Below are 72,089 nucleotides of genomic sequence, written 5' to 3' on the forward strand. Positions count from 1 at the left end.
GATGCTATTTTTAAGTGTAATATCAAGTCTATGTGTGAGAAATCAGAATATTTTCAGTGTTGTTTTACATGGTTGAATCTAAGGGTATCCAAATATCAAGACTATTATGCTGTGATGTTTTGAAAAGATGATGAAGTTTAAATGCTAGAAAAATCTGTTTTTTTATTTACTGATAAATTCTGTCCATGTTTCATTGGTTTCACATGAGAATGCTTCAAGATATTAATCAAGCAAGGCCCTCATCAGTTGGTCTCATATCAAATCCTGGCCAAATTAAAAAGCAGACTTCTTTTACCTGGGATTCAACTTTGATCACTTTCAAATGGATAGCAAAAAATACAACAAAAGTCTCAGACCACCAGCAGGTGGAATCATCTATTCCATTGACAGGAGTCAGTCTATCTGCTTCTCCCCAGTATCCAGTTGACTACAAGTGATCCTCATGTGTCTACTGTCTTCCCCACTGTGAACCTGCTGACTCAGACGTGAGCTAGGCATTGCCCATTGGATCTGTTGGCACTGTACCAGTGTTCAATGTTGCAATCTCAAGTTTGCTTGTCATCTTTCCTAAACACCTGGATTCTGCTCAGTGTGCTTTCAAATGCAGCGAAGTGCTTGATTGTCATGAACAAGTAATCCTTCCCCACCAGTTCCTGCTGTCATGCTCATATCCTGAATTTATTCAATATCAGCCTAAACCAAGCTAGTTTCATCATGGTCTTAAAACCTGTGCATTGACTGTTCCCACATCTTCCTAAAGGACTGTCCTACCAGATTATGAGCCTGAGTTCCAGCTTATCAATTAAGCTGCGACATTATTCTGACCAGTGTACAGAATAATTCTGTTGCCATAATTCCCTAACGTGAGTCAGGCTGTCTACAAATAACATGTCAGGATCTTATCAAATGGAATCACTATTGGTAAACATTCTTGGTTGCAAGCTACAGAATCTGGTTTGGGGTCATTTAAGATGAAAAGAAGATACAAATGGTTAATAGCCTAGAGAAACAGGTACCAAACATGGTTAACAATCAATGTAGGCAAGAAAGATGAGTATAAATATTCCTCAAGCAGCAATAAGCATGGGCAAGTAATGCTATGAGAACATTCTTGTTTGGTGACTCATGGGTGCTACACCTCTGGTGCTGCCAACAGCAAACACTCAAGCCCACCACATCTTCATTTCTGTTGCTGTTGCCTTTGCCACACCCCCAATAATACTTGCTGCCACCATTGTCATTGCCACTAAGACTAAAGCATAATAATTGAAGTGCCTCACCAGGATTCAAAGTCCAGGATAGGATCATCTAGTTTGCTGGTGCTCTTGCGGTCAAGGATGGGAGATGTTCTTTCTATAATGAGAGCTGGAGGTCCTCCTTTTTACATAGAGTCAAGCAATGAGGAGTTCCTTAAAGAAAGGAGAATAGTTTTGAGATGGATAGACCCACTCATCACCTGCTTGCCACCCCCTGTGACATACTACAACTGAAGTTGTGGCAGGCTGGATCATGGTCCCCCAAGTGTTCACATCCTAATCCCCAAACTGTGAATATGTGCATAACTCACATTAGATGGCAAAAGGAAATAAAAGCTGTAAATGCAATGTCTATGGTTAATCAGCTGGTCTTAAAACAGAATGATGACCCTGGATTCTCAGGTTGAGCTTCATGTAATCCCAAGGATCCTTTAAAATAGGAAGGAAGGCAGAGGGGTAGGCTAGGTGAATGCCAGGTGGGAATGATTTGTGTGATTCAACTGATTAAGTGTGATTCAAGGGGCTGATAAGTCAAAGGATGTAGAAGCCTCTGGAAGCTGGAAAAATCAGAGACACATTCTTCCCTAGCACCTCCGAGGAAAATGTGGTAACGCCTTCCTGTCAGTTTTAGCCTAGAAAGACCCAGGTCTGATATCTGATCCGTGAAACGGTAGGGTTATACATTTTCTGTTGTTTAAAGTCACTAACTTTATAGTAATTAGGTACAGCATCAAGACAAAACTAATGGAGGAGTTTAGTTTATGCTCTTTTGGAGCTAATACAATTTTCCACCACAGGTGATATTTATTTCCTCAACACCCGTTAACGCCTATTTAATTAACAGGAAAGGATTGGGGCTATTTTGCTTTCACGATTTTTCCCCTCATAATTATAGGAAAGATTTCAAGTTTTAATATCTACTCAAAAATTACGTGGTTGGTATTTGGTACATTGGGTAAGTAGCTGTACAAGAAGCCTGCATCTCATATTGGATGAATGGGATTGAGTCTGGGTTCTACTTCAAGTTCCAGCTTCCTTCTAATGTGAACCCTGGGAGGAAGCAGGTGATGGCTTAAGTATGTATTCCCTTCAACCCATGTCATAGACGTGGATTGAATTCCAGGGTCCTGACTTTTGCCTCGCCCAGCACCAGCAGTTGTAGGCATTTGAATAGTGAAACAGAGAATGGAAGATCACTCTCTGTCTATGTTGCTCTCATTCTGTCTGCCTTTCAAATAAATACAAATTTTAAAATGTATATAGAATTTTAAAAACATTGTGTTCCTTAAAATAATATGTAACCAATCTATGAGAAGAACTAAGCTCATTCTAAAAGCAATGAGCAGCTTCAGATAACAGTGATATCAGTAGGAAGCTACTAATTATTCAGAATGTTTAGTATTTATGTTTATCTAATTTTTTAAATAAATTTTATTTTATTTTTTTGACAGGCAGATTTAGACAGAGAGACAGAGAGAAAGGTCTTCCTTTTCTGTTGGTTCACCCCCCAAATGGCCGCTAAGGTCGGCGCACTGCGTCGATCCACAGCCAGGTGCCACATGCTTCCTCCTGGCTCCCATGCAGGTGCAGGGCCCAAGGACCTGGGCCATCCTGCACTGCACTCCCGGGCTACAGCAGAGAGCTGGACTGGAAGAGGAGCAACCGGGACAGAATCCGGCGCTCTTACTGAGACTAGAATCCAGGGTGCCGGCGCCGCAGGCGGAGGATTAGCTTAGTGAGCCGCGGCGCCAGCCAGAATATATTCTTACAGTAAATTTGAAATACACATTATTATTAACTATGAGACTATACAAGAGCTCTGTCACAACCACTCCATTCTACTATTGAAACTTGGAGACATCTATATTCAATATACAAACAAAGGAGATGAGAGCACAGCCAAGACATTATAACTTGTAATAGTTCCCCACATGATTCTAACTTGCATGCAGTGTTAAAAGCCTTTGCCTTATGAAGTAGCTCTTGAGTCTGTATGGGCAATCATGAGAAAGATGTGCAGAGATAACTGGACCAGAGACAAAAACGCACCGATTCCCAGATACTCTTGCTATAGGTACTAATTCAGGGTTTCTGAAGGTGAGATTGGATAATACTTAGCATTTAAAAATGTTCCATGGGGAACTTGATTTCATTTCATGTTTATAAACCGCTGTCTTTAAGGAAATGAAGTATATACCCCTAGTCATTCATTCTTTAACTTTTCTACATCTTCTGTATTATTTTTTTCTAAACATTGTTGAAATAAGACAAGGAAAAACAGGAGAAATTGGCATATGAATTTAAAATCCTAAATTCTTTTATTTAGAATATGAAAGAATACCTTCTGGGGCTGGCACTGTGGCATAGCATGTAAAACTGCTGCCTGCAGTGCCAGCATCCCATGTGGGCACTGGTTTGAGTCCTGGTTGCTCCACTTCCTATCCAGCTCTCTGCTATGGCCTGGGAAAGCAGTAGAAGATGGCCCAAGTCCTTGGGCTCCTGCACCCATGTAGGAGACCCAGAAGAGGCTCCTAGCACCTGGCTTTGGATAGGCCCAGCTGTGGCTGTTGTAGCCAGTTGGGGAGTGAACCAGTGGATGGAAGAACTCTCTCTCTCTCTCTCTCTGCCCCACCTCTCTGTAACTCTTTCAAATAAATAAATCTTAAAAAAAAAAAAAAATACCTTCTGGGGCTGGCACCGTGGCTCACTTGGTTAATCCTCTTCCTGCGGCACCAGCATCACATATGGGTGCCAGGTTTTAGTCCCGGTTGCTCCTCTTCCAGTCCAACTCTCTACTGTGGCCCCGGAAGGCAGTGGAGGATGGCCCAAGTGCTTGGACCCTGCACCTGCATGGGAGACCAGGAGGAAGCACCTGGCTCCTAGCTTCGGATAGGCACAGTGTCAGCTGTAGTGGCCAATTGGAGGGTGAACTAACAGAAGGAAGACCTTTCTCTCTGTCTCTCTCACTGTCTAACTCTCTCTGTCAAATAAATTATATATATATAAAGACCCTATTGGAAGGGCCACTGTAAAAAAACATACCTTCTGCTTGGCCGGCGCTGTGGCACAGCGGGTTAAAGCCCTGGCCTGAAGCACCATCAGCCTCTATGGGCACTGGTTCTAGTCCGGGCTGCTCCATTTCTGATCCAGCTCTCTGCTATGGCCTGGAATAGCAGTAGAAGATGGCCCAAGCTCTTGGACCCCTCACCCGCGTGGGAGACCTGGAAGAATCTCCTGGTTCCTAGCTTCAAATGGGCTCAGCTCCTGCTGTTGTGGCCCTCTAGGGAGTGATCCAGTGGATGGAAGACCTCTCTCTCTGTCTCTACCTCTCTCTGTAACTCTGTCTTTCAAATAAATAAAATAAATCTTAAAAAAAAATACCTTCTGCTTGCCAGAGCAGACCAAGCTAGTTTCACACAGGGAGGGAGAAAGATGAGCCCACTTTCACTTTGATGCAACTCTCAAGAGGTGTGTAAGTCAGCATCTGAGGACTGAAAATGGCAGAAAACTGGGAGTCAAAGTGTTCTGTAGCAGTTATCGTCTAACCTAACATGAGCAGACCAGTACAGACACTACCCTTCTCTGTGAATTACCTTAAAACATATGGGGCTTTGTTAGCTTTTGAAAACTTTGCATTGTAGTATGATATCTCATATATTTTAAATTTTTTTAAAAAATTTAAAAATCTGAGATAACCACTACTTTTTTCATCTAGGAAGACTGATGGTTCAAGTCTTACTCATTTCTGAATACTAATCACTTAGAAATATGTGTAGAATACAGAAGGCATAGTAAAACATTATTTAATGAATGGATATCAGGAAAAAGAAATTTCACATAGAGGACAACATATATTTTTAGAGTGCAAAATTCTCAAACTTTTAGGGGTCGAGTCATGGCTATGCTTTTTCAAAAGTGCAGGTTTCCAAACAAATTCTACACATATGTTGCATTGCCCTTGGTGATAATATGTCAGACATCAGATGTAATTACATCGAGTACTGACAGTTACTAAATACAATATGCAAATAATATTAATTTATTCCTCCCTATATCTTCAAAATCAACACATCAACTCAAAATATGAAGAATCCTGAATAGGATGTGAATGAATCGTACAAAGTTTCTGTGACTTCATTAGGTTTTCTGGAAGGGAGTGTTTCAATAGCTCATTCCTATTTGGGTCTTGAATCATAGTGAAGAAACAGGCCCCATTTTAAGAATTTCAGAGCCTTATTTATGGATGCCCCAAAATCCATTCTTCTTCACCTCCCAGAACAGCATTCAAAAGGCCCAGATGCCAAGCTGGAGCAGCTGCCTTCTTGGAAGGACCTCTGGCAATAGTATGCGCCCCTTGGAAGTGCCCAGTGTTATGACTTGTGTTTTAAAGACGCCTCGTGAACTGTTTGGGCTGCTTTGCTGTTGTACTTGCTATTCTCATTTTGACTCATTTCTTAAATAATGAGAAATGTATAAGCATATTTAATCCAAATGGAAAGAATAAAAACTACTGAGTATGACTGGGAAAAAAAGCCCATCTATGGAATTTCCACACATTTAAATCTTAATCTTTGAAGAGACATAGAGGCCACCTCGTCCAACTTCCTACCAATGAAGGGATTTCCTCCACAGTGACCTTGAACAGTAATAAGTCAACATCTGTTTAAAAGCTCTTGGTGACAGGGCGATTATTACTTCTTAAATCAGTTTATCCCTGGGTTACTCTAATGGTTTAGAAGATCTTACTAATGCTGAGATGAAATCTGCATTTCCATTTTTACACCAGTCCCAGCCATGCCTTTGGAGCAACACAGAATAAATCCAATCCCTCTTCAACCCATCTTCCAATGTCAGCTTCTCCTGTTGTTTAACCATTTTTATTTCTTACAAAAATCTATACTTATACATCTTACAACATATCATCTTTCTGAATGGCTCCTAGGGACTTACCACTGCTCCTCAGTAATGATTGTAATTCCTCCAATCTGAACTCATAACTTAAACGATTGTTACAAGACTCACACTGGTGTCTAAAAGTTCAACAGGGATTGTGCTAACCCCTTGTGTATCTTACACTCTTTGTAGCCTGAAGACAGATTCCATTATAATTTTCAACTACATTTGAGAAAACTGAGGTTGAAAGGTTAAGGAATCGTGTCTAGGCCATACAGCTATTTCTTTCCATCTGCAAAGTGATTTACAAACTACATTGTCTCTCCTGAGATAAGGGTCAATTAAAACTGACCTGTGAGTAATTTATTAAAAGCTATTTTTAAAATTGCTATAAGAACAGGATTTCTTCTACCTGTTTATTGTTTGCAATGTAGTTCATTTATTTTTCTTCTTTGATGCAGCTATAATCATATTATCTATAATTTTATATTCAATTCCACTTCTAAACACAGCTAATATAAATAGCTCTCTTTGTAAATTTTATTTATTTGACTGGCAGAGTTACAGAAAGAGAGGAAAAGATACAGAGTAAGAGAACTTTCACTGGCTGGTTCACTCCCCAAATAACCTCAATGCCCAGGGCTAGGATAGACTGAATGCAGGTCACCCATAAGGATGACAAGGGCCTAAGTACCTGGTTTATTTTCTGCTGCTTTCCCAGGTGCATTAGCAGGGAGCTGGATTGGAAGTGGAGTAGCCGGGCCTTGAACTGGAGGTAACATGGAATGAGAGCCGGTGTCTCAGGCAGCAGCTTAACCTGCTACACTGCAATGCCAACCCCATATTTAATTCTTACAGAAAATTTGTAGGGCTTGTTTTTGTTTAAGTACATTTTATGTGTTGAAAGTTGAAGTTTACAGTGGGAGTTTAACTTAACTGTGAAGATACTTAGTACCTGGCTCTGGCTCCTGATGCTGGCTCCCTGCTAATGCAAACCTTTGGGGTCAGTGGAGATGGTTCAATTAATTGTGTCCCTGTCATCCCTCTGGGAGACTTGGATTGAATTCCTGGCTTCTACCTTTGACCTTGGCCCAGCCCTGAACAGAGCTGGCATTTAAGGAGTGAACCAATGGATGGCAGTGTGGTCTCTCTCTCTCTCTCTCTCTCTCTCTCTCTCTCTCTCTGTGTGTGTGTGTTTCTTTACTTCAGAATAAAAGAGAGAAAGAGGGATGGAAAAAAGAGAAAGAGAAAGAGAAATGAAGGAAGGAAGGAAGGAGGAAAGAAGCAAATCACTTTGCTACTCATTGGATCATTGTCTAAGTCTGCTCCTATTGGCCGTTTCATCTTCTGATTAGCAATTAGTATCAATTGCTTCTTTGCGTATGCATAGCAGTTTTTATTGTTTGTTTTATACTGTTGGTGATATACTATAGATGCTTTGAACTATATTATCTTCCTGTAATTGTGAGGTTTTGTTTGGTCTGGCCGTTAAATTGTCAGTGGATCACCTTGACCTGCTGTGCGTTAGATTTAGTCTTTATTAAAGATGATCAGTTTTGGTTTTGAACTTATATATGAAGAATTGTCCTATTTCATTAACACGACTTTTCTTGGATCTGAGCTAAATTTCCAATGTGCTCATCAAAGTGTCTTTACTATAGATAGCTATGGCTAAATTCCCTATCTCCTCCTACTGTGCAAACCTCTAAAAAAATCTCTGCCCAGCTCACTACTCCCCAACATTTGTTCTCTGCTAGGTCTTGCCGAGTGTTGTCCAGAACATGTACTTTTGGAGCTGATGAAGTGTGAGCTTACCCAAAGGCTTTCTGTAGATATCCTTTATTCAGTTACTGAGTTCTTAAAGTAATTGATATTGGATTTTGTCAGATGCTTTTTTCCTGCAGTTATTGATATGATCAGGTTCTTCTTCCTAGTGTTGATGTGATGGATTACATTAGTTGACTTTCAAATGTTGAACACGTTTTTCATATCTGGAGAATATTCCATTTATTCATAACATGTACTTATATTTACAATGTATAAAAATTTGAATTGCAGGTTTGGTGCTATTGTGTGGTGGGTAAAGCTGCCGACTATGATGCTGCATTCCATAATGACACGAGTTTGGGTCCTGGCTGCTCTGTTTCTAATCTAGCTCTGCTAATGTGCCTGGGAAAGCAGCAGAAGATGGTTCTAAGTGCTGGGGTTCCTGTACCAATGTGGGAGATCCAGGAGAATCTCCTGACTCCTGGCTTCAGCCTGACCCAGCCTCGGCCATTGCGGCCATTTGGGGAGTGAACCAGAAAATGGAAGATCTCTCTCTCTGTCTCTGTCTCTCTCTGTCTCTCTCTCTCTCTCTCTCTCTCTCTCTCTGTGAGTGTCTTCCTCTCTCTGTGTAATTCTAATTTTCAAATAAACAAAATATTCTTAAAGAATTGTGAATTACTAATATTTTTGGGGCTTTGCATCTATATTCAAAACTCACATTTTATACATATCCAGAAATCTGTAAATGTAATCCACAAAATAAATAATTATGGTATATTTCAGAATAATGGAACTTACATAAGCTGAATATGACATCCATTCATATTTTTAATTTAAGCAATATTACTTATTGCTGTTGGGGAGCAGAGAGAAACAATTTTGAAAGACAGGCATACCTACGAGGATGAATTAAGGAGATAAACACAAATAATGCAAAAAGAAGACCAGACAATAAGAAAAGTAAGAATATATAAATAAAACACACAGAGAATTCAGTTTGAATGCCAAAGGATAATACATTGACAAACTCCAACCAAAAAAAGCAATTATTAACATTAATAATTCTGTTAATATTATAGATATTTGAAATAAGGGTGTCCACTTTCACTATGCTAATTAAATATAGTACTCCAGTTTTTATCAATAGCAATTAGGAAAGAGATAGAAATAAAGGGCATTGGCCAGTGCCACAGCTCAGTAGGCTAATCCTCCACCTGCAGCACTGGCACCTCAGGTTCTAGTCCCGGTTGGGGCACCAGTTCTGTCCCGGTTGCTCCTCTTCCAGTCCAGCTCTCTGCTGTGGCCCAGGAAGGCAGTAGAGGATGGCCCAAGTGCTTGGGCCCTGCACCTGCATGGGAGACCAGGAGGAAGCACATGGCTCCTGGCTTTGGATCAGCTCAGTGCACTGGCCGTAATGGCCATTTGAGGGGTTAACCAATGGAAAAGGAAGACCTTTCTTTCTGTCTCTCTCTCTCTCACTGTCTAACTTTACCTGTCAAATAAGTAAAAAAAAAAAAAAGAAAGAAAGAGCATTAAAATTGGAAAGAGGAAGTCAAATTATCAATGTTTGCAGAAGACATGATGTTGTACATTGAAAAACCTAAACACTCCACCAAAAAGCTTCTAGAATTGATAAACCAATTCAGTAAAGTTGCAGGATACAAAATAAACACACAAAAACAGTTGCTTTTTTATATATGAATGATGAATTCACTGAAAGATAAATCAAGAAAGAAATCTCATTCATAATAGCCACAAAAAATCAAATATTTAGAAATGAATTTAACCAAAGAAGTGGAAGATATCTACAATGAAAATTATCAAAACTGATGAAAGAAATCATCAAGGACACACAGAAAAATGGAAAGATATTCCTTGCTCATGGAAAAATCAGTATCATTAAAATGTCTATACTATGTAAAGCAATCTACAGATTCAATCCAATCCCTACCAAAATATCAATGACATTCTTTACAGAATTAGAAAAAGCTGTCCTAGAATTCATACAAAATCACAGAAGACCCGGTAAATCCAAGATGATCATGGGTAAGAAAAATAGAGCTGGGGGGCATCACAATACACCTGACTTCAAAGCTTTCTGCAAAATGATAGTGATTAAAACAATGTGGTACCTGCATAAAAGCCACTTCATAGATTAGTGAAATAGAACAGAGAGCCTAGAAATTAATCCACATCCATATAGTCTATTGATTTTTGACAGAAGCGCTCAGACCATGCAGTGGAGTAAGGATAATCTCTTCAACAAATGGTGCTGGCAAGGCTGCATGTGTATGTGCAGAAGAATGAAATTAGATCCATGCCTCTCACCATCTACAAAAATCATCTCAAGATTCAAAGACCTAAATTTTAGACCTGAGACTATAAAGTTGCTGGAAGAAAATGTAAGAGAAACACTCCAAGACGTTGCTGTAGGGGATGTCTTCATGGACAAGACACTAAAAGCACAGGCAACAAAAGCAAAACTAAGGTAATGGGGTTATATCAAACTCAGAAGCTTCTGCACAGCAAAGGAAAGAATCAATAGAGTGAAGATACATCCGACAAAATGGGAAAAATATTTGAAAGCTATCTGTCCAACCAAGGATTAATATTCAGAATATATCAGCAACTTTAAAAAGTCAACAATAACAGCAAAAACAATCCAGTTAAGAAATGGACAAAGGATCTCAGTATATAGTTCTCAAAAGAAGAAATACAGGGGGTGGTGCTGTGGCACAACAGGTTAAAGCCCTGGCCTGAAGCACTGGCATTCCATATGGGTACCAGTTCAAGACCCAGCTGCTTCACTTCCGATCCAGCTCTCTGCTATGGCTTGGGAAAGCAGTAGAGAATGGCCCAAATCCTTGGGCCCCTGCACCCATGTGGGAGACTTGGAAGAAGCTCCTGGCTCCTGGTTTCAGATCGGTGCAGCTCTGGCTGTTGTGGCCATCTGAGGAGTGAACCAGTGGATGGAAGACCCCTCTCTCTGTCTCTACCTCACTCTGTAACTCTGTCTTTCAAATAAATAAAATAAATCTTTTAAAAAAAGAAGAAATACAAATGGCTGACAAATATTTGAAGAAATGCCCAACATCACTAGCTGTCAGGGAAATGCAAATCAAAACCACAATGAGATATCACCTCACTCCTATCAGAATGGCTAAAATCCAAAAGACAGAGAGTAAGAAATACTGGCAAAGATGTGGAGAAAGGGGAATACTTATGCTCTCTTGGTGGGAATATAAATTAGTGCAGCCTCTCTAGAAAACATGTGGGGATTTCTTAGAAAACTAGAAATCTGCAATGTGATCCGGCAGTCCCACTATTGGGTATATATACAAAAGACATAAAAGCATTGTATCAAAGAGAAACCTGCATTGCCCCATTTACAACAGAATTGTTCACAATAGCCAACACATGGAGCTATCAAGGTGTCCATCATCAGATGGATGGATGAAAAAAATGTAGTATATACAATATGGAGTATTATTCAGCTATAAAAAGGAATTAAATTTTAATATCTGCTTCAAAATGAATGCAACTGAAGGATAGTATGTTGAGTGAAATAAGCATGGCACAGAAAGACAAACACTGTGTGCTTTCTCTTAAATGTGGGAAAAAAGAAGATAATCAAGAAACAAAAACAAAAAGAAGGAAAGAAATGCCTGCATATATCAGTATTGTCACAGATGTAGTTTTGTAGAACTTTGTTTTATAACTTTTTCAACCCAATGGTTAAGAATGTACTACTATAGTATACTTAATGTTCTGTGATTACTTTACAATTATTATAAATTATAATTTCTTCAAAATTAACTGTATATAGGTGAAATGGTCATTTTTTCATTCAGTTATTGCATATAGCTACTGTCTATTTTCCCACTAAACTAAGGTCTTTCTGCTTTTTACTTATTAAACTTCTTATTAGTGAGGAGTTAGGACTTTTTACTATTATGTAAATTCAAAATATGTTATCTCAAAAACTAAAAAGAATTAAAGGAGAGGAATGGAATATCATTATATTCTTAGAACTATATCTAAGAACTATATCTATCTATTAAAATAATTAAAAATTAAAAACATTTTTCAAAAACTGGGAAATTACATTATAAGAGAGAATATAAATATAGAAAATTTTGAAAAGTGAATTTTAAAGGTACAACATTTTTGTTTATTGTATCTTTTTGGGGGGAATATTTGGAAAAATGTATACACTGGTACTGAAGAAAGATTTATCTGAAATGATATAGTACTTCAGTTTTATGTTCATTTTTTTCTACTAAACTCCAAAAACTAAATTTAATGCTGATTGTCAAAAATGGAGATCCTAGTTTGCTGGACACTCTCTGTCCTTGTGGAGGGTTCCAGATCTTTTTCACATCCTGTGAGAGGGCTCACCCAGAGCTCCTCTTTCTTCCTCTAGGAAAAGCTTATTAGGCTCAAGCCAATCATGGTGGTCTTACCCTTCAGAAATGCCAAGAGGGTGTGATTCTGGTGTTGGAGAAGCCTCTGGGGAAGTTTTTATCACATTTAAAAATTTTTATAAGGTGGAAAATAATGTTTCTCCTAGAATTTAGTGTTCTATAGGAACTCAGATCTTTTTTTTTAAATGATTTATTTATTTATTTGAATGGCAGAGATACAGAGACAGGAGAGAGGGAGATCTTGCATCTGCTGGTTCATTCTCCAAATGGTCACAAATGACAGGGCTAGACCAGGCAAAAGCCAGGATCCAGGAGCTTCTTCCAGGTCTCCCACCTGGGTACAGGACCCAAGCACTGCAGCCATCCTTAGATGCTTTACCAAGGCACATTAGCAGGGGGCTGGATCAGAAGTGGAGCAGCTGGGGCTGGCGCTGTGGCACAGTGGGTTAATGCCCCGGCCTAAAGTGCCAGCATCCCATATGGGCGCTACTTCTAGTCCCAGCTGCTCCTCTTCCGATCCAGCTCTCTGTTACAGCCTGGGAAAGCAGTAGAAGACGGCCCAAGTCCTTTGGCCCCTGCACCCACGTGGAAGACCTGGAAGAAATTCCTGGATCCTGGCTTTGGATCAGTGAGGCTCTAACCATTGTGGCCAATTGGGGAGTGAACCAGTGGATGGAAGACCTCTCTGTCTCTGTCTGTGTCTCTCTCTCTTTCAAATAAATAAAATAAACACTTAAAAAAAATATGTGGAGCAGCTAGGACTGGAACTGGGACACATATGGGATGCTGGCACTGCAGGAAGAGGTTAACTTTCTGTGCCACAGTGCCAGTCCCAAGGAATTCAGTTCTGACACACTCCAACTTAGGTAATTGGAGTTAGCTTCTGTGTAACTTAGTTTCTTGATGTATAACCCAGGATTATAAGAAGAAGTTTTAATAAGAATCAAACCATATAAGTCTCATCAAACAATGCCTGGCAGATACAAACTCATTGTGTTTGATATCACTATTACTATTATAATCAGATTAGGAAATTGCTCAAATTAAAACTTATCAGATTTCACTATGTCCTTTACCCAGGTGGTTCAAATTTCTCTCTGTACCTTACACTGTATTTAAATTATTTTTTGCTAAAAGTGCCCCAAATAGAATCCAAATCAATGGCTCAGCCTTCCCTGTCACATGCAAGGCTGACATCAATTTTTGTCAATGCTTTCATAGTCCTATTCCCAGTCTTAAGAAACTTTTGGATCTTTTCTCTAACAAGACTCCACCTCCACTCTTTTACATTTATCTTTTTTTTTTTTTTCCTATATGAGGTCAGCCTATACTGGATGTATCATCTACAAAGATTTTGGGAATTATCTAGTAATTATACTGACTGATCCTTAATTAGTTTTTATTAGGATTATTTATGATATAAAAATAAAAATTGTATCTTTTTTTTTTCTTTTAGAATTTCTCTGCCATGGGATCATACTTATTTTTTCTCTATGAACATGTTGAAATCTGTTTTCCCAAAGCCAAGGTCACCTCCAAATATGCCCAGAAAAGATAATTATGATTATAGGAAAAGCAGATGTTTGAGAAAATAGAAACAGTTTAGGGACCTATCAAATTTGCCCACTCAGAGAGTAAAGAAGGGACATGCCTGTAATTTTAATTCTGTAGGGTGGTGAAAGTTAGAAGAAAAATTAAATATTGATCTATTTGCCTTAAAAAAATTAATAAAAATCATGAATGAGTAAGAACCTCTACCAGTTCCTTGTATTACAAGCTCTTTTAGCAACTCAGGTTAGGAGGTATGTTGCAGTAAGAATTTTAGAAAGTCGATGCCGAAATGTTCTACAAAGGATATTCTCTTTAGTAGACATTCTGCCCTTAAGAGAGCCTTAATATATGTGGGGCTCAGTATTGAGAGCTTTGTCGGTAACTCATTTGAGCCATTCAATAAGTGACACGGAGAGAAGCTGAAAATGTTTTCAGGGCACACAGCTGGTAAGTCTGGAGTTATGTGATTTGAACTTGTGACTTTTAAATCCAATGTCTGTGGTCTTGGTTGCATTATGTGTTTTATAAAATGATTGCCTTAGGTGTACATTCAAAATAAAGTCTTCTCCAGGGTTGATGAAAGGACCGAAGAAATTGCATATCTTATGCTAATGAAATTTTAGTTTACATTTCTGCCACTGAATTGAATTTTTCCAATCTTGCTTGGTCCAATTGTGGGCATTTCACATAATATGTTTCCTGCTCACTCAATTCATGAATACAAAAAGGGATCTCTCCAGGCCACCACCAGCAATGAAAAAGGAAAATGTTTAACATTTCCAGTCATCGCTCATGTTGCTGACTTTGGAGTTAGTTTTTTTCTGAAGATCCTAAGAGCAAATTGATTTTTTTTTTCTCTCCGTACACATTGGTTGGTTTATTGCCCTCACTTCAAGAGTGGTTATCAAACTGTCACAGAGAATCCTTTAGCGTATGTTCATTTCTTGGCGTCTATAAAGCAAGCACAAAGAACGAGACAAAACACTACATGGGAGGATGTAAGCAAATCATATCCATTTCTAACTTGCTGTACTTACAATTATGTAAAATGTAATGAACTTTGTTGTTAGGGTATATGAGTGTATCCTCATGGTCAAGTATATATAATTATTTTTAAATTAGAGTAGTAATAAAATAACATTAATTTGCTTAAAAAGTAAACACCTACCTATATTCATCTCTCACTCAGGACTTCAATGGCCAGAAAAGCAAATTTCATTAGATTTACCTTTATTTGCAAGGGTGTGAGTGTCTAGTGAGGCATATAAATAAAGTGTTCATGGCAGGATTGTGGGAACAGATTTGGCATTCTTACATCATTTCCCTTTATCTTTTTAAAAATTTTTTTAATATCTTTTTTTTTGACAGGCAGAGTGGACAGTGAGAGAGAGAGAGACAGAGAGAAAGGTCTTCCTTTGCCATTGGTTCACCCTCCAATGGCCGCTGCGGCCGGCGCGCTGTGGCCGGCGCACCACGCTGATCCGAAGGCAAGAGCCAGGTGCTTCTCCTGGTCTCCCATGGGGTGCAGGGCCCAGGCACTTGGGCCATCCTCCACTGCACTCCCTGGCCACAGCAGAGAGCTGGCCTGGAAGAGGGGCAACCGGGACAGAATCCGGCGCCCCGACTGGGACTAGAACCTGGTGTGCCAGCGCCGCAAGGCGGAGGATTAGCCTGTTGAGCCACGGTGCTGGCCAGTTTTTCCCTTTATCAAGGCTGATTATAATCACTGGATTATACTTAACACAAGTAAAATTATCGTTGTGAACCAACCTATTCTTTCACTGCAATGTGTGTGCATGTGTGTGCATGTGTGTTTTTAAGAAAAGAAGAAAAAGATGTGCAGAGAAAAAAATAACATACAACTCATTTTAAAATTATGATACTACTCTTTGGATAGGCAAAATGTTCTTTATAATATCAGCTATGCTAAAATTGAATGGTATTCTCCCTGCTAGAAAACTAATTAATTGCAGCATTTCTAACCTCACTCTGTTCTAGAAACTCACACATAACTGTATCACCTTTGGGATAATGATGGAATTTAGCATCTACACTGAGACCAGTCTAAATGTAAACCTTAGGATGCTTTAGTTAATATGATCAGCTTAACATGTTTAAACTATGACAGACCCAGAAAATCAAACTTTCTATTTCACTCTGCTTTCACTCTGGGTCAAACAGACAAAACTGGACTTTTGTCTGGTTATAATTCTCTTAGCAACATAAAAGTGCAAGAACTATTTTACATTATGTGTTGTGTGTGTTTAGGATGTGAGCGCCATTTGATATGCTTATAATAAAGTGATACTATTTATCCACAGCATATAAAAATAGATGAACAGCCACACAAAAATACAATGCACAGGTAATTTTTTCCTAAGCCTTAATTTAATGAGTGCATTGGAAAATGTCAGCATGCAGGGAGTTAAAGAACAGCTGATGCCTCATGGAAACTTTGTAAAACATTCTATTTATAAACAATTCTATTTGGATATCACATTTTCTATAATGCTATTGGCTTGTTTTATTTTTATACCTTAGAAAGTTTCCATGGAAAGGGATGGGCTCTTTCACAGCGTATACCTTTTTCGTCTTATCCCATTTTTAACTCATCAGGTTTGCCTAATTTGTTTTTCTGTTCTAGAGAATTAAATTTGCTCTCATAGAATTCTGCAAGAAAATACTATATTCAAAATGAGGAATGTCTATGAAAATGTTGAATTGGTGTGCCTGTGTTACTGTTTTGACTAAGGTGGATTGCATCATGGACATTTGAAATACTAAAAATGTGATTTAGATATGCATCTGTAAAGAGGCCAGTACCATAACAACAGAGAAATATAAAACATAATTTACTGGTTTGAGGAAGAATACTAAAACCTAAGAAAATTGTTTTTTTATTATTTATTTATTTATTTATTTATTTAAGAAGCAGAGTTACAGAGATGAAGAGACAAAGACAATTCTCTGGTTTACTCCTCAAATGGCCACAAGGACCAGAGCTGGGCCAATCTGAAGCCAGGAGCCAGGAGCTTCCTCCATATCTCCCATGTAGGGACAGGGGCCCGAGCACTTGAACCATCTTCTGTTGCTTTTCCAGGCCATTTGCAGAGAGCTGGATCAGAAATGGGGCACCCAGGACTCGAACCGATGCCCACATGGAATGCAGGAGCCACAGGTGGAAGCTTAGCCTACTATGCCACAGCGTCAACCCCATGAGCCTCAGAAAACTTCTATGGCTCTGTTTTGTTTGTTTGCTTGTTTAGTAAATTGGACCAATACCCTGATAACAGAAGTGTTTGCTCATGGCATCCTTTAGATGGATCTTTTGAAGTTTGACAACCTGTGAATATAATAATCCAGTTCCTGAGTCACTGGTTGCTTTGAACTTAAGGGTAGAGTGATGAAACCAGGTCAATGGGGTCTCTCTGGATTTCAAGTTTGGTTATGTGATCTTATTTTCCACTATACGTTTTCTTAATGTTTGTTCACATTATCTTTACCTGCTTATTCCTTTCACTTCCCTTTAGACACCTAACATTAAAGATAAAATTAGGCTCACCCTAATTCACAAATGGGCACTTTTGAATCACATGTATTTGCTTAACCATTCTTTTTACCAGAAAATTAATATCATATCTCCCACTTTTGTCCTTCCATCCAGATTCCTGGAATTGATCGAGTGCCCCTCAGAAGAGTTGTTCAGATAACAGCAGACAATTAAAGAAGTGTAGATAATTGTAGAAATGGCAGGGACAATGCGACTGAAGGCAAGAAAGAGTAGAACCAATATTCTAAAAATGTGAATGGCCCAACTGGAGGTATGCTCAACAGATTCCACTGGAACCTTTAAGAGAATAAACATTAGAAAAACATGGTAGACATGGAAAACTGACCAGATGGATCCAACCCACAGAAAATTATCCTCTCTGACTGAAGGGGTGAAAAGAGTGAAACATATCAATCTTAAAATAAAACAAAAGTTCCCTAACGTGAAAAATCTTTAACAAAATAAGGAAATATCCATGTTGAAAGAGAATAAAGGCCTTGCTCTTTCTCTCTCCTTTCCCTCCACCCTACAAGACAGAAAACACCTTAAAGGATATGTATCACATCGCAGGACTGAAAAAAACAAAATTATATATATATATATATATATATATATATATATGAAATGGAATTTAGAGAACTTTTTACCATTTTACACCCTTATACATATCCATGTTTGGTATTTTTAACCCTCTTGTATTAATTTTATTACTAATGAACATCCAGCATTCTTGAGATCTTCTAAGGCAATGGATCAGTCAGCATTATTGTAAAGATACTTTATCCAATATCTGGTTCTTAATTTTTGACAGTTTTATAAAAAATACCAAAACCCAAGCATTTATAAGAGGACTTTGCTTTTGTTGTTGTGAGTGTATAATCATATGTTTGGAAGGAAAACTCTCTGCAAATCCAGATCCCTTTCTTGGGAAATTTTAGTTATGAATACATTGTCTACAGTTGTTTTGAACAGCTTAAATTTTTATTCATGAACAAAAAGTAATCTTGTAGGTATGACCTTGTGCAAGCTTACTTTTCTTGCCACCAATGTTGTTCTTTACTTTGTATGACTGTGGTTTTCTCCCTGGAGAGAGCCGGTGCCATTTGACGCACGGTTCTTTTTGTTTTAGGTTCATTTCCTTTTATTGAGATCCCAAGGGCTTAATTTAGGACTCTCAGAAATCAAATCAAAATCATTTGCCAAATATGTGAAAGAAAATACGTGAAAAAATGTGTAAATATTGTTATAAATAACATTGGTGCCTTCATACACTTTCAGAATTCACTTCTGTTCATCCAAGATGTTTACCATGAACATCTGTAAAATCCTTGCTGAAGGTTTATTTCTCTGGAAATTTGTTGTACCTCTGCAAGGTGAGGTAAAGGGTCCCAGAAGCCACCTTTAATTAGTGATATGCAGCGCATAGGTTTACTACATATTCTAGATTCCCTATATTAAGCTGGGATAAATCAAAGGTATATCCTGTATGGTTTATTGAGAATTTCCAGGGCCTGCCTTGTGGGGTACCAGCTAAAGCCACTGCCTGCAATGCCAACACTGCATATGGGCACTGCTTCATGTCCCTGCTGTTCCACTTCCAATCCAGCTCACTGCTAGTGGGAAAAGTAGCAGAGGATGGCCCAAGTGTTTGGGACCCTGCCACTCATGTGGGAGACCTGGGTGAAGCTCCTGATTCTTGGCTTTATCATGGCCCAGCACTTGCCATTCAGGCCATCTGGAGAGGGAAGCCGTGGATGAAAGATTTCTGTCTCTGTCCTCTGTTTCCACTCTCTGTAACTTTGACTTTCAAAAAAATTAATTAATTAAATGAATCTCATAAAAAATTTTACCAAAAGGGCAGAACTCTGGTCTACCACTGCACTTCCACAGAGCTAACAGCGTGATAACATTGGTTTGTGTGTGTGTGTGTATGTGTGTTGTGTGTGTGTTTAATTTTTAAAGGGATTTTTCAAATATGCTTAAATATATTATTATTATTGCTTATTTATTTTAAAGTCATAGTTACAGAGAGAGAGAAAGAGAGAGAAATCATCCAACTGCTGGTTCACTCCCCAAATGGCTGCAATGGCTGGGGCTGGGCCAGGCTGAAGTCAGGAGTCCAGGAGTCAGGAGCTTTTTCTGGGTCTCCCACATGGGTGCATGGGCCCAAGCAGTTGGGTCATCTTTTACTGCTTTCCCAGGCATATTAGTAGGGAGCTGAATTGGAAGCAGAACAGCCAGGTCTCAAACCAGTGTCCATATGTTATATTGGCATTGCAGGCAGCAGTTCACTTGCCATGCCATGCTGCCAGCCCTATATTGTATTGTATTATTTTATTATGTTTTACTTTGTTACCTTCTTCATTTCCATTTCCAACTCTCCTTTAATGTTACCTGGGTTCATTACCAAACAAAAAGAATTTAAACTATAATCTTTATCTCAAGGTTGGATTTTTGGGAAACAGCATTAGAAATGGTCCCAAAAAGTAGCCCTTCAGGTTGGGATTCTGGAATCAGACCACACACTTGATTGCAGACTTTCAAATTGCACATAAGCATGATTTACATTTCTGGAAACCTACTGGCATCCTGGTAAACTGGTTATGCAAAAAAGGGGGGTACAGTGTCCTCATGATGTTTGTCAGTGTCCCTGCTGCACATGCTTCAACCTTGGCCATTGTCAAGCTTTCAATGTGAAGTCATTGCAAGTGAGCACGAATCAACCTCTAGCACACCACAGGGAAGATGCCTGAATGTCTGGAGCAGGGTTTCATCAAACCCAGCAACCTATTCATGGTCTGAGAAACAGACCTCATTTAGAAACTTAACACTTAGCCATGAAACATCAAATGACTATAGTACAGGCTCTGCCCATCCTAGACTGGTCAACAAGCCACAAGATTTATAAGATGCGGCCATATATTATGAGATTAACAGGGTATTAAAAATTGGTCTTAGGCAGGTCCAGAAACCAGAAATAAATTACACTCACATGTTTGTAGGATCAGCATGTTACCTAGAACTTTTTGATTAATACTTAGAGGTGAGCAGAGGCTCATCTCTAAAGCCTTGCTGATAAAGGAGGAGAAACTCAAGTCAATTTACTATTTGGAAAAAGCCAAAAACACAGTGTGACTACCTCACTTGTGGTGTTTGTGAAAAATAGTGACACAGTGAATGTTGGCTAGCAAGCTTATCTTTAAGATGCATGCTGGATCAAGAATTTGGCATGGAGCAAAAGTATACTCAGACAAGGATACACACACTTGTTAGTGGATGGCTTAGCTGGTTTATCAGGGGATTGGAAGACAAAGCAAAGTTGGAGGATTAGATAAAAATGTGTGAAGTAAAAGCATGTGGAAGGACATTTTAATTTTTTTTTCCTTTTTTTTTTTTTTTTGACAAGCAGAGTGGATAGTGAGAGAGAAACAGAGGACAGAAAGGTCTTCCTTTGCCGTTGGTTCACCCTCCAATGGCCGCTGCAGCCGGCGCATCTTGCTGATCCGAAGCCAGGAGCCAGGTGCTTCTCCTGGTCTCCCATGTGGATTTGGGCCATCCTCCACTGCCTTCCCGGGCCACAGTAGAGAGCTGGCCTGGAAGAGGGGCAATCGGGACAGGATCGGTGCCCCGACCGGGACTAGAACCCGGTGTGCCGGCGCCGCAAGGTGGAGGATTAGCCTGTTAAGTCACGGCGCCGGCCAGATGGACATTTTTAAATGGACACAGAGTATATGGAACTATCAGCATCCATTCACAGAATAACATCACAACCAGGAGTTATACTGAGTTATTCAGGGAGGGCAATCCCTGACCTTGACTATAGCAGTACTAGCACCAATCACTTATAAATGGTTTGATAGCCTGGGTGGAGGCTGTGCATGAGCCTGATGGCATGTTTTTCTTCCCACCAAGACTTATATTATTATTGCTGCACAACATGAGTGATTTATCAGCAGCTGTAATGTGATATCATCCCTTGAGGAGACATACCAGTCACTTGAATTGATTCATACTCAATGATTTGCATTCTAAGTAATTCCTTGGTCAATATCATAATTCAGGGCTCACAGAGTACCTAATTTGTTGGTATTGTATCTTTCACTTCATCACGCAAGATCATAGCAACTCACTTTAAGTCAAAAGAGATATGACAATTGGCATATCACCATGTTGTTGACTTGAGTTCTGTATATCAAGTATCCCAGAGTCCACCAGTCTGATGAAATATGATGACAATATGAGTGTCCTCAGTACTTTACCTCCCACTGAAAAAATAGATACTCTCACACAAATACATATTCATGTATGCAATTATCATTTTTCAATTTTATTAATATAAATAGAAATATAGTCAAGACTTTATCCATTATATATATTTGATTCTTTCCAATTTTAAAGGATTAAGAGATTTTTTTCTGATGTCTAAGTATTGTATATGTTAAACATTGTGCCTATTGTACCTTAGAGATAAATTGGTTTGCTGACAAGAACGTTGGACTAGCTCTGGGAGTAGTACCTACTGTGCCATGTCAGGAAAGGTACGTGGCAGGGTTGGAATTTTTCTCTTAAGATAAGGTTTATTTTTAAAACAAATGCCCAAGTTAAGGGATTGTGTTCCTGAGAACTGGAACACATAGATGTAGAAATCAAAGGTTCAAGTAGAAATAAAATTTATCATTACTATTCCACAAGACAGTCATGAAAGTGTCCCTGCATCCTTGGAGAAAGATGTTACAATAGGGATTTTGAAATGTTAGATGACTAGAAAGGAAGAACTGATTGAAAATGGAAACTGCAGAATTACTTAGAATCCTTGGGTCTATGTGAGATTATGTGATCTCTCATTATAACATACATTTGCTTGCTTAAGTACTTTATATTTTTTTCTTTTTTAATTTTTTAAACTTTTATTTAATGAATATAAATTTCCAAAGTACAGCTTATGGATTACAATGGCTTCCCCCAGCCCCATAACTTCCCTCCCACCCACAACCCTCCCCTCTCCCGCTCCCTCTCCTCTTCCATTCACATCAAGATTCATTTTCAATTATATTTATATACAGAAGATCAATTTAGCATATATTAAGTAAAGCTTCCAACAGTTTGCACCCACACAGAAACACAAAGTGTAAAATACTGTTTGAGTACTAATTATAGCATTAAATCACTATGTACAGCACATTAGGGTAGAGATCCTACATGAGGAGTAAGTGCACAGTGACTTCTGTTGTTGACTTCACAAATTGACACTCTTGTTTATGGCCTCAGTAATCACCCTAGGCTCAAATAAAATTTTTATTTGCTTATTTGAGAGGCAGGGAGATGCACACGCAGAGAAAGAAACAGACAGAAACAGAGATTGGAGAGAGAGATTGGTTCACTCTGAAACATCCATGACATATCTAAGACTGAAGTCAGGAGCCAGGAACTCAATCCAGGCCTCCCAAATGGTGACAGGAACTCAACTACTTGAGCCATCACTCCGAGTGACCATATTATCACAAACCTAGAATCAGGAGTTGGAGTCAGGGATTGAATTCAGATATTCCAATGTAGGACACTATGTCCTAACGGTAGACTTATCCACCAGGCTGAATGCCTGACCTATAAGTAATTTTCTTGAATTATACTCAGAAGCTCTCACAAGAGCACAAAAAATTGAGATATCAAAAGTATTCTTTGGCCGGCGCCGTGTCTTAACAGGCTAATCCTCTGCCTTGCGGCGCCGGCACACCAGGTTCTACTCCCGGTCAGGGCGCCAGATTCTGTCCCGGTTGCCCCTCTTCCAGGCCAGCTCTCTGCTATGGCCTGGGAGTGCAGTGGAGGATGGCCTAAGTGCTTGGGCCCTGCACCCCATGGGAGACCAGGAGAAGCACCTGGCTCTTGCCTTCGGATCAGCGCAGTGCGCCAGCCGCAGCGCGCCAGCCGCGGCGGCCATTGGAGGGCAAACCAACGGCAAAGGAAGACCTTTCACTCTGTCTCTCTCTCATTATCCACTCTGCCTGTCAAAAATTAAAAAAAAAAAAAAGTAAAAAAGTATTATTTGATGAGAATTTGAAAGTCAGTAAACCTAGCTATTGGTCCAAGCTAAGTTGATGGGATGTATCAGCAGATATCGGCTGCAGCACGGAAGAAATAAAATAAGAGAATTGATAAAAGAAAGGAGTTAATAAGACTAGGAATTGTGGAGACATAAACTGGGTAAGAGATTATGGTGTGAAAGATTTGGAGTAAAAGGGGAAATATAATGAAAGTGAAAGTGTATAATGGGATACTGGAGATTAGGACTCACGTTATAAGAATATCAAAGGTATGATCATGAAAGTGACTGATACACTTTGCCTGAGTAGCTCTTTAGTTATTCAGAATCTTTATTTCTCTATATATAATACCTGGCATTAAAATTTATTTGTAAATGTGGAATTAATGGAAGTAAGTAGCTAAGGTATTAAAATCATAGTTATAAAAATGTCCTGGGTGTTAAAAAGAAGTTTAGAAAATTTATGAACAGTGTACTAGTCTATCAATACAAAAATAGCTTAATGCATCATTTTAAAAATCATTCAATTTCATTGGTGCAGTAACAAACTATTTTTCCCCTCTTAGGAAACTCTTCCTCACCAAGCCAAGTTCTATGGACAAAGCCCTATATTTGGGGCTAGAGATCTCTATCGTAGACCTCATTGTTCCAACTCAGTTTTGGACATCAGAAAAGCAAGGTGATTTATAAAGTATTGTGGGTTTAATTCAATTTGACCCTGAAAAAGTGCATTTAGCTCCTGATATCAAATTCAAAAATGTCATTCAAAGCAAATCATTTTGAAGACAAGGATTATCACTTTGTGTATCTTTATGATGCCCTTATACTTATCCCTGTGCCTGACCCACAGTGGGTGCTCATAAATGTCTGCAAAACTAAACTTGGGAATGAAGAGCACTGGACCCCTCTTCCCAGAAGATCCTGGGCACAGACCCAAGTGCAGGTATCCTAATGTGAACCTCATGGGAACCTGTTAAAGCACAAGTCTCATGCTATGGCTAAAGGATTTTTTGGTACATGACTTTCTTCATGACGTCATGGCTTACTTGTAGAAAGGGGAAAGAAACAATATTCCGACTTGCATTCCACTGTCTCCAAAAGAATCACATCCAACACATTTTTTTCAGATGGTGCCTGCCAGAAGCAAGTTTGTGTTAGCACCTTTGTTTTATGATCAGCAAACATTAAGGTGAATTGCTAAGGCAAGTCAAACTGACAAACGTATATCTTATCTCTAATAATAACTCAAACTGACTATCAAGATGAAAAGTAATCAGGAATCAATGACTTTATATCATGGGTGTCCAAAAGACTAATAATTATGCAGCCTTCTCTACCTAAAAGAATAGTAACAGATTTTTCAATAACTATATCTTTAATAATTTTCTGACATATGTGCCATAACCAATTCTCTATGTCAATGAGCATTTGTTTTCAATTTTTAATGAAAACATCCTTAATAAATAAACAGTTCTTAAAAGTAAAAACAAAATATTAATGCTGGAGAAATGTTCTCATGAAAAAAAATAAAACACATGTTGGGGCCAGCATTGTGGCACAGCAGGTTAAGCTGTTGCCTTCAGCACCGGCATCCTATATGAGTTCTATTTGAGTCTGAGCTGCTCTACTGCCTATTCAGCTCCCTGCTGATGCACCTGGGAAAGCAACAGGGGATGGGCCAAGTGCTTGGGTCCCTGAATCCTCATGGAAATCAAGGAAGAATCTCCTAGCTTCTGCCCAGCCCAGCTCCAGCTGTTGTGGCTATTTGGGGAGTGAACCAGCAGAATAAAGACTTCTCTCTCATTCTCTCCTTCTCTCTCTTTCTAACTGCCTTCCAAAAACAAACAAATAAATAAATAAATAAATCTTAAAAAAGAACCGCAAGTCAATGTTTAAGCATTTATTGCATTATATCTTCAAACAGTACTCTAAAGATATGGCTACATGTCAAATAACAGTCATAGCTTAAATTATTAGCATATCTTTGAGAGATTCTTTTAAGTTCTTCTAAATTCTCCCACCAAAACTTTGTATTCTTTAGTTTTTTCCTCAACCATGCGAATTATTATCTTTTTAAAATTTAAATTTAATTTGTTAAAGTTTTTTTAAAAGATTTATTCATTTATTTATTTATTTAAAAGTCAGAGTTACACAGAGAGAGAAAGAGAGAGGCAGAGAGAGAGAGAGAGAGAGAGAGGTCTTCCATCCACTGGTCCACTCCCCAACTAGCTGCAATGGCTGGAGCTGGGCTGATCGGAAGCTAAGAGCCAGAAGCTTCCTCCAGGTCTCCCACACAGGTGGAGGGGCTCATGGACCTGGGCCATCTTCTACTGCTATCCCAGGCCATAGCAGAGAGCTGGATCAGAAGTGGAGCAGCTGGGTCTCTAACTGGCACCCATATGGGATGCTGGCACTGCAGGTGGCAGCCCAACCCACTATGCCACAGTGCTGGCCCCAACTGTTAAAGTTTTTAACAGGCTCAATATAGTTCACAGGTATAATTCTAAGAATATAATAATATTCCCTTTCTTCCTCTCTCCACTTTTCTCATTCCCACCCTCCTTCCCTCTCTCTCTCTCCTCTACTTTCCTTCACTTTAAAAATAGTAAATCTTTAATTTACAGTCAAAGGCTTAATGCTCCACTAAATAAAGTGTTCAACAACTGAAAAACCAAGAAGACCCTCGTTTAGCAGAAATATAGGCAATGACTATAAACAATAACCAAGTAGTTGGTTTAACTTGCTGTTTTTCAGTCTTGACCAATAGTGACTACTTTTTCACTAGGTTCCTTGAAAGGGCTCAGGTCAGGTACCACCTCCTCAGAGATGGCTTCCCAAGTTTATAAAGAACACCCCCACACCTGGTGTCATTCCATTTAGAAAAATAAATTACATGGTCATGTTTATTTACTCATCACATTTTTCATGATTGCTAACTATTATGATTGGATGCAATCATTGCATCATGTCACTGTCTTAATGATAGGCTCAGAGGGTTCCTTCTGTGGGATTTCTGATAATAATCTCATGTAATCCACAAAACCACTCAATGGGATGAGCCCAGTTATTTTCTCTACTTTACAGATGAGGACAGTAGATTCCAAAGATTGGGTGACTTACCAAAGCTCACAGGCTATCATATAGTGTAGATATCACCTTGACATGCAGCTTAAACAAATGAAGTTACCCAAAAGGACACATAGTAAGTCATGAAACTGCCATTCAAATTCTATTCTAAAGTTGACTCACTGACTAACCGCTGTAATTTCTCTGTAGATATCTTTTTTTCTAGATATCTCACTATGTTTCAGAATCAGAATCAGATTCTTAAGGCCTCTTTCAAAAAAACCCTTTCATATAAAATCACAAGCCTTGACCCTATTAGAAATGAACAGACTGGTTAAAAAGTCAGAATATTTTACTTAGCTCATCATTTTCAGAGGAATGGTAGAGAGGAATTAGTTCATCCTACAAAGCATCCCCTATTGCAAATGATTTATGTGTTAATGTTTAATGCTATAAGGGGATTTTCAATACTCAACTGGTTGTACTTATGGCATTTTCTTACTTTTGGGCTTTCTGTTTCATGAACTGCTTTAATACATTTGGAATAAGCATGGGAAAAGAGTTTTTGTTTTTGTTTTTGTTTTATTCCTATTAATCACAATGTTAACCCTAGGGGTTAGAATAAAGTATTTTGGAAGTTTTTTTCCCTCTTAACTTTCCTAAATGGGGGAAGGCTACAGGAGCCAGTAAGGCTCTGGTTTCCAAATTGTAAAGTATAAATAAAATCAAATGTTATCTCAGCATCAAATGTCCATAAATCCTTTCACAGACCATGCTACTGCACTTCCTTTACTCTTTCAATTTCTTTTCCTGTTTCCTCTTTAAAACATTGCTTATAATTTGCCTCAGTTACTGACTTTTTTTTTTCACAAAGAAAATTCCATGTGTTTGGTTTCCCCATTTATGAGTCATTTTCTTATCACTTTCCACTTCCCCGCATGACATCCATAAGAACACTGTATATTTAAATCTTGCCATCTTTTCTTGATTGCAGCTTCTTGGATTACTTCAGGCTTACATGGGAAATCAGTTGGAAAAAGAGCATTTCTGTATTTTAATTGATCATGTCATTTGTCAAAGCCTTATCTGGAAACTGCCTTAAAAGATTGGGTGTGTGTGTGCGTGCGTGTGTGTGTGTGTGTGTGTTTTCTGAGTGACATAAGTTTATTGAAAGATACACATGAAGCCTGCTAAGTCATTACCTCCTGGGAGGGAGCCCAGCATGGGGACAGTTTCAGATTTTTTTTAAGATTTATTGATTTGAGAGGCAAGGTTACAGAGAGATACAGGGAGAGACACAGAGAGAGAGGTCTTCCATCCTCTGGTTCACTCCCCAGATGGCCACAACTGCCAGGGCTGAGCCAGGCCAAGCCAAAGCCAGGAGCCAGGAGCCTCATCCTGGTCTCCCAAGTGGGTGGAGGGGCCCAAGCACTTGGGCCGTCCTCTGCAAGTTTCCCAGGCCACAGCAGGCAGCTGGATCACAAGTGGAGCAGCTGGGACCTGAACTGGCACCCATATGGGATGCCGGCACTGGAGGAGGCAGCCCAATCTGCCAATCATAGCACCAGCCTCGGTTTCAGATTTTTTTTAACTTACTTTAAAATATCTTAACATTTAGTGATAAGAGCAGGGTTGTTTCTATTTTTCTATATTCATTTTTTGTACTCTTTCAATATCCAGTTATACATTAAATTTATCTTGTCTGACTATAAACGCGTCCTATGAGAGAAGACGGGAAAAGATAAAGGTCAAAGCATTTTCAGATTTCAAATAAGGTGGGTGAGTGAGATGCACGCCACTGTTCTCTGTCTGCCACACCCTTGGCCACACTCCTCGTTCTGTGCCACTACTCCACCAGGACCAGGCCCACGAGGGGGTGCTGCTTCCGCCACAAGTCATCACCTTTTTGAAAAATAGTTGTCAGCAAGTGAATGTCACAGGAGGCCCAGAACGGTCCCCACCTCCAGGGTTTCTCGTCACATCAGAGAACCTGGCTGCACTTAGAGCCAACGGCCATCACGCAGTGTGTGCAGCCATCTAACACGACTTCTCTTGGGCTACAGCTAAGGACCACCTGGACTCTTGTCGCTCAGACCAGTCTGGAGGACAAGAGCCGAGGGCTGGTACAGGCTGAGCTTCTGTAAGCCAAAAGCTGAGCTGCGACACACTTTAACAGTTTGGGGAACTCTCTTAGATTATTTAATACTTAGAACATTATAAATCCTCAGCTCTGGGGGATACATGAGTAGAGATGAGGGGCTTTGATATTCTGGTGTTCCAGTATATTACCATTGTTGAGCCATGAAGGTGACAAAGAATGCTGTCCTCAAAAGCACCCTTCTTTACTCTACCCTATTTCTCATTGAAGTCCCTTCTGTGACTTTTAAAATAGCTAAATGCTGCATGTAAAATATTATTAACTATATACTTCACAGCATGCACTTTCCAAGTATGTGGATAAAGTAGATTCACATTGCAAATCCTACAAACTGAAGTATGCACACAGGAAAATCATCTAAAGCAAATATAGATACAAATTTCTTCAGTCATTTTAATGGAATTTCTCCATTTTTAATATACCATAGCATGTTCTGAATTCTACAGTATAATCCAGAATCAACTGAGAAGTTGTCAATAATAAGTAATGTCCATGAGTCAGTTCTCTGGATCCAGAAACACCATTTGATCCAGTTTACACGTTAACTCTCCCATCATAAGAAACACTAAGATGAATAGTGTTCCCACCAAGCTTTCAAAGCAGTACTTTTTGCTCCATCAATTCTAAACTCAGAAAATGCAGCCACTCAGAAGTTTCAGCAAATGAATTCCTAGAAGTGGACAGAGTTCCAGGCTATGATGATTATGGAAGTGAGCTCAAACGTTCGTCTTATAACCTTTATATCTAGATTGACTCAATATCACTGGGAACTCTGAGGCATCATTCTGATAAGTAGACTAAATGATGAATAACTACCCATCTTCCACTGACATAGGAGAAAGCAGGAGAAAGTTTTTGTGAATTTAATAATAATTGTATTGCTTTGGGTTCTCTCCTTTTGCCTATAACTCCGAAGAAAATACCTCATTACCCCTTAAACCACTATCAGCTTTCACTGAATTCTACACAATGTTTGACTCCCATTTAAAACTGCTTTTTGACCTTTCAAAGTCTTATTTGCTTCATCAGTATCTAAAAATTTAATTAAATCACTGTTTAACTTCCAAAGTATCTACTCTTCTTTCTTTGATTTTCATTTTCTATGCTGACCTCACTAATTTGATATTAAGTGCTCTTCAATACCCTAAAAATTTTAATTAAGGCTGGGACACTGTTTCTTCCTTCTCTCATTTTGAATCATCTCAATTTTTAGCATTTTGGAAAGATAGTGTTTTAAACTTCTTACCGTATTAATCAATAGTCAAATACAAAGAGAAGCAACCGAATCTGAGAAAAATTAACTAAAATAATAGCAGACAGTACAGTTTCTTATTAGGAAAATTAGATTAATATTGATATTTCTTGGATTTAATTGTGACTTTGACACTTCATAATGATGTAGTCTTGAACACTTTTCTTTTTCTCTCTACGCTTTTGCTTCATCAGCACCAAAACAGGAGAAATTATGACAACTATTTCTACAGATGAATTTTGAGACAGAAAACTGACATGACTGACATAGCACAGTTTCTGGCACACAATATACCATTATTCTCTTTAGTAATGGTAATATTTGAAATATATATAAACATTGTAAAGTGGTAAGTTTCTCTTCACCTGCATTCTCAACATTGGATTATATTAAATATCTCTATGTACAGATTATAAAGACAATAGATGGACTCGGCCCATGTATTTACTATAATAGATGTTTACTTGCAAAAGAAGACGTTGAAAATTTGTTCATTATTCTTTTGTGTCATATGTACCCCATGCTACTAAAAGTCAGTACAAGTACACTGAAAAAACTTATTTGAATATCAAGTTGATTCACTACAAGAAATGTATGATTTTTTCCTCTTAAAGGATCATGGGATTTCAATAAATGCCAGTGGGTAAAGAACAGGCTGACATTTAAAGAGTCTTTATGTGTGCTAATTTCCAGCAATATCGTTGAATTATGTTGAATCTCTAGTGGTGCCTACAGTAGCTAAAGCCAATGTGTGTTCATGTTTAGGTTATTTTATCAATAGATATCATAAGCACCGCTGAGGTAGTATCAAGAGTTAGAAGGGTTTGCACTATTTGCTTCACACGGGATGGGACAAGAAGGAGAATGCTCTGTTCCGAGGCTCACAGTGCATAATTGGAGGTTCAGTTCTGAGTATGCAATGATAAATACAGCTGAAATTAGGTGGCGAATTTTTAAAGTATTGAACATCTATTTATTTATTTGAATGGAAGAGAGGGAGAGAGTAGATGACTCTTTTAATTTACAATCACATAGTCACTAATAATGCTGCCCATGCTTCTTAAGACCTACATAACACATATTCTTGTTAATACACAAGAAAAAATCATGGCAGTTTCTAGATGTGCTATTGCCCAAGAGACAATTTAAAAGGAAGTAAAGGTCCCCTAGTTAAACCAGGTTCATTACAAGAATATTTTCTGTCACAGAGAATTGAAGTTGGGGCTATTAAAATAATGCTAGCACACCTAAGCAACAGGAAAATCTTTTGTTCTTGTTCTCGTGAATGATGTTAGAATCTCTACTTTTTGTGGAATTATTCAGATACCTAAGTATTTTTCAAAAACCAATGAAGATGGCATCAGTTCATAGGTGGAACCACTTTCTTAATACTTTTAAAATGTGCATGTTTGGGTGACATTGTGCCTTTATCCACATTTCCTTTTGATGTAATGGGAACTTGTTCATGTCATTATTCATTAAACAGTTAATTTTCCAAGTTTACTCTAGATATTTAATCCCTATAATGTGAGCCCCGCCTATTAGTGGGGCTACATCATTTTCCAAGATGACTGGAATTGAGTTATTCCTAAAAATGTGTCTATTTGTCCAATTGTAATATGGAAATGGTATCGTTAACAGTCATCTTTAAAAGATAGAAAAAATAGATCACTTGACTTTTTTACTTGGAGAACTTGCAATGACCCCAATGTCCATTCTCAACTCACACCAACGCCTCATGCTAATTAAGGAGGCCCCTGAGTAAAGATTGTGAAAGCACAGCCTTTTTGCTTCCTGTTTGTAAATATACAAAGTGCAATCTAATTAGACTCAAGAGGAAATGTTGCCCAGGGAATATTTTTGGAATACCCGAAGCTGCTTAGGCAATTCAAGGCCATGCTGAAAGAGTTGGTATTGTTGTACTATGTGATAGGTCTATTTTTATTTCCCTTCAAAGTTTTATGAAATGAATGAAGCTTTAACAAAGAATATGGACAACAAGGTGATTTTGGTTACATGTCTCAGGTATAATTGAGATTAGTTTTTGTAGCGTAGAGCACCTGTTTCATTGTGCATAATAAAACTACTGAGCCCTATTAAAATGCATACACTTTATTGTGATTGAGTGAACATGATCTGCTGTGGTCTTTGTGTAAACTTCTCTCCTTGTAATGATACTTAATCAAAATGGCATATAACATTTCAAATGGACATTAAATTGCCAAGGTGGAAGATTGACAATGGTCCCTATGTCACGTGAGCAAAGACTGGCTAATATTTTTCAAGCCGTCTTTACACTCTGCTAGTTAAAGAGAATTAAAATAACAGTATGTTATAATTCATAGAACCCCTCAAAAGTACATGAGATGAACTTTTGCTGTAGTTATATAGGCTGAAAAGACCAATACTATTTTAGTAATGAGTGGTTTTGTGATTTCAAAATATGTAATCCAAGGTACATAAAAGGGATGAATAAATTATCAATCCACATACCCTGTTAATTCCTGAATTAAAAAGTAGAATGTTCTTTCAAATGGGCATAATAATGCCATTATACAAATAAGATTGGAAATCCACTAATGACTCATGTCTGCTCACCACATAAAGTCATAGCACGCTGCTTTATCTCATATGTGACAAATGATATTACACAGTAGCACAATAAACCACTTATATACAAATGTCTTCTCAGAGTGCATTGACAGAGCTCAACTTTTGTTTGCTTCTTCAGATACCTATGGATTGCTGAATTTTGTCTGACAGATTTTGATCTTTCCAGACATTAACAGTACATTCACAATTTGATCTCATCTAGCTGGACCTTGCTAATTTTGAAAGTACCAGAATAGGTGTTGTAGAACAGCAGTCAAAGTAGCCATTGGGCTGTCCACATTCTACATCTGAGCACCATGTCCAGTCTTAGCCACCCTGCTTCTGATCCAATTTCTTTTCTTCTTCTTTTTTTTTTTTTGAGATTTATTTATTTATTTGAAAGTCTGAGTTACAGAGAGGCAGAGGGAGAGTGAGAGAGGGAGAGTGAGAGAGAGAGAGAGAGAGAGAGAAAGAGAGAGAGAGTGTGTGTGTTCCATCCACTCATTCACTCCCCAAATAGTCTCAATGGCCAGAGCTGGGCCGATCCCAAGCCAGGAGCCAAGGGCTTCTTCTGGGTGTCTCACGTGGGTACAGGGCCTCAAGGACTTGGGCCATCTTTTACTGCTTTCCCAGGCCACAGCAGAGAGCTCAAACCAGCACTCATAAGGGATGCTGGCAGTGCAGGCGGCGACTTTACCTACTACGGCATGGCGCCAGCCCCCTGATCCAATTCTCTACTAATGCTTCCCGAGAAGGAGCAGATGATATCTCGGTTGCTTGGAACTCTGACACTCATGTGGGTAGCATAGATGGTGTTTTGGACTCTTTGCTGTTGTTGCAGTCATTTAGGGGGTGAACCAGAATGTTGATTTCTCTCTCGCGCGTGCACACACTCTCTCTCTCTCGCTCTCGCTCTCGCTCTCACACTCGCTCTTGCTCTCGCTTTGTTTTTTGAGTAGATAAAAAATAATTTTAAAAATATAGAAATAAATTATGAAAATCAAGAAAGCTTACGTTAAAATTTACCTTTGTCCTAAATGTGGATGAGATATTCATCAGTGGAAATTAGGACAAAAGTAGCAGGTAGATATCTGATCTCGCTAATAAAGACTTGCTAACTTTTAAAGTTTATGTGAATAACATGTTTCCCATCCATGCCAACCATGAAAGTAATATTAAAATTATTCTTAGTTAAAACAGATGTAGAAAGCAAAACTTTCAGCAATTATTAGGTACATTAAATGTCGGAGAGATAGAGATCATCTCATAAAGTGACAAAAATACAAAAGCAAACAATTTAAAACATAGACATATCAGTATTTCAAGCATAGCTTTTATTTGAAATCTTAATTTAATTAGTGCAAGCATACTTTAATTTTGTGGCTAATCCTAGTCTATCTATATTCAGGAGAAAATGAATGTTAGAAACATGAGCTCAAAACAAAATGAATTGCTTGAGTTTGATTCCTAAATTTTCTCTAGCTATCAATTTATCACTAAGCACGTTCCTCAGTCTCTTTGGAAGCACCTTCCTCATCATGAAATAAAGATAAAAATGAAACATAATTCATAACATTTTATGATAAATACATGTTCTAAAATGTAGGCAGCCTTTCTGTAGGACCTAGGGTACAATAATATATAAGTGCTTGTGTTTGCTAAATTGTTATTAACTATTAGTATTAAGCATTAAGGATCAAAAAAGAGAATAGAAAGAGGAGAGATATATGGGAAGAAGGAAGAGAAAGAACAAAAAAATAGCCTTTCTTTGAATCATGTTGTTAATTAAAGCCTAGAGGAAGACCCATGTATTCCAGTGTCAGGGTCAATGTATTTTGTTAGAATTGTTCTCAATTTACCATTTTATTTGGAAGGAATAAGGCCAGGTTTCTAAAAGGTGTGTTAAACTTCTAAAGATAGCAAATTAAAAGAGTCTGCTGGATTCTGTTTGTAATGCAGTTGTTTTATTAAATCAGAGCAATGGTGCATGACACTAATAGTGCTGTCATATGTAAATAGATTATAACTCTCATCAACCATCAAAAGATGTATCTAATTTAAGGTGTGTGTGTATGTGTGTGTGCACGCTGCTCCTTGTACATTCTCCTTCTTGAATCTTGCCTTAGGAAACAAAGCCTGCATCTGAGACACACCTAGTAGGAGAGAGGGACAAGCCTGTGCCCAAGGATAGAGAGAAATTATTAGCATGTACTTGGGTTGAACCTGCAACCTTACACTCACTGGTGTTTTATCCAATTGTGTGAGATGGACTCAGGAAATAAAACAGTGATCTGAATTGCTTCATTTTATTTTGTGTCTTCTGCCATTAAAGTACATCAGCAAAAACAGTTTAATAATGGCTAATCTCACTGGCGCCGCGGCTCACTAGGCTAATCCTCTGCCTTGTGGCGCCGCACACCGGGTTCTAGTCCCGGTCAGGGCACCGATCCTGTCCCGGTTGCCCCTCTTCCAGGCCAGCTCTCTGCTGTGGCCAGGGAGTGCAGTGGAGGATGGCCCAAGTCCTTGGGCCCTGAACCCCATGGGAGACCAGGAGAAGCACCTGGCTCCTGCCATCGGATCAGTGCGGTGCGTCGGCCGCAGCGCGCCTACCGCAGGGGCCATTGGAGGGTGAACGACAAAGGAAGACCTTTCTCTCTGTCTCTCTCTCACTGTCCACTCTGCCTGTTAAAAAATAATAATAATAATAATAATGGCTAATCTCAAAATGTGAAGCAAACCCTCGTAATATGTTTTACTTATTAATCACCTTCCCACTAGAATTTAGATGACACAGCATAGGTGTGGTAATAAAAATGTTACTCACATAACATAAGCCACTGCTGAATGTTGAGTGCTTTATGTTCATGTAGCTCTTAATGACTGCCAATAGAGGCATGTATCCAAAAGCACTGAGTGAAAAAGACCTGAGTGCAGCATGATTTGCTTTTCTGCTGTCATTTTGCAGAGAACTGTTTCTATGCAATGATAGAACTGTTCATTCTGGCTGGCGCCATGGCTCAACAGGCTAATCCTCAGCCTAGTGGCGCCGGCACACCAGGTTCTAGTCCCAGTCGGGGCGCCGGATTCTGTCCCGGTTGCCCCTCTTCCAGGCCAGCTCTCTGCTGTGGCCCGGGAGTGCAGTGGAGGATGGCCCAAGTGCTTGGGCCCTGCACCCGCATGGGAGACCAGGAGAGGCACCAGGCTCCTGGCTTCGGATCAGCGAGATGCGCCGGCCACAGCGGCCATTGAAGGGTGAACCAACAGCAAAAAGGAAGACCTTCCTCTCTGTCTCTCTCACTATCCACTCTGCCTGTCCAAAAAAAAAAGAACTGTTCATCTGTTCATTCTAAAGCCTACGAGGAAACCTTTTGTGTGGGGTTTCCTTTACTCAGAGCATTTACATATAACCAGATGTTCTTTTTTGCTTCTTTATGAAACTTTCAATCAGAAACTACTTATGTGATCCAATAATTAAAAGCTGAATAGTTAATAGGGATTGTTCTTCTCACTCTCTGGAGTCCTTATTCCAATGTTTTTCTTTCCCGTCTACCAACTTTTGAATATACTTTAAATCATCTATCTCAAATGTTGGTAAATGAACCTCAATAGTTTTATTGCTGATAACTTCATGAGGCATATCTTGCATAATTAAAACATATGAATACTTTACATCTAATGTCTATTTTATTCTTATTGCAAATATCCTTCATGTAGGTATAGGAAACACATAGACTATGCTGCTGAATATTCTTAAATATTTTCGGCATTCAGATGTGCATGAAGAAAACTTGGGGAACCTGGCAAAATGACTGGTATATACTCATAATCAACCTGTTCTTTAACTTTTCATGCTGGGAAAACAAAACAAGCTAAAAGTCCTTGGTCTTACCTGTTCTAGATTGTTTTTATTTTTTCCATTTCTCTGCCAGTATATAGTCATCAAGGGCTTAATATTTTGGAGATGTTTCAAAACTCATCTATCCAAGAATAAGTTTATGTATGCCCATAAAACATTCTTTTAGTCTAGGCTTATTATGTGTCTAATGATGCAAACAGTGCTGCAGAAAAAATAAACAAGTGCAACTCATAATTCTTGTGGTGGAAACTAGAAAATCTTAGTAACTATCCATTTCTGCAAACATCCACATCTAAGAGACTTTGAAGAGAAAAATACTTGCTCAAGAAGAAATTCAGTTCATGGTTTTATTCAAGTCATTAAATAATGTCAACCACATAAAACCCATTGCCTGAATTAGCTTCCTTCTAGGCTAGGTATTAGCACTGTTATGCTCCAAAAATTCTTTAAACTTCACTTTCTCATAAAAGAGATGTGGCTGGCGCTGCAGCTCACTAGGCTAATCCTCCACTTGCAGCGCCGGCACCCCGGGTTCTAGTCCCAGCAGGGGCGCCAGTTCTGTCCCGGTTGCTCCTCTTCTAGTCCAGCTCTCTGCTGTGGCCCAGGAAGGCAATGGAGAGAGAGAGAGAGAGATGTATAGTTACAATTTAAATCTTAATTATTTTTTCCAGTTTCTTATATTTTGAAAAAATAATAAAGTATAAAAATTGATTTAAGAAAGCTATCTTTGTAGTCAAGAACAAAGAATTTGAAGTAGGTAAAAAAAGAATGAGAGTAATCCTTAATACTAATAATTCACAGACTATTACCCTTTGGAAAAAATACGTGTCATGGTTGACCAAGAACATCAATTAAATTCTACTCCAAAGCATAGAGGATGCAGTTCATCGACTTATTTTGCATTATACTTTTCTGGAGAAGTTTGGTTGTCTCCAATTACCTCTATGTTGTTAGCAAGCTCTGTAAAGAGAAAAAAAAAAAACAGCTTTTTAATACTGTCCCACTGGGGTAATGAAGAGTTAAAAGTTCCCACCCCTAGATCATGTTGGATAATTATTTTCTTGGATATTATTGAGCTACATTTTGCATAATTAGGTAACAAATTCTTCTCAGGGCATTAAAACAATTCATTTTCTCTTTTACTAGGAGCTTGAGCCACCAAGTACCATATTGACTCATTGTACTCCGTAACTTCTGCTTTAAGAAATGGCTAGTGACCAATGAACATATTTCCCCGAAAGGGTTCTGCTTTTACAAATGCACAAGGTAGTCTACATGTCTTTAGGTTCAAGTATTATTAACTTAAAAGCAGTATGTTGTGATTCTTCCCCTCTGATCCAATTTTTTCAAGGATTGGGTCACATTTTAGGTCTCAACTTGTGGGCTCTGGATAAACAGGAGCTCTGTTTTGCAAGTTACCCACTGAGTAGAATGCATAAATACTGCTTCTTCAAGAAGCCACCAATAGAAGTCTATCAGGCAATAACATCACCACTGGACCCATTTAACCATGGAGTTGATAGATGTGCATGCAGAGTTTCAAGTCCAAAATAAAGCCAGCTAAGGAGGATAACTTTCCAGGCTTGTGAGAGGGCATTTTAGCTTCTGACTTTTGAGGACAGTTTCCTTAAAATTATATTAAATGCAGCTAGAACCCAGAGAGCTATTTTTCCTTTGAAATAAGGTGAAAGTAAAGCATGTTATAAAACTGTCTTCACACTGGCAGCACCTGGGGAACATTATATAACAGTAATAACTGAATCTCACTTTCATAGATATATTTGGTCTAGAGTACAAGTAGGGCCTCAGGGCTTATAAAGTCTCCCCAGGTGATTCCAATATGCACTCAAGGATAGGAACTACTAAATTTTAAAATTATTTATTTATTTGAAATGCTGAATGGCAGAAAAAAAGGGTAAGACATAACAACCAGGTCTGAGCCAGGCCTAAGCCAGGAGCCAGAAGCTCCAACCAGGTCTCCTGCATAGGTAGCAGGGGCCCACGTACCTGGGACACCCTCTGTTGTTTCTCCAGGAATATTAGCAGGGAGCTGGGTTGGAAGCAGTTCATCCAGGACTCAAAACAGTACTCTGAAATGAATGTTGGCATTGCAAACAGCTGCCTAGTTGACAGTCCAGAGCACAGGAAGGAGATAGAAAGTAGATTGAAGAACTCATGCATGTAAGAAAAACATTAGTAAAAGCAAAAGAAAACAATCTGGAATCAAGGCAAATGACCTCTGATAGCATGTGTGCTAATCAACTGTGCTATATTCATAGACATGCCTTGCTATTCAGTGGTGGAAAAAAATGAATGAATTCCAGCCACACAAGTCTGCATCAATGAATCTCACAGAGATGACGTTGATTGGGAAAAATGTGGGAGAAAGCTTCTAAAAGGTTGTAATTTATACAAAGTTAAAAATGCAAAACACCTGCTTTAGATTTACATATTTACTTTAAAGCTATAAATAAAAGTAATATGCTAATGAGTATAAAACTTAGGATAGTAGTCTCCTTTCAGAGCAGTGTCCTGTGGCCTTCAAAGCTCTTAGTAACACTTTACTATAAAAGTTGGGTGGTAAGTATAATTTTAAGAGAGAAATTCATCTACAAACTCACAAAAATCTCTTTATGATACCTTTCATTTACTTCACTGTAACAGTGTATGCTTCATCAAAAACCTAAGTTAACAGAGTGATGTTGTGTTAATACAGTTTGAAGCTGTGACTATAAATAATGAAAAGAAAACCAAACTATTAAATAAGGTGCGAGAATATGAGTTAAAAAGCAGTTCTATTAAATTCTTAAGCAGCACTTTCCTATTGAATTAGTGTGGCAAGGAGAGGCAGAAGCAGATAGACAGAAAGAGAAGGAGGGAAAAGGAAAGGAAAAAGAACAAATGGCTTTCCTTCGTTCAATTTGAAAATGAAATCTATACATTTCAGCTCTTGGGAGACTGAATGTAGTCTTGGAGTTTTGCAGTTGAGAGGTTGAAAGCCTGGCTGTAAGTTTAGTTCTCTATGCCTTACAATTTCTTGCATGTAAAATTAACCATACTGACAAATAAGGAAAAGCGTGATTGCCCCAGGTAAACTCTCAATGTTAGTTATCATTTTTGTTTTTGCCATTAAGTCATAATTCGACTCTGTATCTTATTATTCTTTCATACTTGATTTTTTCCAGGCCCACCTGGATGCAAAACTGGGAACCTAGTAATTTTTCTGTGAGCAAAGGTATTGAATATATGGCGTGAGTTGTAGAGAAGAGATTTTCATTACATACCCCACAGCAGCTGTTTAAACATTCTTAGGTACCTATTTTTCCCATTGAACCTATGTTATGTCAGTCATTACTCAAATTTTTTGACTCCTATCTTTTCTAGTATGCAGAACAAGTATCCTATTTCACAGGATAACAATGTACAATCAAATTTGTAGAGAAAAATTAAACAAAATGCTACTTAATGTGGTCCTCAGACTACATGATAGTCACCTTGAAGCTCTTAGTAACAAAGATCCTTAGGGTTAGCACAGCCATACTCAAATGAAAGGTGTGTTTTTTCAAATCCTCAGGTAATTCTTATGAACTGTTAAGTTTGAGAAGCATGGTTCTTCACTACAAAATAGAGTGACCACTCAAATAAATAAAGCAATATAAATTTTCTATGAAGATTTCTCATCTACATTTATTTTATTATTGCTTTTTTTTACTTCAACATGCAATTGTAGCTTGAGTCACAACTCTAGCAAACTTACCAAAACATGCTAACTAAACCAGTGTGACCTTAATATTTTTCCTCCAAGGGCTTCTGAAAAAAATAAATTTCTACCTAATTTTATCAATAAACCTGCTGTAGACCCTTCAGTACTGAGTATGGGAATTAAGAATCATGTATGTTTTCTTCTTTTCTTGCTTCTCTTCTGATTGACCTAGTGTTATTTTCTAGTTAGGTTAGAAAGAATCTTTATATTTAGAAGCAGTCCAGAGGAGTAAGTTAATTTTGTCCCCACTGATTAAATATCTATGACAGCTTAGCTCCATGATCCTAATGCTTGTGACTTGAAGTTTGACCTGCTTAAGGTACAACTGTATTACTGGTAGAGAATGGAAATGAAAGTCTACTTCTAATTTCCCTAGGGTAGAGAATACTGTTTAGGGTTGATTTTAAATCACATTTCCTTTTTCAGGAATAAGTATTGATTTTGAAGGTTCTGGATAAATCTGTTAGATGGTGAACTTGGGAAGGTGAAGATATCAAGTTTTCACCCCTTTTGTCCTTGCACCCTTATCTCTGTGCCTCTGTGGTTACTGCTGTCATAGTAACCCACAGTCCTATCTGTTTTGTTATCCGTCCACAAGTCTGTTATGTAATGGTTGGTTCTGGGCCACTTTTGTCTGTAAACTGGTATAAGCTGCTTGGGGGCATGATTAGGAGTGGGTGCTTATGGACAAGTGTGGACATACGTATGTGGTATTCGTGGATGTGACCGTATGTGGATGTGTGGTTGTGTGCAAAGGTCTCTGTGTGTATGTTCAACAGCCACCATGGGCACAAAGCAGATATCTGTTGTGCCCCATTGCCACCAGGGGAAGGGGTTGTTCCTTATGCATTTCTCACAATGACCATGAGTAAGGGAGATATAAACCCACAAATGGCTCCAAATTGTTCTCTTATCTATAGGAATCTAAATCTGCTTGTCCTGGGCCCTAAGCCCTGGGCATACAGGAGTTTTGCTCTTGATTAACCTTACCCTTTTGCTGACTGCCATCAGCTAATTTTACCTATACTTATAGGTATATCAATAATAAAGATAACCTGTGTCTAACAAGGAATACAATAAAGTATTTATTACTAGTGATCTAAGATAATAAATGAAAACAGCAAATTAAGTTAATTGAAGATAATCATTAAAATAAATCACCTCAATGATAAGAAGATATCTAATTTCATTTTATCTAAGCAAATGAGATTTTGGGGGCAGAGGAGGTATCCGTTGGTTCTGGAAATGACAGTGTAGTGAGTACTTTTTAGGTAGATTCAAATTCTTGCTCTTTTGGCTATTTTACTTTGTGATGACTACTGTCACTGTGTCGAGCTTAGATTTCTAAATACTAGATTTTGAAACCAGAGTATTCTTATGCAACACCATTTCTTGAAGAAAGATTCTGCAATATTCCATTCTACATTTTTTTCATATTCAGGCCAATATACCCTGAACTCCCTAGAACATAAGCTTTTGCAAAAATGTCTTGTCTCCATCCTCCTACTCATACAGAATAAGGGATTGTTTGTATTTATTTATTTATTATATTTATTTATTAAAAAAAAACAAAGCTTACTGAATATCTTAGATGTTGACTGCAAAAGTAAATCTTCGCACCCTTTCCATCCAGTTTGCCGCTGGCTGATGCTCCTCCCAGAGGCTGATAGAGGTCACGCGGCCAGGCCAGAAAGTTAGCACCTTGTGCTAGCAGTAGTCCAGTCTCTGGATGCTATTTTTTTTTCTCCCACTGATTCCCATGATGATGGGCTGGTGGGAGGTGGACAAGCACAGGAATGAGGAAGGTATGTTGGCAGCTTGAATAGTCCTTGGTATCCCAGCACTTAGCATGTCCTAAATAAAGTGGGCTTTCAGCTCAAGCTGTATTTAAAAAGTAAGAAAAAAATCTGCAGATGAAACAGATGCCAGATGGAAACTACACTGCTGACTTTCTCCAAACAGGCCTGCAGCTGTTCCTCCTTCCATAACTTTTTCCAGTGAAATTTTTAGGCTCCACCTGTTGAAGGACATGACAGGATTTTCCTTCCCTCCCCCACTGCAGCTCCATCCTCTCCTCAACTTCTTTCTGAAAGGAGAATGGTCCACACTCTTAGGAAGCACAACTCAGAATGATAGTTCTAAGCATTTCCTTGTATCTGTTGAAGATGGAACAGGAGATGCTATCTTTGAAGATGGAAAAGTGTGGTTACCTCCAACTCTTGGTCCATTGCAGCCCTAGGTCTACCTATGCTCTAGGGAATGAAGCAAGCTGCAGAAAAGTAGACCCCGGGGCTGGTTTTCTGTGTTGCTCTTTCAAAACTATTTTTTAGAAGTTGGCTGGAGCTTGCCCAGGAGCTGGATAATAACCACTATTTTGGAATAACAGAAATAGATATGGCACGTCAGGTTAGAACAAAATAATGAAATACAATATCATGAATCATATTCCAGTCATAAAGAGTAGATTTTCTTCAACCAGAATTGACTTTAAGGGAGAAAGTAGAGGAGAGGAAGATTTTCAGTAAGAGAAAATACTCCTTTCTCACTGTCTTAGGCGCCTGAAGCCACGGATATGATTATTTCACTGGGTATGGCTGCTTTTTTCCAAGATAATTAGTTCTATTGACACAGAATTTGATATTTAAAAATATCTCCTAAAAGATGTCCAAGCATCTGCTATCAAAGAAACATAAAACAGCATTAAAAGATTATGAATTAACAGATAACATATTGAAATCTAGCCATATAATAAAGTTAATTAAAACTCAGTCAAATATTTGGTGCAAGTTACATAACATTTCACAAGCTCTATATTCAGCCTACAATTTTGTAATGTTTTCATTATAAATTCTACTTAACTCATTATGATTAACTCATTCTTTTGACTAGAAATGTTTTTGAGCTCAAAAACTTTTTAAAATGTCTTTCAATTGAACCAACCCTGCTCACCAGCCCCTCTACCTTGGGTAGATGATTTTGCCTCCTACTCCATAGACAGAACAGATGTCATAATGCAGAGAACCTTTCATCTACCCACCTCCCACCATATAAATCCACATACATGTGAAACTTACTCTTGCCAGCACCATTCCCTTCTACTTCACTTACAGTTGGTATCGTCTTCATCTCCCCCCTTTCTAGTGACATTCATTGCCTAGTGTTCCCTTCTGTCAGTTGTATGGTCAATCTCTCTGTGTCCGTTGACTCATTCCCACCTGCTTCTCTGCATTATAATTTTTTCTATTAATCAACAACAGCAAAAGCTCAACTTCACGCAATGATCTTCCAGTCTTGTCTGTTTCTAGCATTTAGGATTGGGTATCAACCATCATCTATCTGTCTGTCTATCACTCTATCCAATATTTTTCTTTTTTTCAAACTTTTATTTAATAAACATAAATTTTGAAAGTACAACTTTTGGATTATAGTGGTTCCCCCCCCCCCAATAACCACCCTCCTGCCTGCAAACCATCCCATCTCCTACTCCCTCTCTCATCACATTCTTCACATTCTTCATTAAGATTTATTTTTAATTAGCTTTATATACAGAAGATCAACTTAGTATATACTAAGTAAAAATTTCAACAGTTTGCACCCACATAGAAACGCAAAGTATAAAGTACTGTTTGAATACTAGTTTTACCATTAATTCATATAGTACAACTCATTAAGGACAGAGATCCTATATGGGGAGTAAGTGCACAACAACTCCTGTTGTTGATTTAACAATTGACACTCTTATTTATGGTGTCAGTAATCACCCGAGGCTCTTATCATGAGCTGCCAAGGCTATGGAAGCCTCTTGAGTTCACAAACTCCAACCTTATTTAGAGAAGACCATTGTCAAAGTGGAAGTTCTCTCCTCCCTTCAGAGAAAGGTACCTCCTTCTTTGATGGCCCATTCTTTCTGCTGGGATCTCACTCACAGAGATCTTTCATTTAGGTCATTTTTTTACCACAAGCTTTCCATGCCTGAGAAACTCTCATGGGCTTTTTAGCCAGATCTGAATACCTTAAGGGCTGTCTATCCAATATTTTCTTTCTCCCTCCCTTTCTCTCATGTAGTAAGATATTTTATGTTAAATATCTTAACTACTTCCTTCTTACTAAGAAGTCATAAATGGAGATGTGATAAGTTGAGGAGAAAGCACCCAGCATGCTAGGATCAGTACCAAGTAAAATAAAAACACATAGACTACCACCACAGAAAAAAGACGTAGCTGGAAGAAATGCTTTAAAGGCTCAGAATGTTGGCCAGCGCAGCGGCTCACTAGGCTAATCCTCTGCCTGCGGCACCAGTACTCCGGGTTCTAGTTCCGGTTGGGGCGCCGGTTCTGTCCCGGTTGCTGCTCTTCCAGTCTAGCTCTTTGCTGTGGCCCCGGGAGTGCAGTGGAGGATGGCTCAAGTGTTTGGGCCCTGCACCCTCATGGGAGACCAGGAGGAAGCACTTGGCTCCTGGCTTTGGATCGGCGCAGCGCACCAGCCGTAGCAGCCATTTGGGGGGTGAACCAACAGAAGGAGGATCTTTCTTTCTCTCTTTCTCTCTTTCTTTCTTTCTCTCTCTCTCTCTCTCTCTCTAACTCTACCTGTCAAAAAAAAAAAAAAAAAGGCTCAGAATGTTTGCAAACTGCGGACAGCTGGTGTTTATGCCAGATACACTGGACTTTAATAAACTTGGGGATGGAAGCTGAAGCTGTATCCCCAGCTGCCGGTCTTTAGGAACCCATGAGGGTTCTCTTCTATACTCCAAATGGGGATGAGGTAAAACCTTTGCTTCAAAGTGTGTTTTACTGATTTCTAGTATACATAGAAAGATGCGGAACATCAGATATTGTGACTCAGATCTGAAATGGCTTGTTCATGGGAGGAAACAAGGTCTCTGTCCCCAAAGAGATACTCTAATACAGCAAAAAGACACCAGAAACATGGCTTAGAGAGAAAACTGAAAAAAAGTACCTCAGTTAAAACCTGTCATCTGGGGCAGCCAAAACTGACAACCAACTTTGTAGACTCGGGTGTATCCTTTAACCAATTTGCACTTCAATTTTCATGTTCATAAATAAGGCTAAGTAAAATACTGCCCTCCATACAGGGTTATTAGTGAACAAACACAAGATATTTAGTGGCTGCCACCCATTAGAGTCTAGCCATATTATCTCTATATGATTGCTCCTCTCAGCAAGGCAACAGAATGCATAGATGATCGTTTATCACCCTGTTTCCACATACATACTTTGTATAGTGTCATAATCAACAGACGCATGATTCCAACTCATGAGCATGAGACAGCCGTTACAGTCTAATTGCATCTTCCTGTATGCTGGAGAAGCAGACGCTTTTTTTTTTTTTTTGTCTATGTAACTCAATCATAATTCTCTTCTAAAATATTTGACTAAAGGAGTCCCAGTGAAATACTAGTGCTTTGGAACATCATTTCACTGTCTGCTCCAGATGTTGAAGTCTAGCATTTTTTCAACATTTTATGAGGTTGCAATTAGTGCTGTAAACTCATCTCCTATTAACTCACTGAGTATTTAGTCAATATCTGAATCACTGGAAGACATACACTCACATCATGTGAAGAGATTGCATCCTGTGACTGTTAAATCAACCAACCAAATACAGTAAATTCTTATCATTAAAGTAAAACCTTCTGGTTTAGATGATTTTTAATTTCTCTTAATATATTTGAATATTGATCTATATATAGTGTTGAAAAAACTTTTTGGAAGAATCCATTAGAACAAAATATAAAAAAACTTTAATGTCACATGTTTTCACTCCTAGGCATATAACAGGACAAATACAAGCAAATGTGCACCAAAAGACATCTATAAGAATTTTCATGTCAGCTCTATTTGTAATAGTGGTAGCTGCAAAACAGCAAATGATCATTTTTAGCAATGACCAAAACTGAATATTCAAAGTATTATACAAAATACTTTAAGTGTTAAATCCTTCAAAGCAACTCCATTCAGTCACTCTACAAAGTCTTCCAAAGAGCAGAGAATCATAAATGTTGATTTTTTTTCTAAAATCATCAAATCAGAGTTTTATCATGCCTATATACCCAACCCAATCACCAATATTTGAAAATACAGAGGAAAAAGTTAAGCTCCACCATGGGAGCAGTCTACAATGTTGGGACTATGGAAAATAGTGTAGAACAAAGATTTGATTTCTTCAGCAAATTGTAAGAAAAAAAATGAGAGAAGCCTAGTCTTTCAGTGATTAATTAAATTATGCAGTTGTCTTGTATGGTTTTCAGTGTCATTGATTTATTCTATAGTACAAACAATGCAAAGAATCTGTCACTGTGCTAGTCTTCAAGCATGCAAAAACCAATATTATCAAGACACTCTTCCTCAAAGGGGACATGAAACGTAATAACTGAATGCAGTGCAACATAGTGTTGAATATTCTGTAAAGATTGCAGTTCAGGTCACAAAAAGGAAGATACAGTTATGTAGGGCTACACCACCCATAGTCACCTGGTTATTGTTGAAGGAAAATTGTGGAGCACATACATGCAAGCAGTCCCAGTGAAACGTCCCTCTCACCCATCTGTCATGGTCTCAAAGGCAAGGACTATGTGGATAAAGCTGATATGCCTCTCAATTGAATCACACTTTCAAGAAATAAAACTCACATATCTACCAACTCAATTACAATCAATAATAATTTTACGCTATGATCAATGTTTGTAGTTAGAGATTTCTTTCATGTCCCCCCCCCCCCCCCGGACTGGTTATTTCTGTGTGTTTAGAGTTGTGAAGTTTTAGAGTAATGACTTTGTTACTTCTTTTTTAATCTATTCTGGGTGCCAATTCCGGACAACTTTTGAGTGTGTTGCTCAGAAGTTTGTCAGACTGAGTTTTAGGTCAAGAGAACTTTTTGCTACATTTTAGTACATGGAATGAGACTTTGAAAATTGAATCAGTAAGAAATTATTTTCCTCTCTGTTTTTTTTTTCCTTTTTTAAAATTACCTGCTACATAATATTTATACATTTTTATGGAAAGTTTGTATCTCTGGGTTTATCTAAGTCCTGGTGATATAATCACACACATACAAGAAAAAACCTCGCAAACACATTCTGTCACCACAGACACTAAACACAAAAAACATGACATTAAATTGCAGAGTTAAAGTGGGCAATTAGAACACAGCATAGTTTGAACTATTATAGAAATAAATGTCGTGCTATGGAAACAAACTGAAAAATATCACCTCCAGGGACAATCTGTAAGACACAGAATGCATGGTCACCCAGAATAGTACATGGCCTTTGGTCTCTGGGACCTTATAACTTTGGAAGGTAAGACAAAGTCAGGAAGCAATGAAGAACAACTCGGGGCATGAAAGATTAAATATAAAATGAATGTAAGACCTTGAAACTGTGATAGGAACAAACGCAAAGGAGAGTCCTGGCTTACTGCAAAGACTTACTAGAAGACATGAGACTTAAATTTGAGATTGAATGAGCAACTGACGAGGACAATACAGCCAACAGCTATGAATAGAATTATGAGGTCTCAGCTCCTGGCCATTGGTACAAGTGAATTTTTTAATTTGTAATTATTTGGATTTCATACTCTTAAAATCATAAATAGAACTATAGTCTTGACTAACTAGTGTAAGGTATTTTCTAGGTATCAGTTAACAGGCACAATACTTACAATGACAGCACTCTTACAAATGATCCAAACTACAGAGATGACATGCCATGTGTATGTAATAGCCCTAATGTATTTAGGAAAATGTTATTGGATTTAAAACCAGACATTTTTAATTTAATTGAGCTGCATAGAAAGAGTCACAAATGACTCACCCAATTGCCTCTTCAAGATTCAGTGTTCATCTAACACCAATATAAAAATAGTAAAATATCATACATAGAATTTAATCTAAGTGCTTTACAACTGAGTGTTAGAACAGGTTTTAAAGATGATACTGGGAGACAGATCAACCAAAAGATTTCATAAACACTTTGGAGAAAATCAAAGTAGGACAAAGGAGAGAAATTACAAATGAAATGCAAACAATTAAATAGTGCAGTACCCAGTTGGGCTTATGGGTTTAAATATGCTGCAGGTCCCTCTCCATCTGGATTTTAATAAACTTTGAGTTATTGCCAATAAAATACTAAGGAGGCCTCTTCCGGCATTCATGGGCATCTGCCCACATGGTTCAAATGGGCAGCTGATGGGTTACAGTTGTTATTGTGGGCATGATAAAGAAATAGGCCAACATTTCAGAGTGGACAAAGGCTTTGCAAACTGTCACTAGCCTTAGCTTTTAGTTGGATTCTAGGGTTAATTAAAAATTGTTTGCTTGGGGTTAGTTTAAAATAACTTTAAAGAATTATGAATTGTCTCTTATTTTTGGAATAGATATGTCATCTTAATTTTAAGTAACAGTATAGTTTATGTTTTTAGTGTATTTTCAATAGTGATAGTTTAAATAACAGCCTTTCCTCATTCTTTTAATTTTATCTGCAGAATATAAATTCCAAAACGGATTGATAAACACAGTAATATAAATAATACATGAGTTAGCTTTTCAATATCCTGAAATAGGATAAGCTTTATGCTTCTTATTTTTTTCATTCACTTTCTCAAGGGAATTTTATCCTAAAATTTAATAGTTTGTTGTTTCATTTTAGTCATTCTAGAGGGAGTATGTAGTGGAATTATATGGTGACTCTAATTTGTAGCTTACTAATGGCAAAATTTTGTTAATTTTTTTAATCTGATGAATTATCAATATTTTAATTATTAACATCTTGAAATATTTTATAAAACACACATGGCATTTTATATGACAATTCATTGTTAAAATTGTTATGTACTTATAACCATTTGTATTTGACAGGCAGAGAGACAGACAGTTGGAGATACACCTCCATTCACTGATTCATTCTTCAAATATATACAACAGTAAGAATGTGCAAGGAAGAAACCAGGGGCTCAGAGCTGAGGCTGGGTCTCCAGTGTGGCCAATAGGGACCCAAGTACTTGAACGATCACCTAATGTTTCCCAGGGTGTACAGATGGCGGGAAGCTAAATGGGAAGTATAGGAACTTGGACTAAATCCAGACATAGGAGATATGGGTGTCCCAAGCAGAAGCTTCATCCACATTCCAAATGCCTGCCCCATGACAATTCTTGTTTCAAGACTATTGACATTTTACTTCCAGCAAAACTTTCATCACATAAACTTTTCATATACTTATATGAGCATGTCTGTGCATGTTAATATCAAGAAAATATCCATAAGTAGACCCTCAAACACTCTCCAAACAATATTCCATTCCTCATTTCTGATTCTTAAGAATGACCTCAGGGTGAATATTGAGGTAGCATAAAAACACTGGTATCAAACATTATTTATAAGCAAAATTAAATTATATTTTGAGGGTTCATGAACAGGATGTGAAGTTTAAAACCCACATCAAATGTCACATTTTGTCTCAATGTCTATTAATCTTTATTGAGAAGTAGGCAGTTATTTAAATACATGTAATTAAGCCTAGTTATCTCTTTCCGGATTCAATAGGCTTGAGTTTTGACTCTAAGATTGCCACTAACTTGTTCGGGCTTCAGATTTACTCATCTATAGTGAAGCACTAAAGGTGTTGAAACTGTCTACAAGCACGTAATATCAGTCCTAGGCACACAGTATGAAACTTCAGGTCTTGTGCTGAGTTTAGCCAGCCCTAAGTCTCGCTTCTTGCCTATCTTTCTAGGCAACATCCAACTCTTATAAATTAAACATATCTGTAACATTTTACTAATACAATATATACTATATGACATTTTGTAAATATAGTAATTATGATAATTTTATTAACTAAGGGCATTTTTCCTAGATTCATGTTTAACATTCTGAAACTCACATTATATAAGGATAATAAAATAGTTTGAAAGGAGACTTGTTGGGCTAGAAACTACCACAAGGACAAATGGGAGAGGAGGAGACTAGCAATGGCTTAATGAAAAGGTGAAGTAGAGGAGTCAAAATGTATCTTCAAATATTTGTTGGTTAACACATGCAAAGTGGAATGAATTTATTTTTGTTGCTAGAGGTCCCTGACTCTGAAGATGACAGAGTCAACGATGATGGATTGGATTCACACAGAGATTTGATATAAGCAAGGTATTTTTAGAAACAAGTATTTTCCAACCATATGCTTCCTTCCATTAGGGGAGAGGTTTGCTATCACATCCATGGCATTGGCTGATGAATATTTTGGAAGGTGAATGATGTGCAGCAAGGACTGGAGATTCCGTCTAATCTATTATTCCTGATTAAATAACTGAGAGGCTATTAGCCCATAAAAATCATCAAAGAGATAAAGGGGTTGATTGTCCTTAGAGCCACAAGCCCTACTTCAGGGAACATGCATTTTTCTAGTTGGACATTTCCCAGGGTTGTGTTAAAGATACGTTGTTAACATGTGTAAAAGAATGGATCAGTAAACTCCAAGGGCAATTCAATTCTTATGGTCTGTTTAATGGATGTTTTAAAACATTCATTGACATTTTACTAGACCTAGAAGAATGGGAAACATAATTTTACCTTTAAATGTTTGGAAAAATTCATTTTAAATAATTAAAAGTATATGGTTGGGAAATGTGAAGTCTATGTGCAATCATGAATTCTTACTTAATTGTTGCCTAAAATGTGGTTTTCTGGACAGATTGTTTTAAGAGTTGAATTGTGTCCCCTGCCAGATTGATGTGAAGCCCTAACACTCAGAGTGTGGGTTTTGGAAACAGGATCTCTTTTATTTATATATTTGAAAGTCAGAGAAACAGAGGAAAGAAAGAGAGACAGACAGAGAGGGACCTCTCATCTACTGGTTCACTCCCCAAATATCCACAAAAGCCAAAGCTGAGCCAGGCTAAAGCCAGGAGCCCGGAACTCAATCCAGGTCTTCCATGAGAGTGTCAGGAAGTCAAGTACTTGAGCTATCACCTGCTGCCGTCCAGTGTGCACTAACAGGAAGCTGAAATCCTATTTGGAAAGTGGTGTCCCAACCTCTATCTCAACCAATCATCTGTTCTGGTCTTTACAGAGGTAATCAAATTAAATTTAGATCATTAGAGTGGCCACTGGTGTTATATAACATATAAAAAGGAACAACTGGTGTACTTGGACACATGAAAGGAAGGCAATATGACTAGAGAATGAAGTACAGAGAAGACTTCCATTAACAAGCCCAGGAAAGAAGCCACCAACCCCGCCAACCCTTGATTTCAGATTCTAATCTCCAGAGTCAACAGAAATTTCTGTTGTTTATGGCACCTTTTTTACAGTACTTTGTTATGGTAGCCCTAGTAAACTAATATTAAATTCTTAGGATTGACTGTTGAATTAGAATTCCCTTATAAACAAATGGATAAGTATACACACAAATGTCTATATATACCCACATACTGAAAGATCCTTTCTTTATAGATGTATTTATTTATTAGTTGAAAGGCAGAGTTACAGAAAGAGAGTGAGAGGCAGAGAGATAAAGAGAGAGAGTGTGAGAGAGAGAGAGAGAATCTTCTATTTACTGGTTCACTTCCCAAATGGCTGCAACTGCCAGGGCTGGGCCAGGTCAAAGCCAGGAGTTTCATGTGGATGGCAGGGGCCCAAGCACTTGGACCATGTTCTGCTGCTTTCCCAGGTGCATTATCAGGGAGCTGGATAGGAAGTGGAGTAGCCGGGACTCAAACTAGCATCTATATGGGATGCTCGTGCTGAAGGTGGTGGTTTAATCCTCTGTACCACAGCGCTGGCCCTTTTAAATTTTCCACTGTGGATAGAGGCACTGGTTGGTTTAAGAATATTTGGTTGTATAATCACTATATCTGAAATAAAAAATTCATATAAAAAAAGAAAAGTAAATAAGTGAGATGAACATTGAAGGAAATACATGTAAGGATTTCAATTCCTATAGTGTAAATGGAGATTACTAGTGTTCCATACACAGGTTTTATGATATAGTGCAATATATTTAAGAGGAATAGTTGAATTGTTTCAAAGTCAGTACTTTGGCTGTAGTTATCTAATGGCTTATCTATATGACCAGTAATGTGTCTGTACTCACGGTAGTGAAGCAGTCCATATGTCACTGTAGGCATGGGTTCTGGGTTAGGACAGCCAAAAGAATTTAGCATTTGTCCAGAAAAGGTGAAATAACAATCATAAGCATTGTTTTAAAAAAAAAGACATAAACAAAACTATAATATGTGTCTATAAAAATAAACAATTTTAAATCATGAAAATTAATATTGTAGTCATTGAAATAAAAGACTCAGTAGACAGTATGCTTTCAAAAAGACATTTCAGATACAGAATCAGAGAACTGAGGGTAGTGTGGATAAATTTATTCGCAATTCTGGACAGATATTATGAAATAATTTTTTTAATTTTATTTTTTAAATTTATTTAACAGGTAGAGTTATAGACAGTGAGAGAGAGAGAGAGAGAGGAAAGAATTTTTTTTTTAAATAATCATTCACGGCATGAAGGAGAAAATCACAACTGATAGATTATGCCTTTTCATAGAAACAGAATACAGGGAAAAATGTGAGAACCAAAACTCAAAAATAACTGCTAGAAATTTCCAGTGAGTTTGGTATTATAAAACAAGCTATTGTGATGTATATAAAACTATCTAAAGATAATAATGATTAATACATGTATTACAAAAAACTCAGTGAGCCAAAAAAACTGGAAGACTGGTTAAATTTGGCTAGCAGATTGTCACTTCTAAAGAATTGATGTAACAAAGGAAACAATATAAACCCCACAGAGACCCATGATAATTAATATAGTCATAGTTCTTAAACTCAAACTAGACGTTTATCCTAAATGTGACGGTCTTTTTGAAATCATGCATGTGCTTTGTTGTTGATAGAGACCCTTTTGTTCCACACTTGGAACATCGTGATACACCTGTGAAACTGTCTGAACCATCACGGAGTCTATCATCTCATCAGCGACGCTCTATAAAGATCAAAAATGCCCAGAAGTTCAAGACAATCGTTTTTTAGAAAAGAAGCCCGCACTAAAAACTCTTTTTCCTCTTCTTTTCTCTACCATGACCTCCATTACATAACAGAGGAGATTTAAACAGCAACCGGTCGTGAACTCTGTAATAAAACAACTCTGAACTTTTGTTCCAAGTGTCTTCATTCATGAGTGTAATTTATGTTTTGTGCCACCATACCAGTAAGATTTTGAGATTTACAGTTCACAATTTACAACATATCAGTTGTGTTTTCTTTTAGTTTATTTTTTTTTCTCATAAAGAGAAGTAAAACTAGAGAAAGAATAGGATTTTAACAGGAAATTTGGGTCAACTGAAAATGCTTAAAATTTTGCAAACCAAAACTATAACTTTGTGCTGCTCACGTGTGATATTCCTAGTTAAATCAATTCCATGCCACAGCTAAAGAATATTTTATATAGGCCGGCGCCGTGGCTTAACAGGCTAATCCTCTGCCTTGCGGCGCCGGCATACTGGGTTCTAGTCCCAGTTGGGGCATCGGATTCTATCCCATTTGCCCCTCTTCCAGGCCAGCTCTCTGCTATGGCCCGGGAAGGCAGTGGAGGATGGCCCAGGTCCTTGGGCCCTGCACCCGCATGGGAGACCAGGAGAAGCACCTGGCTCCTGGCTTCGGATCAGATATGATGCGCCGGCCGCGGCAGCCATTGGAGGGTGAACCAACGGCAAAAAGGAAGACCTTTCTCTCTGTCTCTCTCTCTCACTGTCTCTCTCTCTGCCTGTCAAAAAATAAATAAAAAGAATATTTTATATATACATAAAATTGTGATGATTTGAGCTTATATATTTTCATTTAATTCTGATAGTTCCTTTCTGAGAAGCATGCAATACCCTTAATAACTTTTTGTAGATTTTTTTCTTTCAAATAGAGAAAGAAAGCAAACAATCAGAAAACTCATTTGGCTTAGAGTGAACTTGAGAATTCAAACACTGTGAGACAGATTTTCATTTGTAACTCTAAATGTTTGAATTTTGGGCAAATACTAAATTGGGAGAATGCAATTTTAGTAACAACAACAAAAAAGCTTTGCAATGGCAAAATCTTCCCACAGAGCTTAATAATAAATCCATTTGCTTTTTCAAGTATGAGAAGTATACGTTTGTAACTAGAAGAGGGACTTTGGCCTCTGGCTAAGTTTTCACTAGGGATTACGGTTTGTCTGTGCTTCTACATCTTTATATCTCACTAGGAGTGTTACAAAGTTGCTCGTTGTACAGTTGACTTCTTTCTAATATTGCAAGAATTACCTGCTAGGATTTACATCTGGTGGATTAGGAATATTCTTCAGATAAATCTGTTTTAACATGTTTATTAAGAGTGTGGGCTGTTTAGTAAATGTGTAATACAGATACACATGGTGAGGATACAGTAATGCATTTTTAAATGCACACCTTTTCATGTTTTGAAAAGTAGATTTTCTCCCTAGGCATCAAGCAGAAGCACCTCAGAACTGGGCACACAATATTCTCGCTTGAGTCCTGGGCATCTGATGGTTCTGCAGGACATAGGTGCACAGAATGGATTCCACTGAGGACACAGGGTGCCTCACTCAGCAGCTGGGGCTCAGCAGGCAGAGTCTTTACGGTCCTCGCCCTTTGTACCCATGACCAACACCTTTCAAGACCCACCAGAACACATCTGTGTATCACACGTGTTTTGTTTATGTATCAAAAAGTCTCCTACATCAAGATGTACTGATCTTTTGGCTTGGGCTATGATCAACACAGATGGCAGGCAACGCTTCAAAGTAGGAAGAAGACTTAGACTGCAGAAATGCTTCATAAATGGAAAAAGAGTCATTTCATCAAATTTCCCTTTTGGGAATAGCATGGAAACAGTATATGATTAGTTAACAAAGCATTATTTTCTTGGCCGTGCTAGATTCCATGTTTTTGCTTGTGGTGTCCTGATTCATGATCCTGCAAGTTTCACAATAGTTGTATAATTCTAAAATTATTAACATGTTAAATGTCTAAATGCCTGGAGCTAAAGACATCCATCATGAAACTTTGTGTTAATTCTTTACATTGTCAACTAAGTAAATTAAAAGCTAAATTCCTAAAATTGGTTTTGGAAAACCCATGTAACAAAATCTAGAATTTACAAATACAAATTAAAATTTCTTCTTTGTTCAAGATGACTTTTAAAGACTTATTTATTTATTTGAAAAGCGGAGTTACAGAGAGAGAGAGGTAGACACAGAGAGAGATCTTTCATGTTATGGGTCACTCCACAATTGGCCACAAATGGCTGGAGCTGGACTTCCTCCAGTTCTCTCAAAGGGATGGCAGGGGCCCAAGGACTTGTGCCATCTTCTGCTGCTTTCCCAGGTGCATTAGCAGGGAGTTGGATTGGAAGTGGAGGAGCTGGGACTCAAACAAATGTCCACATCAGATACTGGCATCGCAGGCAGCAACTTTTACTTGCTACACCACAATGCCAACCCCTAAAGATTAAGAAAGGTGTTATTTAGTAATTAAAATTTTATTAACCTTTTAGTTTTAATGTATACTTTTGAATGTGTTTTTAAGATTTTGGAAGTATACACAAACCTTTTCTTTAAATATAAATTTTCGGTTATTCTAATGTGAAGCTATAGATTATTAAAACATGACAAATAATTAAATTATTTAATTAAAATGTAATTGTATGCATTTATGTTTTAAACTTTAAATCATATCTATCAAGAGTCTATCTGAGGCCGGTGCCGTGGCACATTAGTCCTCTGCCTGCAGTGCCGGCATCCCGTTGGTTCCAGTCCCAAATGCTAATCTTCCAATCCAGCTCTCTCCTGTGGCCTGGGAAAGCAGTAGAAGATGGCCCAAGTCCTTGGGCCCCTGCACCTATCTGGGAGACCAGGAAGAAGCACTTGGCTCCTGGCTTCGGATCAGCAGAGATCCAGCCATTGCAGCCATTGAGGAGTGAACCAATGTAAGGAAGACCTTTCTCTCTGTCTCTCCCTATCACTGTCTGTAACTCTATCTCTCAAATAAATATATAAAATCTTTACAAAAAAAGTATATAAATTAGATGAAAATATTTTTGTGTGAACACAGTAACTACACTCATTAAATCCAACATAATAAATGTTAGTAACATATAGTTATTTATAAGTTATGTATGTTTTTATTTCATTATTTATTCAAACATTGCTGGATTATGAACAGACTTGCAAAGTAATAAGTAGATGCACTTACCTATGGTATTTTGCCAACTTTCAGTCATAAGAAAGCTAAAACTTTGAACATATCTTTCAACTTTGTAATTATGAAGACACATTTTTTCAATAATGGAAGATAGAACAGATTTTATTTAAGTTAGTTAGCTTGATATGGAACTTCAATATTTGACATATGGTATGTGGACCTCCCATTCTACTCTTAGTCCAGGCTGTACAAATGTTAGGATGAACCTGATAATGAACATCTAGAGAATATGTCTAAGGCCTAATACTCAGAAATGCATAAACCATGTCTATAGCTATCACCTGACTAAGCAATGTGAGAACATGACAGTCCCTCCACAAAATCATGAAAAATTGGTAAATTACATAATTTATGATAGTTTGCTTTTTGCCAAATTGGGAAGTCTGATAGTACATACCAGAAAATACCAGTCACAGCAGGCTCCATATCTTAGAAAAACTTAACATGTCTAAATTTCTTGTTTGGACTACCCTGTTTGTCCCTCCAAATCTATGCTCTACCCTTTGCGTGACTTGCTGTGAGCACTAGGAGGCAGATCCAACTATTGATTAACTATCTTGCCCTCTGTCTCTTGGTTTCATTTGACTAACTGGAGGTGTCAACAGGAGGCGATACATGTGGAGGAGTGAGGACAGGCACTCATTTCCCACTACTTCGGCTATGTTGGGACAGAGCTTCTTCCAGGGATACCTCTCCCGTTATTCCTTTTGACTTGGTATCTATTGGTGATTCCCTCTCCTTGCTCTTTTTTGTTCAGCTGTCTCTATGGGTCCCTAGCAGCCTTAGAGTACTGCACAAGCACTTGTTATTTGTTTTGAACTCTTTGTATATAGCCCGTCTCTTGTGCTTTTAATCTCCTGTTACCCAGTATTGGTAGGTACTGAGTCTTTCTCAACAGCACTATGAATTAATATGCTTTCTGAAACATCAGAATACTCTGATAATTTTCCATTAGATTTTGAGTTTCAGTTCTTTCTTCCAAATATAAAACATGAATGTTCTACAGTTACCTAATTTAAGAACAAGAGGGCTTATTCTATCTTGGTTGGACGTGCAACTTCAGCGCTCTTTTAGCCACTTCTCTTTTGGGAGTACCTCCTGCCCTGGGAGCACTGTTCATTACAGGCACTTAAGTAGTTGTTGAATGCATATTGAAGTGATAATAAATGACAAGACATAACTTTTGGTTCCAACAGTAATCATTGCTTCCCTTCCTAAATTGATTCCCTTCATGTATTTAAGTGTTTCCTTGTCATCTTCTGTCATTATGTGGATATTGATGATCATGGTGTTTGGGAGAGAAAGAAACCGATAGTAAGGAAGTAAAAATTGGCTGAAGTTCTTAGAAGTCTTTCAAACACATAATGTAAAGTTTTGTGTGTGTGTACCTTTCAGAGACTAGGATCTGAATATTGTCCGACTCCCATAAATGGAAAATTAAAATAGTGCACAAGTTTCACATTTGCTGGCCTTCATATAACTTCATTATAAATGGCTATAAGCTTGTGCTCTTAGAGGAAAATTAACCTGATATCATCCTTTCTTCCCTCTATTGATCATTCTCATTGCTATTTCATTTTTCAAGCTTAACACTATTAAATATTTTAATGAGAAAATTATATAATTTATACTTACCTGGGAAATAATCCTGAGCAGTAACATCTTTAAATGAAATTGTGCATAATCCCCTATACATCTTAAAATATATCTTAATCAATAGTTTTATTATAATTCTTATTCTTAACAGTTTTTTATTCTTCAAAGGGGTTTTCTGTTTGGGTTTTTGTTACTAGCTATAACTGAAATTGAAGATCTCTCTCTTTCCTGCTCTCTCTCTCTATGTGACTCTGCCTTTGGAATAAATAAATAAGTCTTTTTAAAAAGAGAGAGAAAGAGAGAGGAAGAAAGGATCCAGAGCATGGGCAAGTGACATTTAAAGAAAATAAAAAAAATACAAAGCATTAAAAAATTATAATTATTACTTCCATATTAATAATATATATATGGAAGCTATCTGCTAAGTTCACTTTTTAGGTTGCCTAAGCCATTAATTTCTAATTTTATGTTTATGAATTTATATTTCCTCTGATCCTCATATTTGCTTTCTGGTTTTATTTCTAACTGACATAGCAAATTGGAAATGAATTTGTTTTTATTTTGTGATGAATAATAATCATTGAAGTTACTTAATGCTGTGAGTGAATTGTACCCTTGGCTGTAGCCTGTAGTATTCTGATGTCTGCTAATCACTAAGTAGACTAGAATTGTACCTTAAATTTTCTCAGTGATCTAACAGTCATTTACAAGTATTTTTTAATTTCTAAAAATTTGGGTAAAATTGTAACTGCTTATTATTATTTTGGGGGCATATTGCATTCTAATCAGAGAACCCCAATTTCCTGTTTGCTTTATTGAATGTCTGGGTGTTGACATTTTTAAGGCCTTCTTATATTGACAAAATTCTATGGACATAATACATGTGTGATTGAGTTTTTCAATGTATTTTTCAGATTCATTCCTGTCTCTCTGAAGAATGTATACTTATATATGCCCAAGTAAGTGTATATGTGTCATGTTTTTGTATATATTTTATACACTTCATCTGTTCAGCTGGTAAATGAAAAATCAAAATCAATGAGGCCTTTCCTGATTCCTCACTGATAAAGCAGTAGCCTTAACATATATCTCAATTAATATTTAAATACTCCCTGACTACTCTTTTATTCTGTATTCTCCTTTAGAATGCAACTTGAACTTAATTGTCTTCACTATGATTCTTTAGCAGCTAATAGAATTCAGTGTTGGTCAACTGTATCTGTATTTTGTTTGTTTTGTTTATTGTTAAATGAGGGAATGCAAGCCAACTCATTATTCAACTTACTAATTTCAGTAGTTATTTAAAAGACTTCAGTTAATAGTCACACAAAGTCTTCACATAACAGGAAATGTCAACCTATATCTTCCATTATAAATCCTTGTTATGTGGTTGAACTGGCTTAATAAAATGTCCACTTATGCTTTTTTCATCCACCTCATCTTTAGTCACATATAAATCCGTTTTGCTCTCATTTGCATTCCCTCCATGACTGCACTGTTCTCAATTCTTGCAATGACTTCAGTATTCCACATTTCCAGATCCATCAAGCCCTAAACATTCCTTTTCACTCTGGGTCCTTTATTGTGTACACAGTATCTCAATTATTCACTATGGGGAGAACCATACTCTTATCTGCCAAGAATTTACTCTTTATTCCTTGATAATACCTCCATTCCTCAATTCTCAGCCCATACAATTAGATGATATCAGGCTATGGCATTCAGGATTCAATGAAAACTTGGCATGACTCTTATGGGAATTGTTATTAAATGACATTTTCTTTCTGCTTTATATGTGAATAAATTTATCATGGCTGGACTATTCAATAGTACATCAACAAGTCCAGGGAAAGGTAGACAAAATATATTTTGCAATAAATTTTTATCTCCATGCATAGATTTTTCATAATAGTTCATGCATTCCCATGAACTTTTTGAAAACTCTTCATATGCATGAATTTCAAAATTTTTGGACCAAAACAAAATTATCTTTTGAGTCCATTTTCCATGAACTTTTGAAGTTCCTTCATATCTACCCCTGTCTGCTGGAGAATTAAGACAATGCAGAGCAAACTCAAGTTTCAAAGGAGACTCCTGACGCACTTGAGCTTGGAGCTGGCCAAATCTGCAACTAGAGCTTTACTCATAGACTCTTCACTTATGTAAATCAATGTTCCCCTTTTACTCAACAATTTCAGTTGGCGATGAAAAGGTCATACCTTGGAGTTTATCATCCATATCACTTTGAACATCTGGAATTTGATATTGCCTCTTTCTTTTATTTTTTAAAAGTATTCTTTATTTATTTATAATTTATTTATTTATCTATTTGGCAGAGTAACAAAAAGAGAGGGATAGACAGAGAAAGTAATCTTCCATCCACTGCTTTATTCTGCAAATGACCACAGATATTCAGGGCTGAGCCAGGCTGAAATCGGGAGCCCAGAACTCCATCCGGGACCTAGAGAAAGCTCCTGGATCTTGGTTTCAGATTGGCCCAGCTCTGCCCATTGCAGCCCTTTTGGGAAGTGAACCAGGGATGGATTCTCTCTCTCTCTCTCTCTCTCTCTCTCTCTCTCGTAACTCTGCCTTTCAAATAAATAAATAAATATACCAAAGTCCCACTTCCTTTTTGACTAGAAAACAAGGGTCAGTTCAATCCCCCAAAACAGAAACTGCTGTGCTCCTTGGCTTGTGGTTTCTTCCTCCATCATCAAAACCATCAAGAAAAGTCCAGTTTTCATTATGTCACATTTCTCTGATCATTCATTCATCATTGCAACTCTCTGATCACAGGACTCTCTCTTGTTTTAAGGAAGCATGGAATTAAATTAGGCCCCTTGACCTGACCTAAGATCGTCTCTATTCCATATGAAAAGTCTTCATTAATTTAAATTTTTATTTAGTTATTTTCATTACAATTGAAAGGCAGAGAGAGAGAGAGAGACAGACATATTTTTATCCACTGGTTCACTCCCACAAATACCCACAACATCTAGGGCTAGGCTGGTTCATACCCACAACATCTAGGGCTAGGCCAGGCTGAGATCAGGAGCCCAGAACTCAATCCAGTTCTCTCACATGGGTGACAGATCCAACTATTTGGTCACTTGCTGCCTCCATAGGTGCACATAACTGGGAAGCTTGACCAGAATGGAGGAGCCAAGCCTTAAATGAGGCACTCCTGCACTGGTTGAAGGTGTCCGAAACAGCATATTGACTGCTGAACCAAATAGCTGCTCCCGAAGATCCAAAATTTTAATTACAACTGCAAAGTCCATCTTTAGGGTATGAAAATCTTCACAAGGGTGAAGAGAATGAGACTTTAAAATCTGGGATGCAGACATGTGGTTGTAAGACTGGCAGAATCATGAATGTCAGGGTCCACCTGAACTCTTCGAGACAGTTTTAGCAGCCCCTTCTTTTATAGAAAAGAGTGTCCTCTCCTTGTCTGGCGACAATGCAAAGAGCTCACCTGGGATGGTTTCTCTGTGAGGTCATGCTTGCCTCCCATGAAGCTTTTCCTCACCTTCACTCAATGCACCCAGTAATTAGAATCAAGTCTTAGCATAGTTTAAGGGTGGAAATACTCCATCCATACTTTAGGAGTCAATGTATTAAATAACAAAAGGGTCACAGGACCTGGATAACATGTACCCACATGATTTGGGAGAACATATGTGTGCATGGGAGTAGATTCTGAGGATGTTGAATTGAGATGTGGGCAAAATAGAAGAATTGGTAGAAAAAACCCATTGACACAGAAGCATTCTCTTGAGACCAAGCTTCAGCATTCTGGCAACTAAGATGGGGTCTTCAAAATATTCATGGAAAGTGTTTATTATGAACACTTCACAGACTTAAAATTTTTTTTGCACCAACATAAACTTATCTTTGCATTTTCTTTTCTTTTTTTAGACTTATTTATTTATTTGAAAGGCAGAATTGCAGAGAGAGATAGGTCTTCCATCTGCAGGTTCACTCCCCAGATGGCCACAATGGCCGGAGCTGCCTTGATGCAAAGCCAGGAGCCAGGAGCCAGGAGCTTCTTCTAGGTCTCCGAAGGACTTGGGCCACCTTTTATTGCTTTCCTAGGCCATAGCAGAGAGCTGGATCAGAAGTGGAGTAGCCGGGACTCAAACTGGCGCCCATATAGGATACAGGCACTGCAGGCAGCAGCTTTACCCACTAGGCCACAGCACCAGCCCTGCATTTAATTTTCTACACACTTTTTAGTAGTCAGTACTAACTGACTACTCCAATGTCTTCTTTTATTTTTTTTTTTATTTGACAGAGTTAGCGAGAGAGAGAGAGACAGAGAAAGGTCTTCCTTCCATTAGTTCACACCCCAAATGGCCTCTACAGCCAGAGCTATGCCGATCTGAAGCCAGGAGCCAGGTGCTACCTCCTGGTCTCCCATGTAGGTGCACTTGGGCCATCCTCCACTGCCCCCCGGGGCCACAGCAGAGAGCTGGACTGGAAGAGGAGCAACTGGCACTAGAACCCAGTGCCCATATGGGATGCCGGCACTGCAGGTGGAGGATTAACCAAGTGAGCCACGGCACCAGCCCCTCCAATGTCTTCTTGAAGATACATCACTAGAGGGGTCAAAGGGAAATGAGAAGGAGATGCCAGGAGAGCTTTTGCAGAAGAAAGGGGTTAAAGAGTTCAAGGAGGAGTCTGGTGCTGTGGCATAGTAGTCTAAGCCTCTGACTGAGGCACCAGCATACCATAAGGGCGACCATACATGTCCTTGCTGCTCCTCATCTGATCCAGCTCTCTGCTTATGGCCTGGAAATGCAGTACAAGATGGCCTCATCTACTTGGGCCTCTGTACCTGCATGGGAGATCCAGAAGAAGCTCCTGGATTCTGACTTTGAATTGACCCAGTTCTGGCCATTGCAGCGATCTGGGGAGTGAATCAGTGAATGGAAGACCTTTCTGTCTCTCCCTTTCTCTGTAACTACTTCTCAAATAAATAAAATAGATAGTTCAAGGAGGGGTGTATGTTAAAGTATATTTGATGTCATCAAAATTAGACCTGAGTTAACTGACAATCGACAGCCAATTCACCAGAGAAAAGAGTTGATGCAAACTGATTTTCTCAAAAGGTTGCATCTTGGGGCAAAAGGAAGCAACAAGACTACGTTTTTTTAAAATTTTTATTTATTTATTTGACAGGTAGAGCCACAGACAGTGAGAGAGAGAGAGACAAAGAGAAAGGTCCTCCCTCCGCTGGCCCACTCGCCAAATGGCCAGAGCTACGCCAATCTGAAGCCAGGAGCCAGGAGCCTCTTTCCCGGTCTCCCACATGGGTGCAGGAGCCCAAGCACTTGGGCCATTCTCCACTGCCTTCCCAGGCCACAGCAGAGAGCTGGACCGGAAGAGGAGCTTTCGGGGCCAGAACCCGGTGCCCATATGGGATTCCGGCACCACAGGCAGAGGATCAACCTAGTGTGCCACCACGCCGACCCCAAGACTACTTTTAAATGGAGAACTGGCCAGGGCTGGTGATGTGGCACAGAGGGTTAAGTCACTACTTGCATAACCAACATCCCACTTATGGGGTGCTGATTTGAGTCTCAGAAGACAAAATGATGGCCCAACCACTTGGGACCCAGGAATCCACGTGGAAGACTTGGATAGAGCTCCTGGTTCCTGGCCTCATCCTGGCCGGAACCCGGCTGTGGCATCTGTGGAGTGAACTAGAGAGAAAATCTCTTCCTCTGTGTCTCTCCTTCTCTCTCTGTCACCCTACCCCTTAAATAAATACGCACATCTTTTTTTTAAAAGCCAAAGAAAGGGAAAATAAAGCAGTCAGCAGAAGGGGAGCAGAGTACAGGGCCAGCTGCACGCTGCCCTCTGGCCAGACACGAAGGAGCTGGTTGGAGTCGCAGGGGTGACGTTCATCTGAGTCACAAAGCCAGTGCTCGTCTCATGCTGACTGGGGAGGGCCAAATTGCTTTGCAACCTCAGCGGACTTTTTCTAGGTCAGTTTCTGGAATTTTCAAGCAAGTGTTATTGGTCTCTTGAACTTAACAGACACTCTAAATAGTCACAGGATCAGCAAGTATCTTTTGATAATCAGAATTTGAAAAGGAAAGGAGGATGGATGCATTAGTTACATATTTACTATCTGAGAAAAGAGATTCTGCTGCTTGACTCTGTCCCTTGGGAAAGCCCAAAGGACATTCTCTTTATTGAGGCAACATGGAACTCACGAATAAGGAATTGCTGGCATCTTCCTTTAATTTTTTTGGGGGGAAGGGTAGGTTTTTATTTGTTTGTTTGCTTTTACAGCAAAAATAGAATTTGCTTTTTCAGGACATGTGCTTTTAGATAAAAATCAGATCCTGGTCCTTAAATTCTCATATGTTTTCCTATCGTAATTCGTATCCATGGTTGCCCAAAGGCCAAATAAAGAAATGTGCTTAACGTGATATCTTGAGTTGTCTGCAGTGGTATGAAAGTTCTTTTTTTATTAATTTCATGTATTTCATAGGTATAATTCTATGATGATAACCATACTTCCCTCCCTCCTATTCTCCCTCTCTCAATCCCCTTCCTTCTTTCCTGTTTTTCTTTAATTTTTTTCAAAGACATAATTTCAATCTCCTGTCTGATCACAGACTTAATTCACCACTAACTGTAATATTCAACAAGTAAAAACAGTTCCACAGTAGTAGAATAGGGCTAAAACAATAATCATATCAGATAATGTATGTTTCATTCATATGTATTTTTGTATTCTATATAAACTGCACATATCAGAGAGAACATAATATTTGTTTTGGAGACTGACTTATTTTACTGAGTATAATGATTTGTAGTTGCATCCATTTTATTGCAAAAGACAAGATTTCATTCTTTATTATGGCTAAGTAGTATTCTGTAGTGTGTGTATGTATGGGTATGTATGTTTTCTTTATCCAGTCATCAGCTGATAGACATCTGTGTCGATTCCATATCTTAGCTATTGTGAATTGAGCTACAGTGAACATAGGGGTACAGGAAACTCTTCCATATGCTGATTTCATTTCATTTGGAAAATTCCCAGGAGCAGAATGTCTGGGTCATATGATAGATCTATTTTCATATTTGTGAGTTAGTTAATTTATTTTTGCTTATTTGAAAGGTAGAAAGAACCAAAAGAGAAATAGAGACAGACAGAGATCTTCATTCTCCTGGTGCCCTCTCCAAATGTAAGACCTAAGTCCAGTTGAAACCAGGAGCTGGAGACTCAATCTAAGCCTCCCACATGGGTGGTAAGGACCCAGTGACATGAACCATCACCACTGCCTGAGGGTCAGGACTGAAGCTCTTCGATATGAGTTGTGGTATCTTAACCCATGCACTATCAGGCTGCCTCTTTGGTGTCTTTAATAAGCTGGATGGGATGCCCCAGATTAGATTTGGAATTAGTATATGCTAGGTATCTAGTTTTGTTGCTGTTAGTGCTGTTGCCCTTCCAATACAAACAAGGTGGCTGTAATGAATTCAATGGCCAGTGAGAACAAAGCTGAAATCAGGTGACCTTGATCCTTAGGTTATCTGGACAACAGCAGTGATACCACAGAGTTCAGGGTGACATAGATGGACTGTCAATGATGAATTTTGTAACCAGAAAAATTCAAGAACTGATAAACAGAATCTCGTCATGTTCCTGGATCTAAATTCACAAACATTGAACCCACTAATTGGTTCCCTAAGGAAAGAAAACTTTGGATTCTTGAACTATGTTACAAGGCCTGGATTGCCTTTGGTAATGGAGATTCAAACCCTGTCATAGGGTTGGACAAGTGCTAGAGCAATTAAGTTGGCATTTGTCATTCTGTGTCCCACACAGCAGTGCCTGGTTTAAGTACCAGCTACTCTGCTTCCCATCTAGTTTCCTGCTAATATGCAAGTTGGGAGGCAGCAGGTGAAGGCTGAAGTGCTTAAGTACCAACCGCACACATGGGAGACCCTGGTGTAATCGCAGGCTCCCCAATTCAGCCTGCAGCCCTCGCTATTGCTGGCATTAAAAGAATGAAGCAGCAGATGGAAGAGCTTTCTCTGTCTGTCTGCCTTTCAAATAAAATGAAAAAAAAAAAAAAAGATTAATGCATCACACTCCTTTGTTATGGTAAAGAATTTTGGAGGCCAGAAAAGTTCTGTTCTTGGTCCACCAGTGAATCAGTGGATAAAATGTGTCAACATATTTATCCTGCGATTACCTCTTTTGTTCTCAAATGGGTATTTTGAATGGATATCCTTAGATGCTGGTAGAAGCCTTAGCTTGTAAAGTAAGAGCTAGTATGGTACAAAGCATCACATTAAAGTTCCTGAGACTAATTTTCCTCCTTAACCAAGTCATTAAATTGGAAGCAATATTAGTGCTACCCTCCAGGACCTAAATGAAACAGGGTTGATCAACCCTATAATATTCCAGTTTATTTCAGTAGTACAATCCTTGCAAAGAACCACCTGGCTTGAACAGGATTATGGTGGATTCTTACAGATTTAACCAACTGGAAAATTTGATCACAGTTCTAGGCAAATTTTTGCCACTAGAATGGCTAAACAATTGTTAACCAGTCAGCAATTTCATGAATGTGTTTCTCCATCTCCATAATGATTCTGTTCTCTGTGGCCTTGCTCTCAGCAACCTTGGCCATCTTGACATTCTGCAGGACATAACACTGGCCAATTGTATTATAATAGCATGTCAATTGAATCTAGTTAGCGTGAAGTGGTAAGTGGTCCTGGTAAAACACACGGGCCAATTGATGGAAGCTAAACCACAAATATTCACAGAACTGTTATCCATCCAATTGTCTGAATCATGTCACAATATTCCTTGTCTACTTTTCTATTTTAAAAAGATTTATTTATTTATTTGAAAGAGTTACAGAGAGAGAGGGTAAGAGAGAAAGAAATATCTTCCATCCACTGGTTCACTCCCAGGTGTCCACAATGGCCAGGGCTGAGGCAGGCTAAAGCCAGGAGCTAGAAGCTTCATCTGGGCCTCCTCTATGGGTGTCAGGGACCCAAACAATTGGCCTACTTTCTGCTGCTTTTCCCAGGCTGTTAACCTGGGGCTGGTTTGGAAGTGGAACAGCTGGGATTCAACCTGGCACCTATATGGGATGCTGGCATAACAGGCAGTGGCTTAATCTGCTACACCTCAATGCTAATGTTAGGTAGGAAGTCAGTTATGAGCTTATGTGTGTGTGACAGGCCTAAAGAGAAGACATCTATATGCATCTGCTTCTCAAAGTCATCCTAACAATGTTTCAGGGGAAGCCCAGATTTCGCATCCTACCTGCCCTGCCCCCTTCTACCTGATAACCTGCCAGGTGGAGGCCCTCACCCCTCCTGCTTCCTGCCTGATAAATCTTCCACAATCTCCCAGGTGCAGCCCAGTATCTGCATCTCAAACACCCTGCTCCCTTCCTCAGGTCTGATAACATTTGCATCCATAAAGTCCTTTGTTTCAGACCTTCAAGAGAAGTTTTTCTATTTACATCCAAAAAGCCCTTTGTTCCAAGAGGAGCAGAGGTGGGGAAGCAAGACCCATCTCCTTAAAAACCCCCAGCCTCAACTGGACAGTGCGCTCAGCTCTCTGCATCTTTGCTGAGTTGCCCGCCTGGCCTGGCCTGGCCTGGCCAGGTGTACTCTCCACTCACCCATGCAGCCCCCCCCCCCCCAGTCTGAGGGACTGGGCACTCTCTCTCAGGTCCTGTCTGGAGAGGTGCCCATCTGTCCTTACAGATGTTCCTTCTTAATAAACCTTGCTATTTTACCTCCCACTACTCTCTGTCTCACGCCTGAATTCTTTCTTGCGCGAAGACAAGAACCCTGCAATTTCTCCGGTAACACTGCCACTGAACTGTCTACTTTTCATATAAGTAAAGAATTGTTGCACCTTGTGCCCATCACTGAAAAAAGCTGTGTGCATGTGTGTGTATACATAAATTGCATGTATACATACATAGTGATGATTTTAATCCAGTTGGATTTTTGCCATTATTTGGTAAATAAATGTATTGGAAAGAAATTTCACTAGGAAACTCTAGGAAAAGAGAAAAAATGTGTAGGAAAAAGGAGAGAAAAAAAACAGGTTTCTCTATTGCATCAAATAATTTCACTCACAATTAATAATAAAATGTCCTAATCTTCCTGTTTAAAATTGTTTTTAATATTTAAATTATAATATCCATCAATCACTTCAATTTTCCATTCCATTCTCCTGTACTTAAACATGCAAATTGTTCTTTATTAATAACTTTATATGTTCTTGCAATTATTATTATTATTATCTTGAAAAATAGATCATCCCAGGTATGGAACTGTCATTCTTGCATTCCTGGCCACATTTAATTAGAACTAAAAATAATCTTTCACTGTACAGATGGTAAATCTTTTATTTTAAATTCTTTTAAAAACTCAATGAGAATCTGTTTTAAAAACTTGGAATTGTATATTCAAAAGTTGTTTAAATAAACAAAATAATCCTTCAATAATATCGATGAACTGTATTTGTTAAAACCATGTCCAAACTGGTGAGGACTTTTGTCAGAGACCTTCCAATACACACTAATTGGTTCCAAAACTCCTGTTAATGAAGTGAAAACATTTTATGTATCTAGACCATTGTTGTTCTGATCTTTATCCTGTTTAAGTCACACTTAGAAAGCTCAGCCTCTAATTTCCTCCCTTCAAAAGGGATTGTTGTTGTTGTTTCAATTTTTAGCTAATTTCCTTTATTTATACTGCCTTTGTCATGTGTCAATAATGTTGACCAACTTTAGATATTTACAGATTTGACACAGCTGCAAACATATAATTAGATCTTATCAACATTGGCCATATGTTTGTGAACAAAACTCTCTTCCCTCTGCCACCAAAGAGCTAAAAACACTTAAGAACTTGGCAGTTTTACAAACTTCCATATTCTTGCTCCGCTGACTGTGATACTAGACCTTAATGAACTTCCTAAGCCCAGTCTATGTTAAATGCTTTGCATGGGCTGAAGTCTATGAGCTATCTTTTCAGAATGGTGTTATCCAAATTAGGTAAAAGTTGTGGTTAGCTCTCTGGTGACATCCTCTAGATTAAACACTCTACCTAGTACTCTTGCATTCATGACGGTGAGGATCACCTACTTAGTTAAATTCTTTGGCAATTTATGTAACAAAATCACTCACACTCAACCATAGTTACCCATAACTTGTTTGATGGAACAAGAATCCCATTTTTGGAGACTAAATGAGCATATTTGAAATTCCTTCCTCTCTACTCCTGGTCTCTCTATTTGCTTGCTTGCTTTTTCTTCCTTCCTCTTCTCTCCCTTTTCTTTCTTTCTTGTTGAACCCTTGAAAAGTTAGCTTTGATTTTCATCAGTTATCATGACATCATCAATTTCCTTTTAATATTCTGAATGTATTTTTAGGGCAACGTGCTGTATAATATTTAGCTACTTACGTTCTACTTTCTTAGGGAAACTGCCATCTTCCTACTTGCACCTCCTACTAGTAGACAGCAACTCTGATTTTAATGATCTTGCTCTGCTAGATAAGAGTTAGTACTAACTGTTATGATCACTACCCTGTTGAGATGTGACTCCTTTTTTCTTTCTTAATAACCATCCTTTAGCAAAACTTACTGAGTGATCAGCTGCATTTGGATGCAAGATAGAGGAGTTTCTTTCCTGGTCACTCTAACAGAATAAAATCAGCACCGGGGCCTGTGTTGTGGTGTAGCAGGTAAAGCCGCTGCCTGTGATGCAGGCACCCTATATAGGCTCTGGTTTGTGTTCTAGCTGGTCTATTTCTGATCCAGCTGCCTTCTGATTGCTGGGAAAAGCAGTGAAAGATAGCCCAAGTACTTGAGCTCCTGCCACCCACATGGGAGACCTGGAAGAAGCTGCTGTCTCCTAGCTCCTGGCTCCTGACTTCAGCCTGTCCCAGCCCCAGCTGTTTCAGCCATCTGAGTAGTGAATAAGCTGATGGAAGATCTCTCTGTCTCATCCCACCTCTGTAACTCTGACTTTCAAATAAATAAATAAATCTTTTTTAATAAAAGGAATCAAATCAGTAACAAATGAAACTGTAGAGGTAATGGAAATCAAGAGAAGTTATACAGACAAGCACAGCAAAGCAACTTCAGAAACAATGACTTCAATCAAAATTCAAATTAACTAAAAAATGTTAGATCAAAAATATGCAATGAAATAACCCAGAATAAAATGCATGAGGCTCAGTTGTTCCCATTAAAAGATCACATGTAATGTTGATTTCTGTAAGGAATCCTTCTGGACAATGACACATGCTCAAATTAATGTTTGTTTCAAGGCGTTAGCAAAGAAGAACTAGTTATCAATAGAATACAGGGATGATGAAGTATCTATCAACTTTCTTGTCTGGTTTGGGACAGATCACATAGCTGGCTTTAAAAGAGTTTTAACAAAGGTTTATCTTTGAATGGAATCCTCATATTATAATAGACAGGAGATATGTCAAGGAAATAAGCAAAGGTTTCATAGCTCCTTTCAGTTTTAAGGATGAATACATTCATATTGTCTTCCTTTCTCCTGGGGGTGTGGGTGGAGCAGCGGAGGACGGGGAGCAGGGGAGAGACACTAAGCGGAGGCACATTCGAACAGTACTGAATTTAGCTTATATTTTAATTCACTTGTGTGGGTGCTTTTCTTCCGAGAAGACAGACTACAGATGATCTCTTGGGAAAATTTTAACCATAATGAAAGCAAAGCAAGTTCTAAAACCCACAGAACAAATGAACACCTGGACTGCTCATTTTCAAGTCAAATGGCCTGTTTTACAAGCAAATAGTACTCTGGTATAGGTACAGGTTTCCTTTCCCCACCTTGATCCTTAAGTCAGCTTTTCTTCCTTAGATTCCCCCTGGAGCTTTAGGACTTAACTTATAAGGAAGTCTTTAAAGAAGCAACGACTTGAAGACTGACGTGCTTTTGTCTCTTTTTTTAACAAATAATAAAATGACACTTGTTGATTTTTTCAAAGCATTCTCAGTGCTTGTGACAGAAAACTCTCTCTGCAAATTCAGAATGGAATACGAATGAAAAGGACAGCAGCATCTGAAACAAATATTGCAATGGAGATGAGTCATAGAGCAATGCTTTCAAATACAGACCTTGAACATCTTATCTATTAGTAGAGGGTGAGAGGAAATGCGTGTCGTGGGAATTGATGTAGCTAAGAAATGCCCAATCCCTCTCCCTCCCCCGACCCTCCACCCACTGTCACATGCCTGGCTCTGGCCAATGAGTTGGGAGATTTTCCTTCCTTCCAATTCCTCTCCTGAAGTAGCAGCCCGTGAGAGCCATGTGAACCAGGTGGCCAGCTGCAAGTTGGGCACAAGCTGTTCTGTCGGAAGGGCCCACAATAGCAGCTGGATCTCACATGGTTCCACATCAGTGAGAAATAAATATTTATGTGTGAGGTCACTGATGTTCTGTGGTTAGTGCATTATCACAGCATGACCCAATTCCTCATGATTTATTGAGAATATAAATATAAAATTATAAAATTCACAAGCCCAGAATTATAGTTAGTAAACAATTATCCAGTAAGACATGTTAAAACAGATGTGTGAATTAAATTAGAACATGTTAATGTCTCCTTTCACTCATTCTTGAAAAATCTTAATACCCCTATGTAGCTAGGTGTGGTATAAGAAATTCTCACACATTGCCACTGAAAGCACAAGTAGGGGAAATATTTCCAGAATTTCTCATTGAAAGGATTCATGCATGCGATGCAGTTCATATACTTCCGATCATCAAGACAAAAAAAGGCACTAAATCCTTTATCTGAAATATTTTATTGTGTATTAATCGCTGTGAATAAAAGGAAATCATCTTCAATGTGAGGTAACAGGGGAATTATATAAAGTAGAATAAGTCAGCATGAAAGCCTGTGGAATTAATGTCTTTTAGCTTATTATTCTTCATTTGTAGTCTAAGTAATAATAACTGAAGGGCTGTATTCTGGGAAAGTGTGCTTAGACTAAGCCTTATGAAATTGATA

This window comes from Lepus europaeus, chromosome 18, assembly GCF_033115175.1.
Source record: "Lepus europaeus isolate LE1 chromosome 18, mLepTim1.pri, whole genome shotgun sequence".
Classification (NCBI taxonomy): domain Eukaryota; kingdom Metazoa; phylum Chordata; class Mammalia; order Lagomorpha; family Leporidae; genus Lepus; species Lepus europaeus.